General features: G+C 40.0%; 1 protein-coding gene across 1 annotated transcript; it reads left to right on the top strand.

Annotated features, from left to right (window-relative positions):
• The first annotated feature begins 28,263 nt into the window (after window positions 1–28,263).
• Window positions 28,264–36,320, top strand: LOC143886363 (heavy metal-associated isoprenylated plant protein 3-like). The gene is made up of 5 exons (XM_077390302.1): window positions 28,264–28,437; window positions 28,551–28,662; window positions 29,180–29,388; window positions 29,830–29,917; window positions 35,671–36,320. The coding sequence occupies exons 1-5, from the start codon at window positions 28,429–28,431 to the stop codon at window positions 36,075–36,077; spliced, it is 825 nt and encodes a 274-aa protein (XP_077246417.1). The 5' UTR covers window positions 28,264–28,428; the 3' UTR covers window positions 36,078–36,320.
• Window positions 36,321–72,089: the final 35,769 nt, after the last annotated feature.

Here is a 72,089-nt window from a genome sequence, read left to right on the forward strand (position 1 = left end):
ATAGAAAAAGTTATTGTGTTGTCCTCAGCTTGAGGCTTATATTTTCCAAAGTACAAAAGGAGGTAGGGTTAGGCTATTGCATCAACACTCATATTACAGCATTCAAATTGGAGGTGTACATTGTTGGTTTTTTTTAGGTTCAAGTCCTTTTATCACAAGCAAAAATACTCTTTTACTTGGATTATTCAGATCCTGTTGGTCATTTAAATTCAATCAATATTTTGCCTTAATCAGTCAGCATGCTCTTTGTTATGGCTGATTTTATGTCATTTGGTGTGAGAGCTGAGAATAGAGTTAAACAAAGCCAATTTAATGTCAATACTATTATTAGAGTAAGGAAGGTTAGGATAATAGCTTTTGGATATCATTGTTCCATTTAATCTATTTTACAATGTAGGTTGATGACTTCTCTAAGAATACAAGAAATCATGACCTTCAATCTAGGGATCATTCGGAATTTGTATAGATGTGATTTTGGCTTATATATTTTCTTTTAAGCTACTCGCTAGTGACAATTTCTTTGCTTCAGCTATTATGTCCTAAAATATTTAAATGATCATGGGTAGCTAACACTGTCCAAATGTAGAATATTCATCATAGATTTTGTCATCTATTGGACTCTTGTGTGTCACATGATGTTTATATTCCTTTATTTTGGTTACTCATGACCAATTCATTGTAAGGAAATAATGAATTTAATCTCAGTAAATTGGTGTGTTTGTGTTATTGGAATTGTTGTCTCCTTTGGATGGAAAAATAATTTGAACTGGGAATACTCATATCCATAACAGGGCAAATGGTGATGGTAAAGGGTGATTTATATATATATATATATATATATATATATATGCTCATATTATTCTCGCTGACCATTTCTTTGCATATGAGAGTGTGCGTGTGTGAGCAGGACCACCTCTTATGGATATTTTTAGAAGAAATGCTAGTGTAGTCATAGTCTCCTGTACTCATGATTTTTAACTTGTTCTATTCGTTAGTTTAATCATGCTTTGGGTAGCTGTGCGGGCGGTATGATGTAAGGGTTGCAACAGATATGTTTTTTTGTTTGATAAGATATATAGTTCTAATAGCATTTGGGTGGCTGAGATATCATCTCTCATTATCGCTGTTGATTTACAAGATACACAGCAGGAAGTTTATTCGGTATGAGCAGAGCCTAATGGTAGTTAGTTCATGTAGGGTTCTCGTTTTGATTTTTATTTTTATTTTATTGTATGCAATGTGTATTTGAATTGTCATTCAGCCTCGGATAAATTAGGTGGCCATTCTTGTACATGTGTGAAATTATACCTGTTCATGCATATTTCAGTTGTTATATATCAAAAAGTGTGGTACTATTCCTATGGGAAATTTAGAAGCTATTTTCTTGGTCATATGTATATATATATATATATATATATATATGGAAATTGGGGCATAATAAGTTGTTTTCGTAAGGTCCCATGTTGTGCTTGTACGTGTTTTAGTAGAGTTGTATTTAAATGCATGTATTGGCTTGTTAGTTTTGGGATTGTCATGGCAGTACCCGCTATCTTCTGTCCTCCTCTTAGTTAGATGGTATTTGGCCTTTTAGATACCTCTAAGCTTTAGGCCATCTTCTTCATCGAAGGGGCGATGAAGGCGATAGCCCAAGCCCATCCTTAGGGGACTCGCTTAGTCCAATTAGAGCTCCCCTCCTTTGTATAGTAGACTTTACTAGTCTTTTAGACACCGGTAGAAATTAGACCCCTACTAGGAGACATGCTATGTCTCATTAGGCCATGCTCCTTTGGAGACTAGCCTCATTCAGAGTCTACCCTCAGGGAGGTTACCTTGATTTCGATAGATAGTGTACCCATAGGAGGCAATCCTTGCCTCATTTATAGGGTTCTTCTCCAAGTTGTATCCCAACTTATACCTTTGCTAGTTGAAGGCGAGCTTGATCTGTTAGTTGCCTGTGCCTTTAATAATTGCTAGGGCGATGATGAGGTTACTTGGAGCCCGCCTTTGCGTCCAGGAGATTTACTTAGTCCCATTAGCTCCCTTTTTGGTAGTACGGATAGAGAGTCTTTGACTCACTCGCCCTTTAGGTGGTATTATTAGGGAGTCTTTGACTCACTCGTCCTTCAGGTTTTGTTATTAGAGAGTCTTTGACTTAGTTGTCTTTAGATGGTTATTAGAGAGTCTTTGACTCATTTGTTATTATTAGAGAGTCTTTGACTCATTCATCTTTTAGCAGTATTATTAGAGAGTCTTCGACTCATTTGTCCTTGTTAGGGAGTCTTTGACTCAGTTGTCCTGCTTAACAGTATTATTAGAGAGTCTTTGACTCATTTGTCCTTGTTAGGGAGTCTTTGACTCAGTTGTCTACTTTAGCAATATTATCAGAGAGTCTTTGACTCATTCATCTTTTCGTGGTATTATCAGGGAGTCTTTGGCTCATTCCTCCTTCTCTTTTGCTAGCGGAATTAGAGAGTTTTTGACTAACTTTCTCCTTTTCTTTAGTATTTTTAGATAGGAGTTTCTCTTTAGTCTTGTTGTTATTCTTCTTCTTTAGAGACTAGCACAGTCTCATTAGAGCCTTGCTTGTTAGGGATCTTAGATCGTTGTCATTATCCTTCATAATTAGCTTATCTGGTTTAGGGGTTTCCCCTGTTAGCCCTAGGATTTGGCCCTAGGGTGTTGCTTTGTGTATTCCCTTAGGTCTTTGACCAAAAGGGTGAAAACCTTTAAAAAATCCAAAAAAATATTGGAAAAGCTTTAAAATCTAAAAATCATTGAAGCATTTAAAACTCAAAAACATTAGAAATTTAAAACATCAAAAATATTTGAAAACCTTAAAAAGCCTAAAGTGTTGAGTGTTTTAGAAGTAGCAATTAGGAGAGTTCGTTTTCAAACTACGTTGGCTTGATCTTCTTCCACGAGGTACGTAGTGCAACTTGGGATCTATATCCCAAGTCCAGCCAAACTTTTTTAAATAATATTTTAAACCTTCTTCAAAAACCTTTAAAACCTTGTTTTCAAAAGATCTTCCTCTAGAGTTAGGAGTTTCTCCTAGATAGAGAGTTTTAGAGTTAGGAGTTTCTTTTGATAGGGTGTTTGATTGTTTGTTTGTTGTGTGCTTGTTTTAGAGTTAGGGGTCTGTCCTAGAGTTATAGGAACGCCTCCGTCCGGTCAGTCGGCGATCCACATCGTCGAGTGATGACTAGAGTAGGATACGTTAATCCATCCTTTGTTTTTCTTAGGAAACACAGCCTAGTTACACATAGGTTGTAGGAACCACCTGCATTAGCTTAGGGCTAATCTGCATTTAGTTATGGCATATAGGATGTCCTAAAATCCACAATTCACTGGAATTTAAATAATCGCACAAGAAACTTTAATAACTAGTCCGGTCTTTTAGATCGAGTCTAGGATAGAGGTCTTGGTGTCTTAGGCATCATAGCTTAGAATAGGCGCGAAGAACTGCGTTGCTCTCATTCTTGCGGAGGCGGGGATACGTAGGCTTCTTTGGATGAACATCAGACCATCCGAGGACTCGAGCTAAATCGTTTAGAGTCTTAGGATTTGTTGTTTTGTTATGTTGTGTGTTTTGCTATGTTTTCTTACTTTCATGCGCAGACCTTATACCTTTAGCTGTAGCATGCATGTGTTTGTCCACCAGAACTTAGACACCCATTAGGCGATGCTTAGGTGACACACTTCTTTCATTTATGGTGTGTATGCTTATTATTTCATCCCCGAGTCATGCATGATTAGTTATACGTCCACTCGGGGATATTTGTTCCCATCTCACATGATTTTTGCCCAAAACTCCTCAAGGTTAATAATAAATGGCATAAGAGACCAAGTGCTTGCACTCGGACGAATTTAGGGTGCTCTTCGGACCTTCCCCATTCATAATCAGGCGCGGACCTTTTGTATCTCTGGTTATCCGTTGCAGACAGAGCATTTGTTTTGGTTCTATGGCGTATCCATGGATGGCGACTCTAAGTTATTTTTAGGTACATCTCGGTTTCGAGCCCTGGCTCCGGATCAAGATGTATCTCATTCGTTATGTACCGCCACTCATGCTATACTGTGAGAGTGGCACTTATTTTGAGAGTTCCTTGGTAGAGCTATCCTTCACATGTGGAGATCTTTGAGGATTGCAGGGGGACCTTGCGTCCCTCGCCGCACTCGTCCTCTAAGGATCGGGGTCCACAGTTATTGACACGTATTTGTCCTTAGGTACTGAAGAAGGAAACCCATGCTCTTGGATTCACAGATCCTTGGGATCAAGGAGATATGGGATTCCAGTTCTTTGCAGACCTTAGCAATTCCTAATTGGGTTGAGGTTGGACACCTCCTCCTGTACACAACTAGCATCTATCTTGCTTACATGAACGAGATGTAGAGTGACTTATTTCAATCACTTGGGTAGTGGACCCTTATAGACACCCCCATTTTGCTACGCTTTAAAAAGCGAAAGATTCGGTAGTATCATCAGACTTGAGTCCGTATTCAGCATTAGATTAGGCATCTATGCATTTTAGGGTAGATTTCACCTCATTATGGGAGTTTTGAAGTTGATTCGCGATCCTGAAGGTCTCTAGGGGGTTCCTTTGGCCTCTGGAAGATGAAAGTTTAAGTTTCCAAGCAAATGAAAAAAAAACCTGCTATTTTTAGAATTTTCAGGGTTTCCCTCATTTTTGCCTATTTTGAAGTACAGGGGTATGTTGGTCATTCTCGATGTGTCTCATTTGACCCCCGAGTTATATTTGAGAAATCTTGAGTGATTTTACAAATTTTGAAAAAGCTGCTATTTTTATAAACTCATGAGGCTTCCACATTTTCATCATCTTATGGATATTTCAATCATTTCTCATATGTCCAAAGCCATCTCGAGGGTACGGCTGATGGATTAAGAGTAATTTCGTAAGATTTGGGAAACCTGCTAAATTTAGATCTCTCAAGATTTTCTCTTAGTCTTGCACTTTGGGGGTATTTTAGACATTTCCAAACATATCATATTTAGTCCCTAAGTTGTGAGTCCGTTCATAAATTTTCGAAAATCTGCTATTTTTAGAATTTCTCAAGATTTTCCCTAGTCTCGCCAAATTCTAGCACCTCGGGGTAATTTGGTCTTTTCCTGTGTAATTCTTTTGATCCCTGAAATATGTCTGAGAGATTATGAATGATTTCCTGAATTTTGGAAAACCTGCTAAATTTAGAATTTCTCAGGAGTTTCGCTTAATTTGGAAATTCTAAGTGTTGAGGGCATTTTGGGTATTTTCAGGGGGTACCAAATGATCATGTTTGATATTGCTCATCAAAATGACCCAACTTTAAAAGTTTCTATTTTTGAAGTTTGATCACAAAGACTTTCCATTTTTAACATTTCCCTTTAGGGGTGAACCAATTTAAGGTTATTTTGGTCACATTTGGATGTGTAATTGTCAAATAGGGGCATTTTGGTCCGAAAATTTATTTTCCTAAAAAAGATGGTTCGATCATGTGTGAGGGATGCACCATAAATGTCAAATGGGTTGGGTCCATATATAGAATGTTGAATTTAAAAAGATTTTATTGAATTTTTACGGAAAAACCCGAAACCCGTGTGAAATGGCCCATTGGGCTAAAGCCCGTAAAGATGGAGCTCATGTGGGTTCACCCATATGGGTCGACCACCATGGTGGGCGCCCCACATGGCTGACCCACATGAATTGAGCATCTAACCTTGATGATGTCACAATGGTGACATCATATTTGTTAAAAGAAAAATAAAAAGAATAAAAAAAAGAAAAGAAGGAAAGAAGGAAAAGAGGAATGATTGCTTAAAAAAGATTTTCTTCCAAAGAAGCAATGTGGAATAAAGAATAGCATGTCTTGATTGACAATAAATTAATATTGGAATCAAATCCAATTTGAAAACAAGAAAGAAAGCAAGCAAGAGGGGAAAATTGGAAACAAGCCAAAAATGAGAGCTCTCACATTGGGAACTACTATTTCTCTCTTAACCCTAGTTTTTTTGTATAAAAATCAAAGCAAAAAATCCTAAAAAAGATTGGAAAAAGATCAAAATTCATTTTTTTCTCTCTCCTCCCAAGAAGAAAAAAAAAATCTCTTTTCTCTTGAAGTGTGATCTCTCTCCCAAGTGTTCTTGACAAAAAAGAATTCTTGAATTCCTTCTTCTTCTCCAAGGCATCACACAATCAAGAATTATTGGAGTGTTCTTTGGTTCTTCTTCATCATATAAAAGGGTGCGACAAAGCGTATACCTCGGATCTACGCACCCTAGAAACAAGGAGCGCGATCACGATAGGATCTTTATCTTTGTAATATCAATAGTAGAAAAGCATGTTAGGATTTTACTTTTGATAGATCAAATCAATGAATTTTTTCTTGAAATTCCAGTATGTTATAATATAAATTATGAGTTTTCAAAATCCAAAATTTGATCCAAAAAATAATTTTCCTCCATTTAATAATGATTTTCTTTCGTTTTTTATTCAATATGGATTTAAATCGGATTATCAAAGCAAGTTTTAGAAAACGTGGGTTTCTTTAAAAAATGATATTTTTGGGGATTTCTATAAAATAAAATAATACTGCAAACTTAATTTTCAATCACGGTTTGGCTGTTTTAATTTTCATTCTAATTTTCAAACAATAACCCCGAAAGGGGTTATTTCTTGATAAACCAATCCAAAAGTATATCAAAACATGTCCAAAATTTATAAAATCTTATTTCTAAACTAATATTTTGATTTCCAGAATACCCAAAAAATTTCGGATTTTTTTGAATTTTTTTAATCTGGTTTTAAATTATTTTAAATTTCGGTCATTTTTAATAAATATCAAAATATTTTAAAAATTAATGAAACTCTCCAGAATTAATTTCCAATAATAAATTGAATTTTTCATGAGATTGTTTTTTTGAAAAAAAGTTTTTTTATTTGTTTTCTAATCGTTTTTTTGTTTTACGTGCCGTAATTCTTTTTCGTATTAAATTAGTAATTTTTTGAAATTTTTATTTACAAACCATTAACTTAGGTTACTGGAATGTTAGATAAAAATTTTAAATTGGTTTTGCAAAGTTTTAATATGGTTTTGTAATTTATTTTAATAAATGGGTTTCAATTTCTAGGAAACAAATTCCCCTTTTCTATTTAAAAAACGATTTTATGGAGAGGATTTAATTTTTAAGTTTTGAAATTTTGATAGAAAATTTTATAATCTATTATATATCTACTGAATATTTTATTTGATTTTAGGATACTATTAGGTTTGCTTTTTAAGTAATTCTTTGGTTTCATCAGATTTTTGTGTGAATTTCAATTGACATCAAATCGTAATAAAAATTCATGAAAGTCATACAGTAGTCTAATCTTATGATTATCTTTATTCTGTGAAATTTTGGATTAATTTGAAATTGATATTCTATAAGTTGATGTGTTAATCTATGATCTGATTTAAATTTTGGAAAATCAGAAATTGATATCAAATCTTAATGATAATTCATAAACTTTTTCCAGTAAGCTACAATTATCCATATCTTGTTACTGGAAAAGTTTTAACTGATTTGGAGTTTGATTGCTTAGGGTTACTGTGTATTCCTAACAATCTGGTCTTAATGATATTAAATCACAATTTAATAGCAAATCAATACAAAAGTCAGTAAAAATCTCCAAAAAACCTTAACTTTTCATCATAAATTCAATTTCTAACTTTTTGAAACAAAAACCTTAGGGTTCATAGATTGCCTTTGTAAATTGGCTATGCTGTGACAATTTAACTGCCGAGATCGTAATCATAATCGTATACTAATTGCGATCGATCCAGCATAATTGGAGTGCGTAAATTATAGTATGATATTGGCTCCGAGGTCCACTGTCCACGGAAATCCTGAGAAATATGCCAGGGAATAAGATACTATAATTTATGTGCTAAATTATACAAGGGTTGAGAGCACGATTCCCTTCCATGGTTGTGATTCGAGGTCGAAACTTGCGAACCATAGAGCCTTTGGTATTCCTTAGATGTTTAAGAACCGAAAATCCTTGAAATCTGAAAATCATTAACTTCAGCAAATTAAATCAATTTACATCATATCTTTCGGAACCGTTGGATTGCGGTTTCCATCATAAGAACCATTAGAGCCCTATTTAGGAACATTTGCGTCATGTCGTGTCCTAGGTTTTAGGGAGTCCTAGAGTTAGGAGTCCAGCCTCATCACGGGCGTTTGCTATGGATAGCAACCGTGCCATAGATCTAGTTACACTAGTCACCTCACTTTTCTCATAGGACAAGCCTAGTTACCTAGGATGTAGGTTCACCTGCATTAGTCAAATGGATGTCTTGCACTTAGATAGGACCATATAGCATCTTAGATGAACTCCTAGGATAATAAAATCTTCAACTTGAATTAAATAATTTCTCTTAAAACTGTCAAAACAGTCAATCCAGTCTAGATCGGTGTCCTAGATGAGTTAGGCATAAGTAGCTTAGTTCAGGTGCACCGAACTACGTCGACTCTGATCCCAGTGAGGCTTGGGTACGTAGGCAGCTTGGATGTCTGATGGCATACCAATCACGAGTCGGCTCCACACATAAGTGGGGTTTTGTACATTAATCCTTAAATTAAAAGTAATTAAATCACTTAGGACTTTCCATGAAATTAGAATTTTAGGAGAACTTTCACTTATATTGAATTTAAACAAATTAAGAAAACTAAGATACACATTTAGGAATTACATTGAAATTAGATCTTATGATGCATGTCACATAGTTCGCACATTAATATAGAGTTAAATGAGCCATTTAAAAGAAATTCAAACGAGTTAACTTTTGGAATTGAAGACCGATTATCGGGCAGGAATGGTGCATGTGGTGGTAAATCCCCATACCTTCCATTCTCGTAACCAGGTAACGAGTCTAGATTTCTGGTCAATTATGGGTCCTAGATTCCTCATCTAGGTGGCGACTCTGTCACTCTCTTTTGCGTGGAATTCGGATTGCCTTAGTGATCCCAAGTTCACGGAAAAGATGAATTAAATTACACCTCGCTAGACTCGGCGGCTTACCCCTGCCCTTATGGGTACTGGGTTGCACGTTTGTTTGCACCCTATGGCTTGGTTGCTGCCTGCTTGGCTGGGTAATTAAAATCCATAATAAAAAGCACACGCCATTCGCGTGGGTACGAGAGACCAAGAGAGAGAGTGGCAGGTCGCGCCCCACCCCTCTCGCGGGATCGGGTCCCACAACCCTAAGCAAGATAGAATGGATACGGCAATGAGATTGCGTAGTAAACATGATCACATTAGAATAGCTTGTGGACAAGAGAACGTTGAGCTATTCTACCAGACATGACCCTTTACATGTCCTTTGACCTAAAGGGTTATTGATCTGTTGGCAAGTCTCTCAGTTTTGTTCTATGTAATCGTGATTCTCTTGGAGTCACTAGAGGATAGTACTGGAGTGTTAGACAAACCTTCGAGGTCAATAGTGATATCCGATATGGAATTCTCCACCTATTTAATAGGATAATATCTACGGTTTTGGTTAGAGCAGTATGCCTAGAAAATACCTGGCCAGGTGGATTTGATAAATTATTTATCAAAATGATTTCACAAAAAAAGTTTTGAAATAGTTTTAGCAAATGCATTTGTAGGCCAACAGTGCTTGACTGAGAGATACACCAAGAGTGAGCCCAGGGGTAATTAATGTCCACCTCCCACAAGACTCAACTAAGTAGATGTGGACTTGGAGAAAGGACTTGCACATTTGATGTGATTAGGGGTATGATGATTTGATGATTATCTTTATGGTTACGTCTCGATGGACGCCACTGACTCAATGCGATTGTAGCATTAGCTACGTAGCAATAATCGCAGTGGGGCCCACTTGTGGGTTCTGCAGGATCTACTGTTAAATCCCTGCTACGATCCCACTCACTACTCGATTGACCTACTATAATCTATTAGATAGAGGTCCCGCATTTATATTTGGTTGCTTACATGAACTAGTTTCATGGCATTGGATGCATTGAAATGATATATACAGGATCTACCATTAAATCCCTGCTACGATCCCACTCACAACTCTATTGAACTATTATAATCTATTAGATAGAGGTCCCGCATTTATATTTGGTTGGTTACATGAACTAGTTTCGTGGCATTGGATGCATTGAAATGATATATACACAATGTACATAGTGTATATGCACTATGGGATACACTAGAAATACAAAAATGGTTAAGTATTAACCATAAGGGAATTTTGGGAATATCATAAATTATATTGGAGCTTTAATCCTATAATTAATTTAATTAGGAATTAAATAAAGAATGCAATGGGAATTTGAATTAGATAAGTGGACCCACATGGGACGAAATTGGGTGGGACCCATGCCCAGACGCCCCATGTGGTGTGCCATTGCCAATTTAGAATTCAAATAATATTTCAAATATTATTACTAGATTTTCTTTTACAAATTAAAGCAACACATGTGATGAAATTGGAAAGGGAGAGAGAAAGAAAGATGGAATAAAAAAAATCGGAAACTAGGGAACCACATGAGGCAACCCAACATTGCTTGGGCAGCAAGCAATCCCACCTTAGGGCACCCCATGTGGATTTTCTAGAGTGGGGTAGCTTTTTTACCCAATTGGGACTAGTTTCCTTAGTTTTTCGGATTTCTCTAGAAACTTTCGATTGTGCATATGGAAATTGCAAACTTTATAAATACAAGACATATTGCTAGAGTTTTCTACAGCTCGTCCATAATTCCATATGCTAAAAATTGGTAGAGACACCTCAAAGTCTTTCTCTTCTTCTTCTCCTTCAATTCCATCAACTAATTTTGTCTTTTCTAGATCAAAGACAAACATCCAACCAAGATCCATTGATCTGAATACATATTCCCACACTATAATCTGATTTAGATTAGATTATAAAGTGTACAAAGAGTTGTACACAAGATCCTTTGTGTAACAAACGGAATCCATCGATTCAACTTGCGGTTTCGCGTCGATTAGATCGCCGGTTAATTTTTGAGGATTAGATCAAGCGGATGAGTTCTTTTCTACATAAAGATATTTATATTTGTGTTTATTAAATCACCATAAAATCAATTAGTCCCAAGGAATCCTGGGTTAGAGAAAAAAAATTGTTCTACACAGTTTATTCTTCCGCTACGTGTAGCAATTTTGCTTGGAGTTTTATAACCAATCTAACAGTGAATACGAAGGAGGGGAACTAAAACTAAAAGGGTGTATTTGACCAAAAAATGGGGGTACTAATGCTAAAGGGGTGTACTGACCAAAAGGGGGGTGTACAAACTAGAGGTAGAGCAGGTGGAAGGGAAAAGGAATGAGAAATGAAGGAGGGCTGCTCCCCTATTTAAAGATTTTCCAGAAAAGATCACAAGGAGTAGTCCCCTACGATTTTAGAGTCCTCAGGGACTCCTCCCCGACAATCTAAAATCACAAGGACTCTCCCCTGCGAGTTTGGGGGTGGGTCCCACCACCGAAAAATAGTTTCGGGGTTGCAGTAAAGGTTTCGGGGCACCGAGAACGGGTTTCAGGATTCCCGGAGATATAGGGATTCTTTCCAGTTCCGTAAATGTTGTTTCGGTCTCCGAAATGGATCTCCAGTTGCTAGAAAATGGTCCCGAGCAATGAAAAGGTAACTTTTGGGAATTACTTTATAGTTTTTGGTAGGAACAAAACGGTCAATTGCTGTGGTTTGCTGGTAAATGGTTTCTAGTTCCCAATAAAATATCTTAGGTAGCCAAATGTGATCTTTGGTTCCTAAGAAGTTTTTCTTGACAAACGACGGCAGTTTCCGGTTCCCTGAAAGTGGTTTCTAGTGACCAAAAGTGGTTTCCAGGTCCTGGAAATGGGCTCCAGGTCCCTGGAAGTTCGTACCGGGTTCCCGGATTTTGGCTTGGGTTTGTGGGTGGCTAGACAAGTGGCCTTTGGCTATTGGCTTTAGGAAGGTTGTTCCTGGTAGCCAAAGTGGTTTTCAGATCCTGGAAGTGGTTTCTGGGTCCTTAAAAGTTGGAGCCAGGTTCTAAGTTTTTTTATGTTGGTTTGTGGGTTGCTTAGGAAGTGATCTCTAGATTTAGGAAGGTTATTCCTAGCATCCAAAGTGGTTTCTGGTTTCCCAAAGGTGGTTTTTCGTGACCGAAAGGTGGTTCTGGTCCCCAAAAATGTTTCTGGTAGAGCTTTTGCTAAGTTTTGGTGTTTGACCAATTCAGGACTCTTTTGGATGGTTTTGGTGACCTCGGATGGTTCTGGACATAGGCTTGGATGTTGGTTGTCTCTCGTATTGGGTGTCTGGGTTGTTAGGGTGGTTTGGGTATCTTTGTGTCTTGGAAAAATAAAAACCTAGAGAAATACTGAGAGAGATATCGAAAGAAAGACCAGAGAAGCTTCCGGACTCCTCATAGGATTAATAATTGTAGCAACCTTTCATTAGTCCCATCTTGACAAAATGGGGTGTCTATAGAGATAACGTTTGAGTTCAAAGATAAGTATGACTACAGTTAGGAAAGTAGGGAATTCGAAATATGGCCATGTGGTTTGTGGAGAAAATCTTATTCATTGAATAAAATAAGTGTAATTTCTTCTTTTTAGACAGTGGATTCAAGGATTATATATTTGAATAAAATAAGTGTAATTTCTTCTTTTTAGACTAGTTCTCAAATAGACTAAACATGATGAAGACGGATGCAAAGGAAAAATGAACGATTGTAATCCGTGTCGTAGTCTTAATATGCTTTAGAACATAATCAAGGCACTCAGAGAAGAGAATTATAAAGTTCTTGTGAATGACATTTGATTTCAAGGATTCATAGGTTTTGTCAATATGCTTCAAAACAGAGTGAAGGCACTCGGAGTCAAACAATGTGCTTCCGCACTCTATATTCCTGGCCTTTTGTTGGGATAGGTCACACCATCCCTTGGGATCGGACATAGCATTGGGAACGTGGGACCTACACTTGAGGATCGGTTGAAGCATGTTCATGCATACCTTCTTTGAGATAGGTCACACTATTGCTGCACTTCCTACACAACAAAAGGTTCCTTGCCCAACTCAAAAAGTTATTTAAAATTATAACTCAGGGGACTACAAGACTTGCTCTACAAAGAGCACCTCACCTATTCAAAAGTCCACGTATAAAGGATTTGGTACATCCAACATTTCACAGCCACTTGTAGCTTAAAATTGGCCAAATCTCCTTATGCGCTTCTGCCCTCCATGTTCAATATCTTATGTTGAGTACTCATAAAACGACCTCTAAGCTCTATAGTTGCAAATAGGTTGGGAAAGAATGGTGGATGCTAGAGTTACTTGTAAGTGATACTGATCAGCAGAGATGCCTAACAAGGTTGAGAGAGATAGAGAAATGAATTGTTGTAGAGAAGATGAACATGTGGATCCGCTATTTGAAATGCAGGGAAGAATACAAAGAGATGTGAGAGTTAAAGAGCGTTTTCTTCACTCGAGACGAAACATTAGGTACCAAGATGGCATTATTAGCATTCAGCTCCCACACCAATTGACATCTTAGTGTGTTTCAAACTTTTTTTTTTTTTTATGGTTAAGCTGGGGTTGGGCAAGACCCCACCAGATATATTGAACCAAAAAGAAAATTACATGAAAGGAGGAGAAGTTGTCAAAGGACAACTAACTCAATGGCTCGGGCTCCATGAGCCAAACAAGAGCGTGAGCTCAACAATAAGGGAAAGTCAAAAAAACATTACAAACGTAAATACATCTCCCCAGATATATCTCTACTTATGGAATCCCTCAGATAATTCGGAATACATTGAAGAGGAATATTCAGACTCTTACAGGGGTAGTCCCTTTTTGAAAGAAGATCAGCCACAGAATTTGCTTCTCTCCATATATGAGTTATCCTCCAGTCTATAGTGTTCAAAAATTTCCAACACTTACTGATCTCAGAAAGATTCTTCCATGGCGGGTCAGAGAGCTTTGCAAAGGAATTTACGGCGAAATTTGAGTCGGCTTCAATCCACAGATGTGTGATCCCCAGTCTTTTTGCCACTTCCACCCCAATGCAAATAGCCTTAATTTCCAGAGAGAAGATCTCGTCCTTTTGAGTGTTCACAGAGAAACAATGAAGAACCTCTCCATTCGAGTCCCTAAGAGTTCCCCCAAGTCCTCCCCCTTCATCTGATAAGGACGCATCGGTGTTGAGCTTGTATTCCCCTCGAATTGGAGGAATCCATCTGCAGAACTTATTCTGTTTAAGTTTCCAGATGCATTTTAGGCCGGCCGAAGTTACTAGCCATCCGGATTTTTCGGTCGTCACTATCATAAAAAACGTTGAGGCTTCGCACTTTCAGCTTGACATCATCTAAAATTTGTTGAAGAACCACACTTTTGTGGTTGAATTTTTTATCAAAAATTCTGCGAGTACGCTCTTTCCACAATCTGTAGATAGAAGCAGCAAAGGCAACTCTGATGATTACTGCACTCTGACCCTTGCCTCTCCACTGGGTGCGGATCCACTCTTCCTCTGCCCTGAGAGTTCGTTTCAGTGATCGATGAAACCCACAAAGCCTGAGGATGGATTTCCAAATCCAAGCAGAATAACCACAGTGAAAGAAAAGGTGATCGATGGATTCTTTTTCAGAATGGCAGAGAGGGCATCTTTCATCGATGGACGAGTTTCTGAATATGATGTGATCTCTGGTAAGGAGCTTAAGATGAAGGGCCTTCCAAGCCATTAGAGCATGCCTAGGAACATGACCACTAAACCATAGAGTAGAAGCCCAATTCACACTAGCATGCTTCTTTCTGATTTCAGACCAGGCGCTTTTTACCGAAAAATTTCCGTCCACTGAAGGCATCCACACTGCTCTGTTCTTCGGGTCTTCATGAAATAGCGCTTTAATCAAGATTGCTTTTTCCCTGCGAAGTGACACGTTATCTAGTAAGGGGTGCCAGCAGTCCAGGTGATGAATGGCGTCAAGCTTTTTGATGGAGGAGAGAGAGTGATCAACTCTTGATCTCAAGATCAATTTGTCAAGTGACCCAGCCGGGTGCCATGGTTGGTTCCACACATCAATCTCTGATTCATTTCCAACAATATAGCAAATATTTCCTCTGATTATCTCCCTAGCATTTAAAATACTTCTATAAGCCCACGATGGCTTTGATGGTATCCCAACAGTCCATATGTTCTTGTTTTTCAGATACTTTGCTTTGATCCAAGAGGCCCATAATGAATTATTATCCTGGAGAAGCCCCCACAAGAGCTTGCATTGGAGCGCAGTGTTAATATCCCTGAGGCTACGAACTCCTAGACCTCCTTCTTTTTTTGGTTTGCAAATAACATCCCAGGCCACCGTGTGCACCTTCTTCTTCCCTTCCCCACCCGCCCAGATAAAATCTCTGCAGATTTTCTCAAGCTTATCCATGGTACTCTTTGGGATATTGAATGAGGATGACCAGTATATTTGATAAGTTTGGATTACAGACTTCACTAATTCGACTCTGCCTGCCATCGATAGGAAGCGATTGCACCAGCAATTGATTTTTTTTACCACTTTGGAGATGATTGATAAGCAATCATTCGAAGTTAGCCTCGAGGTAGTTAGGGGAAGGCCCAGATATTTTATTGGAAAGGTTCCTTCAGGAATGTTCAGCTTCTCTCTGATTTTCCTTCTAACAGAGGAACTTGTCCCTGAGAAAAAAATTTCGCATTTTGAAAAATTGGCCTGAAGGCCTGTACATTTATAGAATTTCTTAAGGCAAGAGAGGACACCCTTAGCTGACTCAAGTCTTCCTTCTGTGAAGACCATAAGGTCATCAGCGAATAGAACATGAGTAATTGCAACTACTCCCTGATTAAAGGGAGTTTTGATTTTACCTTTTTGGAGGGCACTATCAAATATTCTTGTCAGCATTTCCATAGCAAGGCAAAAGAGAAGTGGCGAAAGCGGATCTCCCTGGCGAATTCCATTCGACGATGAGAAATGCCCCTGGGGGGTGCCATTTACAAGGATAGAGAAGGTGGGAGTTTGAATGCACTCAGCTATCCAGTTGCACCACTTGCTGTTAAAACCCTGCTTCTGCATGAAATTGAGAAGAGCTTCTCTTTTTACATTGTCGAAGGCCTTGGCAAGGTCTATCTTCACACACATTGCAGAGACTTTCGACTGAAGGTGGAAGTTGTGTAATACATCATGAGTGAGAAGAATATTGTCTTGTATCAGTCTCCCCGGGATGAAAGCAGACTGATTTTGACTCACAAGCTTGTTGATCACTGATTTAAGTCTCCCAGCCAAGATTTTTGTAATTGTCTTGTAGACAACATTACAAAGAGATATTGGCCGGAATTTACTTGGTGAGGAGGCATCTGGTCCCTTCGGAATGAGTGAGATGAAGGTGTTGTTGAGTTCTTTGAGCATCTGACCTTTGATGAAAAAATTCTGAATTGCTAGAGTGAAGTCGTTTCCCACCAGGTACCAGAATCTTTTAAAGAAGTTTCCATTGAAGCCATCGGGTCCGGGAGCTTTGTCACCATCCGCCTTAAAAACCGCTTCTTTCACTTCTTCAGCGGAAACATCCCGAGTCAAAAAAGCATTTTCCTCTTCAGAAATCTTTTTGATCGGATTTGGGGTGCAGAACGCAGGAGAGGGGTACTTATTCATGTGTTTCTGATAGAAACTAACAAGAATACTCGAGATTTCTCTTGGATCAAAGGAGACAGTGCCATCTTCACGCTCCATTGCCATGATTTGATTTCTGTGATATCTCATCTTTACAGCCGCATGGAAGAATTTTGAGTTAGTATCCCCTTGGCACAACCAATCAATTCTGGATTTCTGTTTCATCATAGACACTTCTTTTTCAGAAGCACTTAGGAATTCATCTCGGGCAATGATTTCTTCATCTCTTATGGAATGATCCGCTGGGTTTAAAGCCAATCTGTTCTGCACTTCTTCCAGCTTAATTCTCGCAAGAGGGAGGATTATATCCACTCGGCCAAAAACATCTTTGTTCCAGGTGAGTAAAAGCCTTTTCACTTCTTTAAGCTTCTGCACCAACCTGTACATTGGGTTCCCCAAGACTTTAAGAGCCCATGCCTGCTCCACCACAGGGTAGAGAGAAGAGTCCTCGAGCCACATGTCCATGAACCGGAATGGCTTTGGCCCAAGACTGTTATATTCTCTGAGATTTACAACAATTGGGCTATGGTCAGAAATTCCAGGTGGTCTATACTCAGCAAAAGCAAGTGGGAAGTGCTGCAGCCAGAGATCATTTATCAGAGCTCTGTCAAGACGGGCATATTTCCTTTCAGAGACAGTGGCTCTGTTATTCCAAGACAGAGGATGGCCAATCGAGCGGAGATCCATCAAAGAGCAGCTATTGATGCAATCATTAAAATCTTCAATGTCATGCTGGTTGTGAAGAGCACCATATGATCTCTCAGAGTGATCCCTGATTACATTAAAATCTCCCATCACAATCCACGGGTCTTGGATAGTCGAATTCAGGCTTTTTAAATCTTGCCAGAGAATTTTACGATCACCCCCGTAGTTTCTGCCATAGACAACAGTGAGCTTGAAAGCTTGATTGGTTTGTAAAAGCCTGACACTAGCATGGATGAATTGGCTCGAATCCCTTAGGATGTCAAGCTTAACGCGGTCCGGATCCCACAGAATCCAAATCCGCCCCTTAATCACATGGTTGTAGTTGCCAAAAGAATTCCAAGAATCACAAATGTCATATACATGGTCTTTCATCATCGGCTCTTTTGCTTTGGTTTCTTGAAGACAGCATATAGGCACATTTGAACCTCTGATCAAATTTTTAACCTCACCCTTTTTTCTCCGGGAGCAGATTCCTCTTATATTCCAAGAGGCAATAGCTTTCATTGAGAACTGTTGGGGGGAGTTTGAAGGGGGCTCTCAGAAGAGCAAAGTTCAAAAGAGTTGCTAGAAGGCAAATGATTTTGAGAAATACCAGATCCAGAGCTAGTGACAAGTTGATTTGGTCTCAGCTCAAGCCTCTGGACATTTTCTAAATCTACTCTCTTTAGAGGGTCAGCTGAATAAGGATTTACAGTTGTCTTCTCATATTCATTTTTGTTTGGGAGGCCTGGGGACCACTTATTCTTGAGCGCAGGGAAGAGATTTTCTTCATCTGATCCAGATGACTGGTCCTCCGCCGGTGTAGTTTGAGACTCTGAATTTTCCATTTGGCTGGTCTTGCAGGGGTGCAGATTAAGTTTCTCTGAGTTGTCTACTTCAGCTGGCAATACTGTTGAGCTTTCCTCAGGGAGAATTTGGGGTTGTTGAGTATGATTTTCTGAAGATTCTTCACCAGGGATGGGGCCTTTTTTGCCGGGTTCATTTGGGTCATCAACTCCATCACCGCAGAGATCTACAGTGCTGTCCTCCTCGACCAGAGAAGAGAAGCTGTTACGGAGGACAATGCTCGTCGCTTGAAGGTCGTTGGCAGAACTCTTTTGGATGATAGTAGGAGGAATGACAGTGGGCTCCTCTACAAGATGTCTTATGGAGCATACCGGTCTCCATTCCTGTTTTTGGGGCAGGCTTCTCGGTTTTGGATCATTTGGCTGGGTGCTCTTGGGACAAGCTTCGGTTTGATGACTAAAATTCTTGCAGCACTTGCAAGCATTTGGCCTCCAGTCATATTCGACAATTTGATGATGGATGCCTGTAGATGAGTGGATTGGAATAGTGTCAGGATATGGATCTCCAGCCTCAACTTCCACACAGAGCCTTGCAAAGCTTAGTCTGGTTTGTTCAGCAGTTTGTGAGTCCATATAGAGGGGATGTCCGATGTAACTTGCTATTTTACTGATCCCGTCGGCGCTCCAGAATTGAAGAGGTAGTCCGGGGAGCCGAATCCAGATGGGAACTGAAGTGAGTTCGAGCTTTTCCAGAAGCATACCTGGATACCATTTCCTGAGAACGAGTGGCCTTCCGTCATATGAATGTTCACCTGATTCCAGCACATAGTTGCAATCCTCCGGGCAGGTAAAATGAAAGAGATAAAATCCCTTACTCAGGGTGTATAGACACAACTCACCTTTCAGCTTCCACTTCCTCATTAGTTTTTCTCGGAGATTCATGAAGTATGGGCGTCTACCGATAAAGTAGCCAACCAAAGAGTTCTGCCATTTGCTTGCTATTCTTGTGGTTTCTTCTTCCTGGAAGAGGATTTGCCTATTCCCCTGCTCATCAGCGTGGGGTTTCACAAATTTCAATTTAGTTATTACAGTGCCTTTTTTCTGCTCAAAAAGGGATCGCCATGGATTACTGGTTTTGGGGGGATTTTGAGTTGGAGCATCAGTTCGAGTTTCTTGAAGGTGTGGGCTTGCAGCATTTTCCTGAGATGAACTAGGGGTATTTTCAAGATTGGGAGCGGTATGGCCCTTCAAATTATGAAAAGTAGAAGTTTCTGCTCCTTCCAGGTTTGGAAACTCGAGGCTGTCAAAGTTAATAGTCTGGGGTTTGATAGATGGCCCAGCGGTTAAGGGGGGGAATTGCACGGTTACTTCATTTGTCTGGGTAAAATTCTCCTCGGGTTCTCTATTCTGACCAGAGCAACTACGGTTAAGAAAATTTCCTTTTTTGGGGCTGGGTTCCGAAGATAGGTTAGCCATACTACTTTGGGAAATCATCTTCAAGCTTGAGCTCTTCTTGGGGCCTGGTACATCATGAAAAAGAAACTGATTTATGCAGGGGGGGAGGGGGGCCCTGTATTCACTGATGGTTTCAACATCATAGTCAATAGAGTTTTGGGTTTGCAAGAGCTTGGGGTCTTGCACCTTTTTTTCCTGGTTCTTCTTTTTCTCCAAGCTACCTGCATCATTTGCCTGCGATTGCTTCTTTTTTTTTTTTTTTTCTTATTCTTACCAGAGCTATTAGTCGAGGATGAGTGGAACCTTTCAAGGTCTGCAGTAGACAGACGGTTGTCTCCCTGGCCTTGAGGATGCTGCAGTGAGGGTCCTTGTAGGATATCAAAACTTGGGGGCGCATGAAGGGCGTGGGCCCTTATTTGGGAGATCCTTGAAGGGCTTGGACCCTCTGTCGATTTTTTATTTGATATTTTATCTGCTTGAAAGAGCCATGGAGGAGGGGTCTCCGGGGGGAGCTGCTGGACGGAAGTCAGGGAACTTGTGTTCTTGAGTTTTTCAAATCCGAACTCTTATTCAAGTTCCCTTATTACTTTTGAGACGAGATCAGGAGTTTTTCCCAGCTTGTCTTCTCTACAGATTTGAGGAGGTTTCAAACTTTCAATAGACTCAAGGAGACGACAATACGAATTCAGGAAATTGCGGGGAATGTGCCTTATGGAATAATTGCATGCCGTCGAGACATACACTAATTTTCTTCCCTAATTAATGACATTAACGCCATAAACTGTGGTCAGAAAGTAAGAGATTTTGAGCAGTAATAAATGTAGTCTTTTCTATCTTCTTTTTGGTGAATAGACAACCGGTAATGGGAGTACATTGAAAATAAACTTTTTCAATGGAAAGAGAATTCGAAATAAACAGATGACGGTCTTGTCTACTTTTTGTTGCAGATGCTCCTATTTCCCTTGCTATTGGAAGTTCTCTGTTTTATAGTTATAAATGATGACTCTAAAAATTGGAGTAAAGATTACAACTAGCAAAAAGAAAATGATTATCACATCTGTCTATGCATTTGTCTTCTTGTCTTCTCAGTGTTCTTGTTCGTCACCCCTTATTCAAGTTCCCAAAACATTGTGGGACAATAAAACAGAGCCAAAAAATTACTAAATCAGGATGTGATTGTGTTGGTTAAATCCTCATATTCTTTGTCCGTACATAGAAAAAAAGCCCTCGCTACTCGGTTCTTCAGAAAGGAGGACGAACTTTAAATAGAGGGAAGCAACAGAGAGAGAGAGAGAGAGAGAGAGAGAGAGAGAGAGAGAGAGAGAGGAAGCAGAAGAAGCAGCCTTCGAATTGTGAAGCTACGTTTCAAGATTCATGGAGTTGAAAATAAGGGTGGAAATTGATGCAGGTGCATCTATGCCTTTTGAAGGCATAGAATTACAAATCCATGATAGAGCCATTTTGGACCATCGGATCACAAAATTGATGAACGTATCGACAATCGGGATCGAGATTAATCAAGAGAACGAGATGGCATCTAGATCAACTGTTCACATTGATCTCATAGTGTGAAAAGTTCTAGTTTAATTAGAGTTTTTTTTTTATTATTTTAGAATTTTAGTTTAATTAGGATATTCTTAGTTGGGCAAATTTCTTAGAAGACTCCGTCTAAAATCTTAGAAGTTTTAGGAATTTGAGTGTTTTAGGAAAGTTTAGATTTGATAAATATTGGGTGTAGATATTTTAGGAGTTTTGCTTTATCTTATTTTCTTATTTTAGTTGAATTAGGAGATTTCCACCAACTCTATAAAAGAGAGCAAGAACGTAAACGTTTGGACAGCTTTTGATTATGGAATAAGAAATCGTTCTTTTTATCCTCCTTGCTCAAGGTGCTTGAGGTTTGATGGAGTTTTTCTTTGAAGAATAAGTTGCAGGTTTTTTTTCATGAAAGCCTTCCTCTATCTTCATTATTTTACACTTGTTGTATGCAAGTTTATCCTTCCCCAAGAAGCAGCCACATCCCTGCTTCTAAAACAACCCTCGAACCCTCCAATGTTAGCCACTGATTAACCCATAAAACCAACAGAAACACACTCTTTTCTTAGCCCTTTTGTTACACCCGAGAGCCATTAATTGTCAGTCAATCATACACCTCTAAGCCCATCCTAGGTCCTACGATTCACATCCCTACAAAGTTAGCCCTCAATATTTGTTGAGACCCACTTAGAAAAACCAATCTACTGATCCCAAGAGCCTAATTGTTCCATCCCTTCTCGAACTCATAAAAAGACCCTTCATTTCTTTTCCATCTACAAGCTTACGCCACCCGCTCCTGCGTCACTTGGTATCAAAGCTCAAGGAAACAGGAGATTCCATCTCTCTTGTAATCTTGGGCATAGACACAAAGATCTTTGGAGCCTAGGAGAACAAGGATTTTATTTTCTTGTAATCTAGGGGACACAAGGAGGCTACTACAAGCCAAGTCTAATGATTCTCTAAAATATGGCACGACTTTTCGGAATACCATGTTTCTATGGCTGTGACGCACGAAATTGTGTTGATTGGGTCAACGCAATAGAAGCATGTCACGTTCGATACCGTCTAAAACACCGGGAGACGATCCAATATGGAAGAGACACCGTAGTTGGTCATACCGAGTACGTGTGGAGATGTATAGAACTAGAGCGACGCCAGTTGGGATATCCTCCTTTTAGTAGATGGGACGAGGTACGTGATGAATTCTTAAAGAGGTTCACATTAGACGAATTTCGACGAAGAAATTTTGAGAAAGCCCGTCAGACGAAAGCTCGCCATATCTACTCCTATATACCAGTACGACGAGAACCGGAAATCGAGAAGATTCAAAAGGCCAAACCATATGCGAGAAGGAAAGCTGCATGTCTTATCATTCAAAAGACATGGTGTATGTATCATGCTCGGAAAGAATTTGAAAGTTATATTACTTCCGCTGTAACGATTCAACGTTGGTTTCGTCAGAAGATCGCTCGAAAAGATTATTTGCGTATCAAGTATGCCGCTAACATAATCCAAAGTGCCTGGAGAGCCAGAGTCACTCGACCGAGATCGTGTGAACATCTAGTAGATCTTCAAACCATAAACAACATACTAGTGCATCACGAGCAAATCTATGAGACGGCAAACAAAAATTGTAGCGAGTACGGCAATGGATATTTTCTACCCGAGCTACCCCAAATCGCAGTTTCTTGATGGTATAATTTTAATCAAGCATCATCGCCCGTTCAAACATGCACGAATGCCTGGCCGATGGAAAGCACTTCAATTTGAAGTCGGAGCGAAGAGTGCTGATCTCTATTCCCCACATTGTTATACTCCTTGATCCAAACTCGTGGTCGAGTTCTTTTCAAGAAGGAGAGTCTGATGCAGGTGCTTCATAGAATTACAAATCCATGATCGAGCCATTTTGGACTGCCGGATCACAAAATTGATGAACGTATCGACGATCGGGATCGAGATTAATCAAGAGAACGAGATGGCATCTAGATCAACTGTTCACATTGATCTCATAGTGTGAAAAGTTCTAGTTTAAGTAGAGTTTTTTTTTTTTAGAATTTTAGAATTTTAGTTTAATTAGGATTTTCTTAGTTGGGCAAATTTCCTAGAAGACTCCGTCTAAACTCTTAGAAGTTTTAGGAATTTGAGTGTTTTAGGAAAGTTTAGATTTGATAAATATTGGGTGTAGATATTTTAGGAGTTTTGCTTTATCGTATTTCCTTATTTTAGTTGAATTAGGAGATTTCCACCAACTCTATAAAAGAGAGCAAGAATGTAAACCTTTGGACAGCTTTTGATTATGGAATAAGAAATCGTTCTTTTTATCCTCCTTGCTCAAGGTGCTTGAGGTTTGATGGAGTTTTTCTTTGAAGAATAAGTTGCAGGTTTTTTTTCATGAAAGCCTTCCTCTATCTTCATTATTTTACACTTGTTGTATGCAAGTTTATCCTTCCCCAAGAAGCAGCCACATCCCTGCTTCTAAAACAACCCTCGAACCCTCCAATGTTAGCCACTGATTAACCCATAAAACCAACAGAAACACACTCTTTTCTTAGCCCTTTTGTTACACCCGAGAGCCATTAATTGTCAGTCAATCATACACCTCTAAGCCCATCCTAAGTCCTACGATTCACATCCCTACAAAGTTAGCCCTCAATATTTGTTGAGACCCACTTAGAAAAACCAATCTGCTGATCCCAAGAGCCTAATTGTTCCATCCCTTCTCGAACTCATAGAAAGACCCTTCATTTCTTTTCCATCTACAAGCTTACGCCACCCGCCCCTGCGTCAGAAATGAAAAACATGTGGCATAGGATGAGGAAGAAGATGACAATTTGATGGTGTTGGGTAAAGGGGGAAGAAGGAAATCGGGTGGGAGAGGACGTTACGTAAAGTAAAGGAGGTCGGAGTAGAACAATACGATTGAACTGAGAAAAGACATCTTTATTTTATTTTTTATTTTTTAATCCAGAATTTATCCAGGACCTAGGTCGGCATCTTAAATTTTATTCATAAGAAAAAATAGTTACAAGAAGAGGACATTAAAACTTGCCTTTGACCCATCAAGATACAAGAAGAGTAAAAATAAAACCCGTTTACAAATAAAACAATACATCTGTATTTTGTGCGAATATAAGGGATGCATAATTGGTCGCACTTATCCGCTCCTCTAGAGTTTTGGGGGAGAGTAGCTCATTCTCAGTAAACTACATTTCTGTTGGTATCACAAGCATGATTTGCCAAGCTGTCCCAACAAGATTACCTTCCCTATCACAAGCAACCCACGCTTTTCCATTCCCTTGAAAAAGGAAAACTAGACTTTTTTACTTTTGCAAAAAAAAAAGAAAAAAAAAAGCAAATATTTATGAAACAATGTAACAATTGTTGGACTTTTTAGCTTGCCCAATATGGGCGTGAAAGAGAGATTGGAAAAACGTGGGTTGCTTTTTGGCTTGAAATATATTGCTATATTTTCTCCTACCAAATCTCCAACTCTCTCTTTTCTATATTCTATTATTTGTTTCCATATATATTCTCCACTAAGATATGGACCAAGATACTATAACAGCTAAATGAACCAAATCAGATTTGGAAACATTCTTGGACATTTTTGCAAGTGTGACCCATGCAAAAACGCCCCATGTTTTGGCCATTTAAATATCTTCCAAATCTGCTTCTTAATCTGTGGACAAAATTCCATTTTTTAGGGGCATCTACTCTAATAGCAGTTGGACGGTTATTTTACACTATTTCCTAGATCCTTATGCCATTTTACGATTTTATTTTTAATCTGATGAGTCTACGTCATTTGATTTTCCATTCTTTTTCTGCATATTTCTAACCATATTTCCCATATTATGATTTAGGGGACAATTTTGACAATTTTATTGAAGGTTGAGTTACCGTTCTTAGCTTTTTATATGACAAGATTGAATTCTATTTTTAAAGGATTGGCTAGGAATTAAATTGACATTAAAAAGGCTAGAAAAGAAAGTCCAAAGTTCTCTATGTAGAAACGTCAACATCTTTTGTGCATGCGTAGAAAAAGAAGTAGAAAAAGAAGATTGCAAGGCGGGTATTGCTTTGAGGGGTAGTTTGGTCCTTTCCGGTACGACATCTATTTTTTGGTATACTGAAACTAACTTGAATGGTAATTTTAGAATCTTCTCGAATTTAAGTGGTCAATTTTTCTCAAAAAAAAATTAAATAAAATAAAGTGGGCCCTTACCAAAACCACCAATCTTCAACGGCTATTTACGTGAAGAATGTATAAACCCATGGAAATTGTACACCCCCAGTGGAACGCAAAAGGGGAATGTAGAGGCACAACCGAAAGGCTAATGGTATTGGCACTATGATGTTGTAGCAAGTACACAAACTCAGCTAGTACTTTATAATTGGCTAACCCTTTTAACTGCCTTGTAAATAATAAAAGACAAAATGAGTTACTGCAATTATCAAAAAATGGTAGTGCCAATATCAATAGGGAATTGCACATAACTCTCTAATATCCTTCATGAGGAAAATTGGCTTTCATGAGACTTGGTGCAGGTGGGTTTCGCAATTCATCTCCACAGCTTCATTTTCTATCCTCATCAACGGGATTCCCAAAGGTTTCTTCAACTCCACCAATGGGCTCAGACAAGGAGATCCCCTCTTCCCTCTCCCCTATTCTATTTTGTATAATCATGGAAATGTTGACTACCTCCCTTGATCAAGCTCTCCTTCACAAGCGCATTTCGAGCCCCTTCTCCAGAGGAGACCTCACCATCACGCATCTCCTATTTGCCGATGACGTAATGATCTTCATTGATCCATCAACGGAATCTGCTTTAGGAGTAAAAAATTGTTTAGCTCAATTCTGGAATTGGTCTGGGCTGGATATCAACACCTTAAAGAGCAAAATTTTCTTTACGGGCTGCTCGGATCATGTTAAAGAGCACATCTGTGCGATTCTGAACATTTCTGAGGGAGCCCTCCCCATCAAATATTTGGGCCTCCCGCTTGTCACTACTAGGCTCTCTGCTAATGATTGTCAGCCGCTTTTGAGCAAGATAAGGAACAGGATTGGGCTCTGGAGTAATAGGAACCTTGCAAGGGCAGAGCGTCTTGAACTTATTAAATCTGTCCTGGGTTCCTTTCAATGCTATTGGTCTGCTTCATTCAACCTGCCTGAAGGGGTGCTTCAATCAATCGAAAGAATAATGCGTGACTTTCTTTGGGCTGGTTCAAGTCTCCTGAGGAAGTATCACCCAATTGCGTGGGACACTATCTGTAGGCCCCAAACAGAAGGAGGAGTTGGCCTGAGGAAACTTTCGGATATCAACAAAGCGGCTCAGGCCAAACTGTTCTGGCACTTAATTGATGGGAGAAAATCGCTCTAGGTTAATTGGTTCAAGTTGAAATACCTCAGGAAGAAGAATATTTGGACCAGGCCTATGCCTTCTGATCCTCCTTGGGGAGTGAGAAGCATTTTAAAATCCGAGACTTTGCTAGAGCCCATATTTGCTATGTGGTGGGCCAAGGGAAAAATATTGACTTCTGGAAGCACTCATGGCATCCAGAAGGTCCAGTTATCAAGCAGACTTCTGAAGGAACCCAGTATAACCTGTTCAAAGATGTCACAATTGCAGATATGAAATTGTCAGGATTCTGGGATTTCATGCTGCACTCTAAACATCGGAAAGACCTTCAGAAAATCATGAGATCTGGTATCTTCTCAACTCATTCTAAAGACAGGGCGATTTGGAAGCCCACTTCGAGTGGCATTTTCACAACTGCGAGTGCGTGGAATCAAATTAGATCCCCGCATGGTAAAACTGATTGGCACTCGACTGTTTGGTTTCGAGGGAATGTTCCTCGGCAAAGCTTCATTTCTTGGCAGGCTATGAGTAATGGCCTTAGCACTAGGGACAGATTGTGCTTCCTGGGCCTGAACCGTGAGGCCAGGTGTGTTCTTTGTCATAGAGAGCCGGAATCTATAAACCACATCTTCTTCTCTTGCTCTTACTCTACGTGGCTATGGAGATCTGTTCTTTGGAGGTTTTGCTTCAGAAGAAAAACCTTTAATTCCATACAGCAGGAGGAGGAATGGATCCGTAAGACGTTCAGTGGAAAAGGTCAAACAGCTACAGCAATCAGAATTGGATTCTGTGCTGCCATATATTTCATATGGTTGGAAAGAAATCGTCGAATTCATGATAATGTTTCCACCCACAAGCAGAGTATCCTTTGGTAAATGCTCTCGGCTATGAAGACCCGGCTGTGCTATCTCGGTCTCCAAGATACTCCCTCTTTTAGGAACCTGAAATTCGCTGCCAATTTGAACATTCCATTCTTCCAATCTGTCGTCTCTCCCAAATTATTTTCCTGGATCAGCCCTGAGAACCAAACAATCAAAATCAATTCGGATGCCTCCCTTACGTGTGACAGTGCAGGTATTGGTGGTCTTCTCCGGGGCCCGAAAGGTGAGGTTGTTGCCCTTTATTCGATCAAAATGGAGAAGGAAGCAATCAATTCCCTTGAAATCAAAGCTATTAACCATGGACTCAATCTTGCTGTCTTGAAAAAATTTGAACAGATTTGGGTGGAATCCGACTCCCTCATGGCAATCAACATCATCAACAACACTTGGTTATGTCCTTGGAGACTGATTCCCATTCTTGATCATATTCATAGCTCCTTCTCTAAGTTCAGAAAATGGAAGGTGTCTCACGTTTGGAGGGAAACTAATGCTGCGGCATATTTTCTATCTAAAGTAGATTGTGTGTGCAAGGGGGAAGATATTCCTCTTGATCTCATCTCTTCCCCGCTTGCCGATATCATTTTTAATGATGCATCAGGTTTTTTTTTCACTCGATTATAATTCCTATGCTTTAGGCCTTTTGTATTGGGAGCATGTTCCCTTTTGGCTGCTTTTTAAGCCCCCCTAGTTGTTCTCGTTTTTTCATTAATGATATCTGGTCGGGGTCTTGCCTAACCCCATCTTACCTACCAAAAAAAAAAGAAAAGAAGAAAAGGGTAATTTGGTCATTACATGCAGTGGAAAGCTCATTTCAAATTCGGAGGCAGGCTGATACCATCCTTATCCCTTCAAATTGGACATGGCATCATCAAGCATACATACATACGAACCCTGACATTTCACATCCATCCACGCACATTCATCTCATTGTCATCTCTCTATTTATTAATTTCTCCGCCCTCCCTCGTTTCTCATTCATGAAATTCTTCTCCAGAGAACACGTTAGAACCGAAGAGCAATGGGAGAGGTGAGAAAGGGAGAGAATTCCCTTAATCGCCTTCATCATTTTTTCCCCAAAAAAAAAAGTGTTTTTCCTTTTTTCTTGTCTCTTCTCTATCTGATTTTTCTTTATTTTTTCAGAAGAATGATGGAGAGAAGAAGGAAGAGGGACCCATCACGGTGGTGTTGAAGGTCGATATGCATTGCGAAGGATGCGCCAAGAGAGTCCGCCGATCCGTCAAAGGATTGCCAGGTTTAAACCCCAATTAGTTTCAATCTCATTAAAATAATCCGATACGGGTTATCCATTTTTCTCTCTCTTTTGATTTTGTGCTGCACTTCTTGTTTCAAACGGGTTTTCTTCTTTCTTTTTCTTTTTTTTTTCAATTCGGAGTTCCTACCTAGAAAATAGAGAAGGTGATCCAAACCGTCCATCTGATGATGGACCACAATGTAAATTGGGTGGAAACTTCTATAGATCGTATGGTTCTGATCATCCTACGGAAGTTAATTTTTGGGCACAAGCTATTTACTTCGTGGCTAATCAAATGGACGGTTTGGATCATCCTATGATGTGGGCCATATAGTACTTTTTTTTTAAATTCACGAATATGCCGGCTTTGACCATATCAAAATTCGTATTTTTGGGATATGGAATGAAGTGGGCGAATAAGTGGCGCACGTTAGACTTTCTCGACGGAGATGCGCCTGGATTAGACGGTGTGTCCTTTGGGAGTAACTCAGAGAATTGTCTGTTTTACCCTTGGCAGGAGTTGAAGAGGTGAAGGGAGACAGCAGTAATAATAAGCTGACGGTGGTGGGCAAAATCGACCCTGAGATGATTCGAGAGAGAGTGGAGAGCAAGACGAAGAAGAAGGTGGAACTCATCTCTCCCCAACCCAAGAAAGAAAATGACGGGGAAGCAAAAAAGACAGAAGAAAAGGCCGAGACAAAGCACGAGGAGAAAAAAAAAGAAGGGGTAAACAAAAAAGGGAGAAAAATACTAACGTGCGCATAAAAAAGTGGGTCCATTTATTCTTGGAACACACGTCAGCAATTCTACTTTTTACTAGGGGTGCAACTCGGGCCGGGTTGAGTTCGGGTTCACTCAGGGCAAAACAGAAAAATATAAGAAAAAATAGTATAGGCCTAAGAAAATCACTATAAAATAAGACGGAGGCTGGGTTCGGTTTAGTTTTGGTCAGGTTGCAAGGCGTCAACCCTAACCCAACCCGAAAATTAAATCGGCTTGGCTTTTCCGACCGCAAACCAACCCGAGCCAAAATCGGGTTGAACCTGACCCAAGTTGCACTCCTGTCCTAACTATTTGCACAAGAGAATAATGCACAAATGCGCACCCTAGTAAAATATTTATATTGTCTTTTATTTTATTATTTATCCTTTTCTTTTCATTTTTTAGCCTCAGGTGACGACAGTTGTACTGAAGATACGGCTGCATTGTGAAGGTTGCATCCAGAAGATTCGGCGGATAATTTTGAAGATCAAAGGTGCGTTTTAAGACACATAATGCATCTCAATTTAAAATTTACTGGTTTTAATTCACAATCTTTAATTATTTTATTTTTTATTATCGTCGGAATTCTAAATGCTAAAATTTGTTTTGAGTAATATATTCACCCCCCTTGCCAGCCCCTTTCTTCCTGGGCCAGCCACTTGTTTTCTAAAATGCGTAGGCATTAATACACTATGTGGGCTGGCCTGAGGAAGAAAGGGGGTAAAATATACCACCCCTCAATTTTCAGAAAGGGTTGGTATTTAATTATTTGTTTTTGGGTACATGGACGTCCATTATTTTTTCAAACACTGAGTTTAAGAAGGTTGGTGGATAGCGCTGTTTGAAGCATGTACTTACACTTCACGAAATTGATTCGTGGATGAGTTTTTACACTTTAACTGTCATGTATGCAAAGAGGGGTATTTTCGTCACACTCACCGGAGTTTGAGATTTTAATACCAAATGACTACAGGGTTGCTAGTAAAACCCCGTATAGCCGTTAGGGGTGTAAATGGATATTCAAAAATTCGATTACCGTCTGCATCCGAATCCGTTTAAAGCGGATATTATCCGAATCCGTTTATGAGATATCCGGCTCTTAGCGGATGCGAATCTGGTAAATGGTATATCCGATCCGTTTAACATCCGAATCCGAGAAGTAAATCTTTTTTTATTTATTATTAATAATATCATTAATATTTATTTTTAGTAATGACACACTATCTTTTGTTACTAAAAGAAAAGAGAATTTTCTTTTTAGAAAAAACCAAAAACAAAAACAAAAATTATTTTGGGTAGGAAATGAAGTAATCTCTCATTTTAAGGGCATTCTTAGAGTTTGACATGGCTTCTTTATGAAGCAAGAAATGTGGGTTGTAGGATGAAAGAGATAAATAGATGATGGTGATTGAAAGAAGATGTCCTAGTTTCTAGACAATTCTAGAGCAAAAAGGATATAGTCATTGATGGTAAATGGACGGCTCAGATCAATTTTCCAACTTAGGGTTATATAAACGGTTCCTACACATATGTGTAGATAAGTTATCTACACACTAGCTTAAAATACAGTGGGGGCCACATTATTTGAGTGATCCAAACCATTCATTTTTAAGGCCCTCACATAGATAGGGTGTCCATAAAAAATCAGATCCATAGGATCATCCTAACCATTCGAATTGTGGAGGCAAAAAATTGGCTAATTTGTGAAGGTTTAAAGACATCCATTTTACCTCCACAAATCGTAGGGTTGAGATTGTCACGCCCCCGACCCGGGAACTCTCGGGGCACGAGACAGGCGCCGCACACTCACTATGCGAACCTGGCAATTGTGCAAGGCCTCCAAATATAAACATAATATCCACAAATAACTAGAAGACAACGAAATGAAAGAAACTTTCTTTCATTTATACAAGCCTCACAGGGTCTCTTTACATATACATAACAACAAAACCAAAATACATTGCCCTACTCACTCTTGTATAGCCACGTTCTCTTGAACTCAACCTCGGTACTCTGGCCTCGGAACAGACGGGTCGAAGACAGGAAATACCTCGGAGTCTGAAGTGTGCATCATCACGCACATTAGCACAGGGCTAGTAAGTAATATAGTAATCTAGCAGTATATCACTAACTGCTACTGAGCAGGATATTATATAGCATTTTCCAGTATAGATCAAAGTAGACTGAATATAACTTGTTTATCTTGACAGAAATATATCTTAGTCATGCTCATTCTCAAGTACAAATTCAAGTGTAATTTCAAATTCAAACTCAAATGCTGATTCGGATTAAAAATGAATATGATGTCCAGATACACCACTGGTGGGACCATACTATAATGTCCAGATACACCACTGGCGGGACCATATGTCCAGATACACCACTGGAGGGACCATGTCCAGATACACCACTGGAGGGACCATTTTATAATGTGCAGATGCAGAGTTTCAAATTTGATGTATGTCAAATAACTATACCAGAACGGATCTAAACACATTGCATCAGCTTCTAACTTATCAAGTAAGAAGAATAGTCAGACAAACCAGTCAAACAAACCAAAACCATTCAAACAAGGACATATAATAGTCAGACAAACCAGTCAAACAAACCAAAAGCATTCAAACAAGGACATATATATATATATAATATTAATTCTTCTTATTCACATCACAGGCCTTTTGCTTTGTTGGTTTGCATAACAAGTAATGCATACTGTACCACATCACTTACAGGAAATCACTTTATCCTTGCCCTTTCGCTTTCGCTTTCTCTCATCTTTCTCTTTTTCTTCTTCAAATCCTACAGCATTAGGATTTTCTAAATCAATACATTTCTCTGGTCTTAAACATCCAGCACAAGTCATATGTGGTGGTAGAACTACGATTCAAACCCAAAACATACTTTTAAACAAAAGTTCATATTACCCCTATTTTGCACTCTCAAAAACTCCAATCAAATGGATGAATTTTTAAAACTTGTAAACTTAGAACTTGTAGAATATAGACCAAATAACATCTGTTTAGTATATAACTACGGCCAAATTACACAGCAAATGGCCGTAAAAGTTAAAACATCAAACTGCACAAAATCTGTCTTTTTCCTTCAAAACTGAACTATTATAATAAGTATAACTCTTGAAGCATTTAGAACTGGTCTTATCATAAAGCATAAAAGATTTTTTTTACATTATTTCCAAAAACTTTCATGTTAACACCTCCGGCCAATTCTTGCCGGAAAAGTAACTTTTCCTACCTGATATTTGAAATAGGGTTTCAATTAAAACTGAAATCTTAAAATCCATATATCTATTTGTACACTCAAAATTAGAATAAGTTATAAACATAAAACATCTTCTAAATAAGTTTTTCAGAAACTTTTATGTTAATCACTCCGGCTAAATCTTTCTGGAAGTAACCCAAAAAGATGAAAATCACCATTTCATGTCTTTCTAAACTGCAGTTTAGTAAAACTGCTATAACTTTCTCCATTCAAAACCAAATCAAGAACAATTTATATGCAATCATACTAGAAGAAAAAGTTCTACAACTTTGTAGTTAATCACAATTCCTAAAACTGAGTGTATAATTCACAGGAATAGAATTAATCTCGCCAGATGAGAATAAACTTACAATTTGATGAAATTTCTTCTCTATTTCCACTTTATTGAAATCAAACTTTGCTTGCAAACTCTTCCAGACCACAAATCACATTATATGTATCTTTCCATTATTTTGCACGACTTTGTCTTCAATTTTTTCAACATTAAAATGAATTAATCTTGATTTGTATGCTTGCATGAGAGTGCATGAGAGAGATATGACACTTGGATTTCCAAGTGTCACTCTTCTCTCTTCCCAAGCCATGCTAACATTTAATACCCAAAGTGTCCTTGAACATTACACTTAGCCTTTTATTAATTACTCTTGTGTCCCCTTGTGAAGTTACGAAAATACCCCCTTACCCTTTTTACTAATTACACTTGTATCCCCTGGTATAGTTACCAAAATACCCCCATATCTTTCAATAATTAATAAACACTAATCTCACCTCATCACTCTCTAAATCACTTAGGATTAATTTCTAAACCAAAAACTTGGTCCTTTCAGGGATGATCCTATGGATCTGATTTTTTGTAGACACTCTATCTATGTGAGGGCCTTTAAAATGGATGGCTTGGATCACCCAAACAATGTGGGGCCCCACTGTATTTTAAGCTAGTGTGTAGAGAACTCTCTACACATATGTGTAGGAACCGTTTTCACTATATAAAAACCCAAAATGCAATTAAAAGAGGGGACTTCTAAGGTTTGGAAGAAGAAGCAAGAGAGAGGAGAAAGGAGGAGGCTGAGACACCATCTTCGGCATTCCTTGGTGCCTCCAACCCCACCAAAATCTACCACCGCCCCTCTCCACCTTCTCACAATCACCTCCATCACCGCCAGTCACTTCCATCTCTAACCCAATCCCCATCTCCACCCTTATTTCTCTTCATCTTCCACAATCAGCACTCCCACTTCCCCTGTTCAAAATAGCCCAAACTCATTCCATCATATACATTAAAAAAAAGAAGATAAAACCCAAAGACCACTACCAACACCATCATCCATCCCCACCACCTCTCTCTCTCTGCCTTTGTTTTAAAAGGCAGAAGATGATCTCATATACTTTAGGGTTTGAGAGTTAATTTTGTGAAGAGAAGGTAGATGTCTGGTTTTAGGGTTTGGAAAATTTATTTGAGGAGTTAGAAGGAGAAGAAAGATAAAGTGCTGCTATAAAATGTTCGAATTTACCAGATAAACGGATACGGATAATATCCGAATTCGAACAATATCCGACGGATACGAATTCGGTAATAGATATTAAATATACGTCAAATTCGAATCCGAATCCGAATTCAGATATAGCCATATCCAATTCGAATTTGATCCGTTTACACCCCTTATAGCCGTGAATTCAAAAAACAGAAGATAACAAATTGTCATTTTCACTCCGGTCTTTATTCTCGGCACAGAATTTCATTTTGGAAGTGTCTTCCATACCTTTACTATCTGTCCACCACATTGGTTTTTTTTTGGAGGGTATTTTAGTCATTTAACCTTAATAAATTCTTTGGTAGCCTTGTTTTGGGTAGGTAAAGCTTGATTGATCCTTTGACTGATAAAGGGCATCTTCGTCAATACAAAAAGTCCTGGGTGGCGTCCTTATCAACTCGTGTTGCTGCTTTTGCAAAAAGGATATAAATTCTCTAAATTTTCTATATTATAATCGTTTCAACTTAATTATAATAATTAAACCCAACAGGACATAAATTCTCTCTGAATCTTCTTCTATAATTGCACCCCCTTTACCACCATCTGCAACCCTTTGATTTTTCTTTTCGTGTAATCCATTTCTAGTTCCATATTCCTCGAATGACATCATTCTTCAAAAACTAGGAAAGGGAGCGAAAAATTAGGATTTGCTAGGGAATTTCACCGAAAGGCATTTTGCGGCTGTCTTTCACATGTGCAAACAGCCACACCGTCTCACTTTTCAAAAGTTTTGGCTTATTCTTTTATGAGTTCTGTTAACGACTGCCCTTATGTGCGTTGGGAAAGGAATTTTCCAACCATCATCGTTTGAGAATTTTACAAATGTTTTGAGTCATTTTTATCAAAACATGTGTAGAATTCCTTTCCCAATGAACCTTTCTTTTATTCATGTGATGTGGCTTTTCTCCCATGCAAAAGTCAATCCCGAAATGCAAATTCCCTAGCAAATATCTTTCAAAATTTGGTAACAATTTCGGGGACAGCCCTTTTCCGGGCTGGCTTTTGCACGTGAGAACAACCACACAAGTTGATTTTTTTGGAGGATTTTGTCTTGTTGATTTAATTCATCCAAGGAGGCTCTTCTATCATGCATAAGTCAGCAGTGAAATGGCTCTGAGCGAAATTGCCTAGCAAATCCCAAAGCATAATTATGTAAAGAGAATTGCTAGGTACCGTTGCAGAAGGCATTTCGTGGAACGGCTGTTACATGAGAGAGCAGCCGCATAGGCTCACTTTTCAACACATCTTGTCTTTATTCATGAGGGGGCTAACCTCTCATGCAACAGCCGTTCCGGGAAATGCCTTATGCTATGGTCCCTAGCAAATCTCTTGTATAAAAAGCATAGGCCCTTAGCAAACTATATGAAATGATGAAAATACCCTTAATTCACCACTATGTATACCGAATGATTCCTTATAAATCATGTAAATGCAGGTGTTGAGCACGTAGAAGTAGACTCTCAAAAGGATCTGGTTACCGTGAGAGGAGCTATGGACGTTAAAACCCTTTCTGTCTACCTCAAGGAGAAGCTCAAGAGGAATGTCGAGATTGTACCGCCGAAGAAAGACGACGGTGGTGGGGACAAGAAAGACAAGGAAGGTAGTGAGAAGAAAGAAAAAGAAGGTGGTGGTGGCGGAGGGGAGAAGAAGGAGAACGAGAAAGATGGCGGAGGGGGGAAGAAGGAGAGTGACGGAAAGAAAGAAGAGAAGAAAGAAGACTCTGGCAAGGTGTCCTTGGAGGCAAACAAGATGGAGTATTGGGGGCCTGGATACGTGATTGAGTACGTGCATGCGCCTCAGATTTTCAGTGACGAGAACCCAAATGCCTGCTCTATCATGTAGACGGGGAAGAAGGGATAGTAGTCAAGAACTCTAAAAAAGAAAAATGGGAAAATGGGAAAATACGTATATAGAGAGCAGAAACTGGGGCAAGGGGAGCTTTTGTGAATTGTTTCTTGTTGCTTCTTCAATTTCCAGATGGTTTATTCAATTTTGTTTTTGTAAACTCGTTTCTGTTTTATTGATAGAAACGAAGACATGAAGATAACGTATGTTCGTAATCAACGGTTCTGATCTTACCAAATCCTTTCCCTTCTTGTTTTTTCTGCAATTTTGCACACTATGGTGGTTCTGGAGATAATGCTGTGGTGGCTGCCACGCGTGGTACCCGGCTGGAGGTTGCAAATAGTGGGTGGCCCTTCCTAAGCGGAATATTGTTTGTGGTGGAAAGTCAGTTTTTAAGTTGGTTTTGCCACTTATGAATTTGCCATTTTCCATCCACACAGAGCAGAGCCACTCATGTCAATCGTACTCAATTTGTAGTAGGGCAAAACTGTTAGTTTTTTATTTTCAAAATCTTATTTTTGGTCAAAAGATAGTGTTTGAAAAATGTTTTCTAAGTGCGTTTTGGAAAAGGAAAAACTTTTTTTTGGAAAGAGTTGCTTTTTGCAAGAGAAAGAGAAGAGTGCAAAAGTAGTGTGAAAAAAATAGTTCCGTACCGACTCATAAGAAAGAAAAAGTTTAGCTTATAAAGCTCTACTCTTTTCTCTACTTTATTACGGTGCACAATGGGTCTTAGCGTTGGATTGAACCGCAGGACGGTTCAACGCACCGTTCGCACACGCGCGGCGTGGGTAATGGGCTATAGGGCGCATAGTGGCACTTTTTTAGGCGCACTTTGCATCGTAGCGATGAGCGATTGGAACCTTTCATTTTTTCCTATTTGATCCGGATCGTTGGATCAAGATCGACTTGGATCGGTCAAGTGGGTAGACTGAATGGTTCGGTCGGGTTGGGCCTGAGTTCGGCCCACCGGTTGGCCCAGCAAGCCTAGGGGCTCTAATGGATAGTGCGTGAGCGGGTGCGATCCGAAGCGTCGGATCGTAGTGTAACGGCTAGTGGAAGATAACCGTTGGATGGTGTCCCATCTTCTCAATGGTCAAAGGCCCAAATGGTGCGATTTGCACCATGGATGGGCAATCTAGTGGTTCGGAGTTGGAAGAGTTTTTACACAAGCCAACAATCACTCCAAGATTGATCTGAGCCGTAGAGTTGCGATTAGACATGATCTAATGGTCAGAACTCAAACCCGCTGAAAAGATATCCAGAAAGGGTGTTTTCCAACGGGAAAAGCCACCAGAAGCTCTATAAAACAGTAGAAAATACTCATTCTATACAGAATTCGAATTTCTACTTTGGCATACCCAAAATTGCTATTTCTAGCACAATTTTCTCTCTCTAAACCCCTACAAAGTTTCTTTTTTTACTGTTTTAGAAGTTCTCTTCAAGTATTCTATTTTCTACAGAAACATAAAACTTGGGTCTCAATTACTTGAAAAATTCAAAGGTGATTCAGGCTTAATTCCGTTCAGTGCAGAACGTCGTCAAGCAATCAGTTTCGAACCGGGCTTCATTGTATCTTGGAGGTGAGTTCGTGGTCCCCTTTGCACACTACAGGTGGGGGCGAATATCGTCTTAAGGAGAGCGTTTACGCGTCTTGAAGCATCTTCTTATCTTCTTCTCAACCACTACACGGAGTATTTTCCATCAATCTTAAGACGGTATTCTTCTGTTGGAGATCTTCATGGCGCAGTCAATGACGCAAATGCCGCAAGATTTTTTCAAGTTGTAACGATTCAATAAGGGAAACTTCAAAAGATGGCAGAAGAAAGTACACTTCATTCTCACCACTCTCAAAGTGGTATATGTACTGACTTCACCCAAACCGGCAGAAGTTGAAAATGAGACGCTTGCCCAAGCCCGTAGAAGGAGGAAGTGGGAACAAGACGATTATCTGTGCAAATGACACATCCTCAATGCTATGACGAATGAACTGTTTGACATCTACCATAGCATTGGATCGGCGGGAGAACTATGGACGGCTTTGGAGGCGAAGTACCTATCGAAAAATGCCCGCGCCAAAAAATTTGTTGTGAGTCATTTTTTAAATTTCAAGATGACTGGTGATAAGTTGGTAGTGGATCAAGTCCATGAGATCCAACATATCATTAGTCAAGTTCACCAACAAGTGGTGAACTTTGATGACACTGTCATTATACCGTCTATCATTGACAAATTACCACCATCTTGGAAAGACTTTAGAAAAAGTCTTAAACATAAAAAAGAGGAAATGACACTCGAAGATTTGATTCAAACCCTCCAAGTTGAGAAAGAATCAAGGCTTCGAGACAATAAAGATGATATAGCAAATCAATCCTCTAAAGTCCATATGGTGGAAGTTGCCAATGTAACAGATTCAAACCCCCTACTAAACCTTGGAAAGGTAACCAGAAGAGAAAGCATCAAAATGGCAAGGGTTCTGATAAGAACAGGAAGCGCAAATGCGCTTGTTTCCAGTGTGGCAAAATTGGCCACTACAAGAGGGAGTGTCGATCTAAAAAGTCGAACACTCAAGGAAACAAAGATGGAAACAAGAAAAAGTTTGTTGCCATGATATCCGAGGTTAATTTCCTCGAAGGAGAAGATGCTTGGTGGATCGATTCGGGCGCTACCAAACATGTTTGCAAAGTGTAACGACCCGGATTCTCAGGCTAAATTTTGAGGCAATTCTGAGCCTAGCTCTTTATAAAACGGAGCAAACGAGCCCCAAAATCCGGATTGCTACGCCTCTCAAAAAAAATAAAAGAGGCACAAAACACATTCATTCTTTCATACAGCGGAAGTCTTAGTTAAAAACAAATCATTTATTTAAATGAAATAGAGACAAAAATAAGGGAAGAGAATTTTATTCCAAAACTTTCAATAATAATTCCACAAATTTGCCAAATTAAATATCCATGCCCCAAAGGACTTTGGAAAGAAAACTAAAAGAAATAAATAACTGCCTAAACTATGCCATCTCTCCCCATCCCATTGCCTAGGTCATCTCATCAGCAAATGCTCCTTCGTTTTGATCGATTTGCTGGTTTTCTGGATTTTCGCCATTAAAGTCTGTTGAAAAGTTTTAAAGGTCAGGATGCAAGAATAACGGTTATGCAGAGTAATAAAACTTAACTTTAGGCAATTGAAGATGTAAAGATATAATCATCTCATATTAGAGGCATATCAAAGAAATTTAGCATATCAAGAAAGACATGGTATTTGGTGCAACAATAAGCAATAATATAGAGGTTTTTTTTTATAGCACCTTTGAATTTGCAAAATAGGACTCTTTGTTAAATATGATTGTTCATTAGAGACTATTGCTCTAGTCATTAGAATCTAAGGTTCTAAAATCGTTTAGAGACTATGCTCTTCCCTTTCCTTCCCCATTAATTTCTATACACAATGATACCCATGTAGAATTATAACCTTCGAACTGTTTTTGTACGAGGATACCTTTCGCACTGTTTTTGTACGAGGAGTTCACGTAGTTCTTTTGACCTTCTCGCCCCTTTTTGGGTACGAGGGAAATGGTATCAAGGGTATATGAAACTATGGCCTTTAAATCATCTCCATCATAGGGTTGTGGGTTTTCAATGAAAGCCATGAATTGGATTCAAGAATCAAGAAACAAAAACATAAGAGGTTTTATCTAAATTTTCAAGAACTCTAGTTATAGTGTAGATTACAAAACATAATCCGAAATCTTGCCTTTGCCTTTGAATGGATTGGTTTGATTGATGTGATTGATTACTTGAATTGAGAGGATTGAATGAAGCTTGATGGATCTTGGAGTTGAAAGCCCTTCCTTCTTCTCCCTTTCCTTGAATTCTCATTTTCTTACTCTCCTTAGGTTTTAGGGTTTTGATTTATGAAGAACATTAGGTTAAGATAGTGTATATATATGGTCATGAATCCTTTTAGGGTTTGTTTGGGTGTTAACTTACCAAAAATGATGGAAATCGGCACTTCATAGAGAGTTTGGAAACTCTCGGATTCTCAATCCGCGACGTTCTCGGAGTTCCGAGGCATTTTCTCGGAGTTCCGAGAATTCTCGGAGTTCCGAGAAATGCTCTCGGAGTTCCGAGAACCGGATTCCAAAACTACTGTCCGATTTCTCGGAATTCCGAGGTTATTTTCTCGGAGTTCCGAGACCTCTCCAGTAGTTCTCGGAGTTCCGAGAATTATTCTCGGAATTCCGAGTTTTTTTTTGGGTTGTTACACTCTACCCCCCTTAGAGGAATTTCGTCCTTGAAATTTGATCTCTCTCATAGGGTAAACCGAAAACAACCGATTATTATACAACAGATTATAAATGAGAAGTAAGGAATATACCTCCGAGCAAATGCGGATATTTCTTCAAGATTTCCGATTCGCGCTCCCAAGTTGCTTCTTCAACGCCATGATGTCGCCAAAGAACCTTGACCAACGAAATCGTCTTATTTCGCAAAGCTCGCTCTTCTCGATCTAAAATCTTCACAGGTCCTTCAGAAAAAGACCAATCTTCTTGAAGCTCGACATCATCCTCGGCCAAAACATGTGAAGGGTCGGGATGATACAATCGAAGCATCGATACATGAAAAACATCATGCATCCGCTCCAAATTAGAAGGCAACTTCTATTTATAAGCTCTTGCCCCAATCCTTTTCACAATTCGGTAGGGTCCAATAAAACGAGGGGTCAACTTCCCTTTCTTTCCAAAACGCATTACTGCCCTGAACGGCGAAATCTTCACAAAAACCATATCGCCTTCAGCGAATTCTAAATCTCTCCTCCGCTGATCGGCATAACTCTTCTGTCGACTCTGCGCGATCTTCAAACGATCCTTAATCAATGCAACTTTTTCAGTCGACTCTCGAACCAACTTTGGTCCAAGCAATTGCTTCTCACCGACTTCAGCCCAGCACAAAGGTGATCTGCAGGCACGGCCATATAGAGCTTCGAATGGAGCCATCTGAATACTCTGCTGGTAGCTGTTGTTGTAAGCAAATTCACATAGAGGCAAATGCTTCTCCCAATCTCCACCAAAATCTAGAACACAAGCTCTCAACAAATCTTCAAGGATCTGATTTACCCTTTCAGTCTGACCATCAGTCTGAGGATGATATGCTGTACTGAAACTCAACTTCGAACCCAAAGCAGAATGTAAGCTCTTCCAGAATCCCGAAGTGAAACGAGAGTCTCGGTCAGAGATTATGGTCGAGGGCACACCATGATACCTAACGATCTGAGCCACATATGTTTCAGCAAGCTTTTCCAACTTCCAATCTTTCTTAATCGGAATGAAATGAGCCGATTTAGAAAGACGGTCCACAATCACCCAGATACCATCACAATTGCTCTTCGATTTGGGTAAACCCATGATAAAATCCATGGACAAGCTATCCCATTTCCACATGGGAATCTCCAAAGGGTCCAATGTACCTCCAGGTTTCTGATGCTCTGCCTTTACTTTCTGACAAGTTAGGCATTTAGAAACATACTCAGCAATGTCCCTTTTCATTCCACTCCACCAAAGATTCCTCTTCAAGTCTTGGTACATCTTTGTGTTACCTGGATGAATGGTGTAACGAGACTTATGTGCCTCATTCAAAATGTCCCTTCTGATTTCTTCCTTAGCTGGCACACAAATTCTGTCTTTAAAGAACAAACATCCATCCTCTCCTACTGAAAACTTTGGTTTAGAATCAACTTCAGCCTTTAATTTCAAAATTCCTTCATCATCTATCTGAGCTGCTTTAACAGTTTCTATGATATTCGACCGAACTCGAATATTAGCAATAAAGGATTTATCGCCAATTTCGCAAGTTCCCAAATCTAAATCTCTGAACCGCTCAAGCAATTCCCATTCTTCCATCATCAAACAGGCCATCATAGGGTGTTCTTGTCGGCTAAGAGCGTCAGCCACTACATTAGCCTTGCCTGGATGATAACTCAAGGTGAAGTCATAATCCTTCAAAAATTCAACCCATCTTCTCTGTCTCATATTCAGCTCTTTCTGATCAAAAAGATACTTGAGGCTCTTATGATCTGTAAAAACCTCAAACTTGACACCATACAAGTAGTGTCGCCATATCCTCAAAGCGAAAACCACTGCTGCTAATTCCAGATCATGAGTTGGGTAATTCACTTCGTGCTTCTTCAACTGCCTCGAACCATAGGCAATGACCTTGCCTGATTGCATGAGCACGCAACCCAACCCTCGAAATGATGCATCACTATACACCACAAAATCTCCTTCTGCGGTAGGAAGTATCAAAACTGGAGCTGATGTCAATATTTTCTTCAATTCTTGAAAACTGCTTTCACATTCTTCATTCCAAACATATTTAACATTCTTCCTGGTCAATTTAGTCAAAGGTCCAGCTAAGATTGAAAAGCCTTCAACAAACTTCCTGTAATACCCGGCCAGACCCAAGAAACTTCTGATTTCAGTAACATTGGTAGGTTGCTTCCAGGAAGTAACTGCTTGAATCTTAGTAGGATCCACTTCAATTCCTTCTTTTGATATCACATGACCCAAAAATGCAACACGCTCGAGCCAAAACTCACATTTAGAGAATTTTGCATACAACTGATTCTTTCTCAAAGTCTCCAATGCAAGTCCCAAATGCTTAGCATGCTCCTCTTCAGATTTTGAGTAAATAAGGATGTCATCTATGAATACCACCACGAACTGATCCAAAAATGGCTTGAATACTCTATTCATCAAGTCCATAAATATGGCTGGTGCATTTGTCAATCCAAACGGCATTACGACAAATTCATAGTGACCGTATCGAGTACGAAAAGCTGACTTTGAAATGTCTTCGTCTCTGATACGCAACTGATGATATCCAGATCTCAAATCAATCTTAGAGAAATGAGTAGCTCCTTGCAACTGGTCAAAGAGATCGTCTATCCGAGGGAGGGGATAACGATTCTTGATAGTCACCTTATTCAACTGCCTGTAGTCAATGCACAAGCGAAGACTACCATCCTTCTTTTTCACAAATAGCACAGGAGCTCCCCATGGGGATGAACTGGGTCTAACAAATCCCTTCTCCAACAATTCTGATAACTGCTCCTTCAATTCTTTCAATTCAGCCGGGGCCATTCTGTAAGGTGTTTTAGAAATAGGCTCGGTCCCTGGCACAAGATCGATAGTAAAGTCGATCTCTCGGTGGGGAGGTAATTCAAAGTCTTCTGGAAAGACATCCAGAAACTCCCTCACCACAGGGATGTCTGAAACAGACAACTCAATACTGACTTCTTCCTTCTCCATGAAAGCCAGAAAGCATTCACATCCTTTATTGATCAACTTCTGAGCTTTCACAGCTGCAATTACTTTAATCTTCTTCATAGGGCGCTTCACTCCCTCAAAAATGATTTCTTCTTCTCCAGGAATTGCAAATTTCACGATTTTATGAAAGCAATCCACATTAGCATGATAAGCTGCTAGCCAATCCATACCAAGGATAACTCTAAAATCGTTCATCTCCAATAGCACTAAATCAGCCAAAAGCTCTCTACCACCTATCTTTATAATACATCCCTTACACACTAAATTTGTAATTACATCATCTCCTAAAGGAGTAATAATTTTCAAAGGGAAATTTAGAGTAATAGGGGTCAAATTCAGTTCCTTCGCAAAAATTGGCGATATGAATGACAAGGTAGAGCCAGAATCTACAAGAATATGCACAGATGTATTATTAACAAAAAGCTGACCTTCAATGACTGCGTCGGAGGCATCAGCGTCTTGTTGATTAAGCGCATAGACTCGGTTGACAGGTGCTTGAGATGCACTCTTCTCCGGATTCTGCTGGCGATTCTGATACCCTTTCCACTGATTCTGCTGCTGCTGCTGCGCTGGGGGTTTCTGCTGCTGCTGATTATTATTAATTCGGTTCCCCTGATTCATTGCTGGCTGAAAATTCTGCTGCTGCCTTTGAGGTCTCATGTCCCTAAATGTAGGCTTAGGACACTCCAAAATCTTGTGACTCGGGTCTCCACAGTTGTGGCAGACATTCATCGTCTTCCAACACCTTCCAGCATGAAATTTTCCGCAAATAGCACAAGGAACCCTTGCAGGAACTCCATCTTCCATTCTCTGTCTCTTAGGCGGCGGCACTTGATTCCTGTTCCCTGATGGCGGCATTCTGGCGGCCATAATCACTTTCTCACTACGCTCAGCCATCTCGGCTTTCGCGCAAGCTTCTACCAAAGTCTGAGATTCATGAAGAACAACTTTCGCCATAAGAGATGGGCGAAGGTTGTCAACAAACTTCGAAACTTTATCCTCCTCTGTAGAGGCATAGCCCGGTGCATACCTCGACAACTGCCTAAACTTGGCTCCATACTGAGCCACAGTCAAAGATCCCTGCTTCAGAGACGCAAACTGAGATGCCAATTCCCTCTTAACATGGTTAGGAAAGAATTGGTTGTTGAACCGTACTTTGAATTCGGTCCACGTCTCATTCTTAGCATAAGGATAATTTTGCAGTAAGGATCTCCACCACACTCCTGCTTGGTCCTTTAGTAAAAAGGTAGCCAAACGGATTTTCTGAATATCACTGCACTCCATCACTTCAAAAATTCCTTCCACTTCCAAAATCCAGTGGTCTGCAACCAAAGGGTCTCCCACTCCTGTAAACTCCGATGGCCTGTAGTCCCTGAATTGCCTGTGCAGCTTAGTCGGATCTGCTGCAGGCGCATGGCGAGCTGCTAGAGTGGTTGCAATGTTCTGCAAAGCGGCCTGATTAGCTGCTTGGTTAGCAGCCTGTGCCTGAGCTTGACCTCTAAGGAGATCAGCAATCATGAGTAAAGGATCTGCTCCTTCACCAACATGGGCATCACCACGACCTCTCCTAGCATTACCTCGCAACTCTCTTTGATCCATCTGTCAAAAGAACACACAATTGTTAGTTCATAAAAATTCTAATTTACTTAATTTAATTATGATCATGTAAATTATGGTTAGGTTGTACTTTAGTTAATTAGGTTCAACTACCCAACCTTAGACATATACCCAGGCTCGCACTAGGTTCCTCACTGACTAACCTAGATAGGCTCTGATACCACCTCTGTAACGACCCGGATTCTCAGGCTAAATTTTGAGGCAATTCTGAGCCTAGCTCTTTATAAAACGGAGCAAACGAGCCCCAAAATCCGGATTGCTACGCCTCTCAAAAAAAATAAAAGAGGCACAAAACACATTCATTCTTTCATACAGCGGAAGTCTTAGTTAAAAACAAATCATTTATTTAAATGAAATAGAGACAAAAATAAGGGAAGAGAATTTTATTCCAAAACTTTCAATAATAATTCCACAAATTTGCCAAATTAAATATCCATGCCCCAAAGGACTTTGGAAAGAAAACTAAAAGAAATAAATAACTGCCTAAACTATGCCATCTCTCCCCATCCCATTGCCTAGGTCATCTCATCAGCAAATGCTCCTTCGTTTTGATCGATTTGCTGGTTTTCTGGATTTTCGCCATTAAAGTCTGTTGAAAAGTTTTAAAGGTCAGGATGCAAGAATAACGGTTATGCAGAGTAATAAAACTTAACTTTAGGCAATTGAAGATGTAAAGATATAATCATCTCATATTAGAGGCATATCAAAGAAATTTAGCATATCAAGAAAGACATGGTATTTGGTGCAACAATAAGCAATAATATAGAGGTTTTTTTTTATAGCACCTTTGAATTTGCAAAATAGGACTCTTTGTTAAATATGATTGTTCATTAGAGACTATTGCTCTAGTCATTAGAATCTAAGGTTCTAAAATCGTTTAGAGACTATGCTCTTCCCTTTCCTTCCCCATTAATTTCTATACACAATGATACCCATGTAGAATTATAACCTTCGAACTGTTTTTGTACGAGGATACCTTTCGCACTGTTTTTGTACGAGGAGTTCACGTAGTTCTTTTGACCTTCTCGCCCCTTTTTGGGTACGAGGGAAATGGTATCAAGGGTATATGAAACTATGGCCTTTAAATCATCTCCATCATAGGGTTGTGGGTTTTCAATGAAAGCCATGAATTGGATTCAAGAATCAAGAAACAAAAACATAAGAGGTTTTATCTAAATTTTCAAGAACTCTAGTTATAGTGTAGATTACAAAACATAATCCGAAATCTTGCCTTTGCCTTTGAATGGATTGGTTTGATTGATGTGATTGATTACTTGAATTGAGAGGATTGAATGAAGCTTGATGGATCTTGGAGTTGAAAGCCCTTCCTTCTTCTCCCTTTCCTTGAATTCTCCTTTTCTTACTCTCCTTAGGTTTTAGGGTTTTGATTTATGAAGAACATTAGGTTAAGATAGTGTATATATATGGTCATGAATCCTTTTAGGGTTTGTTTGGGTGTTAACTTACCAAAAATGATGGAAATCGGCACTTCATAGAGAGTTTGGAAACTCTCGGATTCTCAATCCGCGACGTTCTCGGAGTTCCGAGGCATTTTCTCGGAGTTCCGAGAATTCTCGGAGTTCCGAGAACCGGATTCCAAAACTACTGTCCGATTTCTCGGAATTCCGAGGTTATTTTCTCGGAGTTCCGAGACCTCTCCAGTAGTTCTCGGAGTTCTGAGAATTATTCTCGGAATTCCGAGTTTTTTTTTTTTTTTTTTTTTTTTTTTTTTTTTTTGGGTTGTTACACAAAGACGGAAGCGCATTCTTGACTTATACTCCAGTCGAAGACGGAAATGTTCTCTACATGGAAAATTCCTCAACCGCAGAAGTCAAGGGAAAAGGCAAAGTGAAACTTGAATTCACTTCTGGAAAGATCCTAACTCTTACTGATGTATACCATGTCCCAGATGTTAGGAAGAATCTAGTTTCTGGTAGCTTTCTTAATAAGAATGGCTTTAAACTTGTATTCGAATCTAACAAGTTTGTATTATCCAAGGGTAGGACATTTGTAGGGAAGGGTTATATGTATGAGGGCATGTTCAAGATGAGTATTAATAAAGGTAATGTTTCTGTTTAGAAGCTTGACTCTATTTCTTTATGGCATAATAGATTAGGACATGTAAATCTTAGGAAACTGCATGATATGGTAAAGTTAGAACTAATTCCTAAATATGATGAAAATCTAGTAGACAAATGTAAGATATGCATGCAAACTAAGATAACTACTAAACCATTTCCTAGTGTAGAAAGATCTACTAATTTATTACAGTGATACATAGTGATGTATGCGATTTACATGGCACTCCAACAAGAGGAGGCAAAAAGTATTTTTTAACATTCATTGATGATTTTCCAAATATTGCTATGAAAATCTGTTAGGACATAAAGATGAAATCTTAGATAAGTTTAAGACTTATAAGACAGAAGTAGAAAACCAATGTGAAATTAAGATCAAGTGTATTAGATCTGACAGAGGAGGGGAATATTAATTCTGTGAAAATGAGGGAATAATACATGAGTTTTCCGCCCCTTATACACCACAACAGAATGGTGTTGCGGAAAGAAAGAATAGGACTATTATGGAAATGGTTAATTTCATGTTATTCAATTCTGGTTTAAATAAGGGTTTTTAGGGTGAAGCCTTATTAATGGTTTATCACATCTTAAATAGAATTTCTAATAAGAAAACCCATGTAACCCCCTATGAACTTTGGAAAAAGAGAAAACCCAACTTAAGTTACCTTAAAGTTTGGGGTTGTAGATCCATTGTTCAAGTACCCAAACCTAAAAAAAGAAAGTTAGGTGAAAGAGGCATTGAATGCATATTCCTTGGATATCCAAATCATAGTAAAGCCTATAGGTTCTTAGTTATAGAACCTAATGACTTTTTAGAAATGAATACCATGATTGAATCTAGGGATGCCACCTTCTATGAAAATAGATTCTCATCCATTCTGAGATTAATGAATTCAAACTCACGTATAGAGTCTTCATTAGAGCCTCAAGAGGAAACAAATGAGGAACCTAATGAAATCAGGAGAAGTAAAAGAGATAGAAAAGAAAAATCATATGGTCCTGATTTTGTAGTCTTTCTTGTAGAAGGATCAAGAGATAAGGTCTCTACTTCTACTATGATAGATCTAAAAGTAGAACCTGGTCCAAAGACCTATGAAGAAGCCATTAAATCTCAAGATGCTGCCTTTTGGAAAGAGGCCATCAATGATGAAATGGATTCAATCGTGGGTATTAAAACTTAGATATTAGTTGACTTACCACCTGGGTCTAAACCCATAGGTTGTAAGTGAATCTTCAAGAAGAAAATGAAAGTAGATGGAACCATAGAAAAATTTAAGGCAAGGTTGGTTGCCAAAGGCTTTACTCAAAAAGTCGGAATATATTACTTGGATACATATGCCCCAGTTGCTAGGATCTCAACCATTAGAGTCCTAATTGCTCTTGCATTCATATACAACCTTCACATTTATCAAATGGAGGTTAAAACAACATTCTTGAATGGTGAACTTGATGAAGAAGTATATATAGATCAACCTGAAGGTTTTGTTATACCTAGTCAAAAGCGTAAAGTATGTAAGTTAGTTAAGTCTTTATATGGGCTTAAACAAGCCCCTAAACAGTGGCATGAGAGATTTGACAAGGTTCTAGTGTCAAATGGTCTTAAGATACATGAATTTGACAAATGTGTATATAGTAAGTATAAAGGTGGAAAATGTGTCATCATATGTTTATATGTAGATGACATGTTAATCTTTGGTAGTGATATGGATAGTATCACAAGGACCAAAGAGTTTCTGTCATTGAATTTTGATATGAGAGACATGGGTGTTGCAAATGTGATTGTAGGTATTAGAATAATAAGAAAAGATAGTAACCTTATTCTTACCCAATCACATTATATTGAAAAAGTACTTAGAAAATTTGATCACTTTGATTGCACATTAGTTTCTACACCTTTTGATTCATGTTTAATATTATATTCTAATATTGGTAGGTTTATATCTCAGTTAAAGTATGCTAGTGTTATAGGTAGTTTAATGTATGCTATGACATGTACTAGACTTGACATAGCATTCGCAGTTGGAAAGCTAAGTAGATTTACTAGCAATCCTAGTAATGTTCATTGGAATGCTATAAATAGGATATTAAAGTATCTTAAAGGCACTATAGACTATGGATTGTCATATAGTGGGTATCCTGTAGTGTTAGAAGGATATACAGATGCCAGTTGGTTAACTGAGCGTATTGATCATTCATCAATGAGTGGGTGAATATTCACTTTTGGTGGGGGAGCTATCACCTGGGCTTCGAAGAAGCAGACATGCATAACTACTTTCACCATGGAAGCAGAGTTTATTGCATTGGCCTCATGTTATAAAGAGGCGGAGTGGCTGAGGAATTTGCTAATTGAAATTCCTATTTGGCCTAAACCTATGCCATTGATATATGTTGTAAGCCCAATGGTTCCCACCTTGGCATTCCCATCTTATTTTGATGATTCCAATACACAAGTGATTTAAGATCACTAATGTGTTTGATTGTCTAAGTTGTAGATCTTAATTGTGCAAAGACAAGATTGCTTGGATTGAGGCCAAGAAGATCTCATTGGACCACATTATGAAGGCCAAAGACATCGGAGATCCAAGACGAATGAAGACTTGAAGAATCACATTGAAGATCAAAGTCAATTTAGAATGTATAAGATCCAATCCTAGGTTAGGTGTTTAGAGGCATAAATTAAGTTAATCTCACACACGCTAAATGATTAAGTGATTGTCCTTGTGGTGTTCCAACACTTTGGAACCCTCATAACAATCCCAACTTGGTGTAAAGTTGGAAGCCTAGAAACAAGAATTGAAAATCTGCTTGACATAGGCTTCTCGGAACTCCGAGAGAATTGTCGGAGCTCCGAACTCGGAACTCCGAGAGAATTCTCGGAGCTCCGAACTCGGAACTCCGAGAAATCCTCGGAGCTCCGAGATTTGGTCCAGTAGCATTTTTCTAACTTCTATTTCTATTCCCGGAACTCCGAGAACACTATAACGGGAAGAAATTTGTGACCGTTGGGAACTTTGCCAGAATTATGACTATGCCCCTCAAACGGTCATATTTGGTTTATATATATATATATATATATATGGGTATTCCCACCTTCCCCATCATCAATCCTAACACTCAAAAACTCTACTTGAACATCTTAAGAGTGAATCAAAGCTTGTTTATGCCTCTCATCCTCTAAGATTAGGATTTGGATCACTAGGCAAAATTTGTACATCTTCTACAAATCTTGTAAACCCTTGTGAGGGATTTTTTGTTTCCTTCTTTCTTATTCAAGAACGTTGTATCGGGTGAGTGTTCGGAGAAGCGTAGCCCACTCTCCGTGGTGAAGATAGCCACCAAGGTTAAAGCCGGTCGGAATTGTAATCGGCATTGATATTCGCCGAAGCTAAGAAGATCATATAGTGAAGCCATCAACGGGTTTGGTTGGTGGAGTGGAGTAGGCCTCGCGTTTGGAGGACCGAACCACTTTAAATCTCGGGTGCACTCTCTCTTAATCTCTTGCTTTACATTTGCATTGCACCTTTAGATTTAACTTGTGCGCTTGAATTTCATCTTGATCTCTTAATCTTCAAAATTGGGTTTGAGTTTTTCAAAAGATTAAAACTTGTTAGCAACCTAATTTTTCCACTCCTCATTAGTTGCCAATTCGGGACCACCCTTGGATTTTCATATGTGCATTGTGATAGTCAGGCCACACTATCAAGAGCATATAACCATGTGTACAATGGTAAGTCCAGGCATATTGGACTTAGGCATAATGTCATTAGGTAGTTACTTACTGATGGAGTAGTAACTTTAGATTATGTGAGATCAAGCCAGAACCTGGCTGATCCATTAACAAAAGGTCTTGTAAGAGATTTGGTGTTAAAGACATCAATGGGGATAGGTCTAAAGCCAATAACTAATGATCACCAATGATGAAAACTCAACTCAACACTTGAAGAGACATCAAGTCTTGAGTTCAATGAGCCCAATTACATCATATGGAGTGATTGCAAGCACTATACATTATATAAATGCCATCCCAAAGGAAAGTGCTTGGAACATGTAATGTGTAACGGAGGAGGTTGAGCATTTTGGCTCTTAATAGGGTTATAACCAGGTTGTTAGGGTGCTATAGTTACAGGGACACTCGTAAGCCTACCTATGTGAGTGTGGAAGTGGTGCCGCTTCCTATGAGACTTGGCTAGTCTCTAGAGCACTGAGATACAGACACATGGCCAATACACATGTCGGCTTATAAGAATCACCTGTGGAGAAGAATTTCTTATGTGTGAAACGTATCCGGTTGGCCGTATAGAATAGCTAGTTCAAAGACACGTCTACTATGCAATTCTTGTCAACTTTGATGTGTTCTCACTAAGTGAAGGTTCAAATCGTAAGATACCTTCATTTATGCGTAAGAGTTCTAAGTATGATGATACATTTTTTGATTTTGAAAATGGTGGGGGATTGTTAGTTTTGATTTTCAAAATCTTATTTTTGGTCAAAAGATAGTGGTTGGAAAATGTTTTCTAAGTGTGTTTTGGAAAAGGAAAAACTTTTCTTTGGAAAGAGTTGCTTTTTGCAAGAGAAACAGAAGAGTGCAAAAGCAGTGTGTAAAAGATAGTCCGATACCGACTCATAAGAAAGAAAAAGTTTAACTTATAAAGCACAATGGGTCTAAAGCCTTGGGTTGAACTGCGGGACGGTGCAACACACCGTTCGCACAAGCGCACGCGCACGCGCGGCGTGAGCAATGGGCTATAGGGCTCATAGTGGCGCTTTATTGACGCTTTTTTAGGCGCACTTTGCACTTCGCACGCCGCATCGTAGCGAGGAACGATTGGAGCCTTTCATTTTTCTCGATTTCATCTGGATCGTTGGATCAAGATCGACTTGGATCGGTCAACTGGGAAGACTGAATGGTTCAGTCGGGTTGGGCCTGAGTTCGGGCCCAACGGTTGGCCCAGTAGGCCTAGGGGCTCCAATGGATAGTGCGTGAGTGAGTGCAATCCGAAGCGTCGGATCGTAGTATAACGGCTAGTGGAAGATGACCGTTACGGTGTCCCATCTACTCAATGGTCAAAGGCCCAAAAGGTGCGATCTGCACCATGGATGTGCAATCTAGCGGTTCGGAGTTGGAAGGGTTTTTACACAACCCAATGGTCACTCCAGGATTGATCTGAGCCATAGAGTCACGATTAGACACGATCTAATGGTCCGAATTCAAACCCGCTGAAAGGATGTCCAGAAAGGGTGTTTTCCAACGGCAAAAGCCACCAGAAGCTCTATAAAAACAGTAGAAAATACTCATTCTATACAGAATTTGGATTTCTACTTTGGCATACCCAAAATTGCTATTTCCAGCACAATTCTTTCTCTAAACCCTTACAAAGTTTCTGTTTTTACTGTTTTAGAAGTTCTCTTCAAGTATTTTGTTTTCTGCAGAAACAGAACACTTGGGTCTCAATTACTTGAAACATTCAAAGATGATTCAGGCTTGATTTCATTCACTGTAGAACGTCGTCAAGCAATCGGTTTGGAACTAGGCTTCATTGTATCTTGGAGGCGAGTTCGTGGTCCCCTTTGCACACTACTGGTGGGTGCGAATATCGTCTTAAGGAGAGCGTTTACGCACCTTGAAGCATCTTCTTATCTTCTTCTCAACCACTACACGGAGTATTTTCCATCAATCTTAAGACGATATTATTCTGTTGGAGATCTTTATGGCTCAGTCAATGAAGCAAATGACGCAAGATTTTGTCAAGTTCGAACGATTCAACAAGGGGAACTTCAAAAGATGGTAGAAGAAAATACATTTCATTCTCACCACTCTCAAAGTGGTATATGTATTGACTTCAGCCAAACCGGCAAAAGTTGAAAAGGAGACGCTTGCCCAAGCCCGTAGAAGGAGGGAACAAGACGATTATCTGTGCAAAGGACACATCCTCAATGCTATAACGGATGAACTGTTTGACATCTACCATAGCATGGGTTCGGCAGGAGAACTATGGACGATTTTGGAGGCGAAGTACCTATCGAAAAATGCAGGCGCTAAAAAGTTTGTTGTGAGTCATTTTTTAAATTTTAAGATGACTGATGATAAGTTGGTAGTGGATCAAGTCCATGAGATCCAACATATCATTAGTCAAGTTCACCAACAAGGGGTGAACCTTGATGACACTGTCATTATACCCTCTATCATTGACAAATTACTACCATCTTGGAAAGACTTTAGAAAAAGTCTTAAACATAAAAAAGAGGAAATGACACTCGAAGATTTGTTTCAAACCCTCCAAGTTGAGGAAGAATCAAGGCTTCGAGACAATAAAGATGATATAGCAAATCAATCCCTCTAAAGTCCATATGGTGGAAGTTGCCAATGTAACAGATTCAAACCCCCCTACTAAACCTTGGAAAGGTAACCGGAAGAGAAAGCATCAAAATGACAAGGGTTCTGATAAGAACAAGAAGCGCAAAGGCGCTTGTTTCCAGTGTGGCAAAATTGGCCACTACAAGAGGGACTGTCGATCTAAAAAGTAGAACACTCGAGGAAACAAAGATGGAAACAAGGAAAAGTTTGTTGCCATTATATCCTAGGTTGCAGTTTACGATTTTGGGAATCACAACTTGAGATTTCAAATCAAAACTTGTGATTTGCTTGCCGACCTGACATTTGTATCAGAACAAATTGTAACGTACAATTTCTAGAAAATTTTCTGTAAATGGAGATCAGTTTTCAGTTTAAAAACCAGATCAGAGAGATCAGGACATGACTTGTTGTGTTTTAGATTCCTGATCAGAAGCAGATCGGGATCATCTAGATATTGATTTTCTTTCTTTGTTTTTTCCAAGAGATTAGTCTCTTTAAAAACTCCTAGTTTCCTTTTGAAAAGAGAGAAATACAAAGGTCTCATCCTCCACCCATCTCCCTTTCCCGCCAAGATCCGAGATCTCGTTCATGAGGATATAATCTGATCTCTTTTGAATCCTTTTCATGTATTTCTTGTTTTGGATTCCTGTTTGCCTATTGGCCCCCTCTTGTAATCTCCTCTTTTTTTAATTGATCTGGTAGGGATCTACCTAACACCAGCTTAACTACTAAAAAATACAGAGAGAGAGAGAGAGAGAAATACTAGAGAAGCTACTGTGATTTTCCTAGAAACTGGTACATAGTCATATCCGGCAGTTCAGTTTCTCTTGAAATTTCTTACAAACCCCAGGCGTTTGCACTTCGCCAAAATTCTGAGGATTCAAAGCGACACTACACTACTACGAGTTGTACGACACTGGCACTTTGCCGAAATTCCGAGAGAAACACCATTCGATTGCTAGGTATATTTACCAGTTTTCTGTATTTCACTTATAAAACTTGGAAGCAGGTTGCTATAGGGTTTGGGGATCCTCTTGCCCCAATCCCTTAGCATAAATCCCCTCCTTCTCCTCATTTCTTAACGAAGGCTATTTCTTTAATTTTGGTTATTTGTGCACAACAAAACCATCAGATTAACCATAGATTGTTCTTCTCAGTATTCGTCAGCGATTCGGGGAAATATGGGCTTTGATCCCCCCTACCCCCTGATGTTCGGAATTTGGCACAACATCTATTTCAATCATTTAGTATTGTTGTTTATAAACATTCTAGATTAAACAAATTTCCTTCGGTAAACTCTTTTTGTCCTTCGTAAAGATTTTCTCGAATTCTCACTGTGAGCCATCGGTAATCAACTAACTTGAGATCGTCTCCACTTTTAGATGCTCATTTGACTTGTTCAAGAGGGCTTATGCCTAAAAGGTTGATTTCGGAGAAGGGACTTGCACATACTAGATGTGGTTAGGGGTAAGATGATTTGATGGTCATCTTCAAGGTTATCTTCAAGGTTACGTTTCGATGGAGGCCACTGATTCAATGCATTTGTAGTTTTAACTACAAAGCGAGATCGCAGTAGGGCCCACTATTGGGTTCTGCGGGATTGATCGTTGGATCACGACAATGATCCAACTCATAACTCGAATGACCCGAGTACATTCTTATGAATGAGGGTCCCGCATTTTATCTATAAGCACTTACAGATTTGATCCGATGGAGAAGAAACATTGGAGATGTTTAAAAGGATTTTAGAAATCAATTGAAACCTTTTCTATTCCCATTGGATGGGATTTAATATATTTAATATATTAATTAGTGAGAGTTATAAAGAAGGGGAGTGACTTATCCTGTGTACAATTGAGATTACAGGGGGTGAATTACCCTCGAGAATTCGGTCATGGGGTGAATTATCCTAAAAAGTAGGGATTTGTTTCCTTCAATTTAGGATCTAGCTTTTGAGAGATATTTTAGGAGAATATATCTCCAAAAAGTTAGGAAAAGATAACATACCTTCAAACAAGGGCATACTATTGGTCCTTGTAATCTTATTTCATGAGAAACTCAATATAGGATAGGATTAAGGAGAGAAATTGTAAGGAATCAATATCCAAACCAACTACAAACACCTAAACCTATTTAAAGCTACCCTTGGTTGAATTTTGTTGATCCCAACTCATCCCAAACTGAAATTTTTTGAATTCCCTCTCTCTCTCTTCTAGTCTCTCACTAGATTCTCTATCTACACTCTTTTTAGGAAAACTAGTTCTATTTGATAAAATTAGACGAAGGCTTCAAAAGAGAAATTGTTTCTCCCAACATAAAGGACTTATTTGTATCAGTTCCTTGCTGGAATAAAAGTAATTCCATCTCCAATTGTGCAAAAGAACCGGAATTCATTGATTCAACTTGCGGATTCGCGGTGTTGAGAACGTGCGCGGATATTCGAGGAGGAGATCAAGTAGAAGAATTCGTAACTTTGAATTCTAAAGGTAAAGTACTGATCTTTGTATGTTTTATTTCATCACCATAAGATCATACAGTTCTCTAAGATCCTGGGTTAGCGGGTGAAATTGAAGAAATTTTTTATTCTATGCGATTTCAAGTTCCACTGCGTGTAGCGATTCCGCCTGGGGTGAAAACCCTTACAACAAGTGGTATCAGAGCTAACTAGGGAATAGATTATAGGGCTAATGAACCGAAGATAGATCATGCGGTATATGTGCTGTGAGCCGGACGTTTATCCCGACTATCTGAAGTTCCTAACTTGTTGTGTGATTTAATAGACATAAGGATTGTAGGGTTGTTCAATCGGTTAAAACAACCGAACCGAAATAATGAAAACTAACCGAACTGAAAATTTTTGGTTACCTACATAAGACAACCGAAACCGAAACCGAAACCGAATTATATGTTAACCGAACTGAACCGAAACCGAAGAATATTTCGGTTGTTCGGTTAGTTTGGTTATAACCGAATTCTTGATGTTTGATTTTTTTTTATAATTGGTTTTCACATTTCTGGTGGAAGGTGCTACAAATTTGGGGCTTTCAAAGCAGAAATCTGATTTATGAGATCCGCAAACAATTAGGCAAAAATCTTTCAAAATAGTGAATCCTTCAAGCATGGTTTAAAATACCGGTTTCGGTCCCTAGGAAAACCGAAATTTCGACCGAAATTTCAGAATTTCGGTCAAAATTTGGTAAGAAATTAAATAGAGTATTTAATTAATTTCTAAATTTCGGACCGAAATTCCAAAATTTTGTAACAATTTTTTTTTAAAAAAAAATATCCCAACCTGAAATTTTTGAAATTTAGGACCGAACTTTCGAAATTTCGGTCGAAATTTGGTATTTAGCGAAAAATGGGATTTCGGGAAATTTCGATTTCGGTCCCCACTGAAATCCGAAATTAGGGCAAAAATCGGATTTCGGTCAAAATTTAAAACCATGCTTTCAAGTAGATAATATAGGCAAAAATTAGGGCAAAAATCAAGCGAAAAGCCTGCTATTTCTTGCTGTAAAATGTGACGAAAAAAGAGGCAAAAATCCAGCCATCTTCTTCCATTTCATGCAAATGATCCATTTCCTGCGACTGCTGCACGGGTTCCATTTGAAAGAGGATGATTATTCTATATGTAGCAAACTTCTTCCAAATCCGGCGAAGTGTAGGCAACAATGAAAATTCCAATGATCTTCTTCCATTTCCAGTGTCAAAGTGCATGCGAAAGTGCTAGAGAGAGAGAGAGAGAGAGAGAGAGAGAGAGAGAGAGAGAGCTACTTTTATTTTCAATGTGGACCATGTGACCAAGTGGGCGACAGCTGCATGCCTCATTAAATTTAGTTCACTGCCCCACGCCTAAATCCATGCACACGGGACAAGAATCATTATTGTTTGCTTTTTTCAATGGCAGTAGGTAGGTAGCTTTTTCCAACTTTGATTTTTCAATGCCTGCATTAAATTTAGTTCACTGCCTCACGCCAAAACCATGCACAAATCTCCAACTTAGATTTTTCAATGCCTGCATTAAATTTAGTTCACTACTTCACGCCTAAAACCATGTACAAATCTCCAACTTAGATTTTTCGCTTTTTGCTTTTTTTTATTACTAACTCTAATTCGGTTTTTCGGATAAACCGAATTTATTTTTGACGTAACCCGAGACCGAAACCGAAAACCGAAATGTGAGTAGATACAAAACCGAAACCGAACCGAATGGCCAAAAAACCAAACCGAAATAACAGACCGAATTCGGTTCGGTTAGTTATTTCGGTTTTAACCGACTAATGAACACCCCCAAAGGATTATTGTGCAAATATGAGCAGAATCGATCTACTTGGTGGGATTTTCGACTTGATTTCTTTACATGGTTGGATAGTAGACTTGAATACGAGTCCAACTCATTAAGAATCGTCGAAATCCGACGAGCGGATTGAGAGTTATGATTTTTACAAGATGTGCCTGTTTTGCTGATTTTGTTTATTTTCAATTCAAGAATGAACGGATTTTTCCGTTCTATCCCAAACTTATTTGAAAAGTTTGTAGCCCATTGTAGACCCCATTTTGACCGAACCCTTTTACGTTTTTTTTAAAATAATTACCCTAATAAACTAGTGTTCTGAGGTCCCAAATTGGGCCCTAGGTTAGCTTAGGGTCCCACCGGGCTCCCTGTAAAATTCCGTCAAAATCCGAGCTAATTTGCCCAGCAATCAAACCTCAGAAAGTGTCGTGGTACAAGTTCACAAGGGTGGCGATTTAGCTAGAAAAGGGGTTGTGCTGGAATCTGAAAAACCAGTTCAAATTTGCCATTGTGGGCTGTCCAGGAGGATAGGTGGGTACACAGATTAGTGTACAGCATAATTGATGGGTGCATTATCCAGGAGCTGGGCAATTCTGTAAATAAGAAAGATTCTTTTCTTTCTTTTCAAGTAATGGTTAGAACATAATCTAGCTTAAGGGAGGTTAAGGGCTAGGATTAATTGGGAGAGCATCTTAGGAAGCTTCCTCCTAGGTGGTTAAAAAGTCCTCGATCCCAACCCTCCATCCATAAAGGTGATTTGGAGGGTTGAGATCATTTGTCAAGAGATATTTGTTGCAAAAATTTTCTCCTCTGCTCTTACCCCGGACCACCTTCCCCATGTGTGAAGAGTAGCCAAAATGCATAGGTGGGGGCTGCCCATGGAGCAAAAGGGGTTGAATATATCATCTCTATTTTTTTCACTCGAGCCACCCCTCAGCTGTGAAAAAGAGTATGGGTAAATGCACTATAGAGGGCTGCCCAAAAGGGGGAAATGGGGGGTAGAAAACATCATTTTTCCTTCCTTTCTTCTCTATAAACCCCAACAAACGAGGGTTTGTAGGGGAGGAAGAGTTTTTTTTTTATTACCAGAGAGCAGAGAGAGAGGAAGAAAGGAGAAACCCCTAAAAATCCAAACCCATCTTCCCCATCCCCTTGATCCACCACCAGCAAACCCATTCTCCTTCTTCTTCTTCTTTTATTCTCAAAACCCACATCCCAAACCCACACCCGCCATTATCCCCACCATCTTCTTCTCCGGCCTCATTTTCGGCTGGAATTCGGCAAGCCCTCCATTTTTTCACCACCCACCTCCTCCATCTTCTTCTCCACCGAAACTTCTCCACCGGAGCTTCTCCACCCCAGCAACCGTCACTAAGGCCATCTACCCCATCTTCTCCGAGCACCCTTGTCGCCACCAGCCACCGGGCTCCTTGCCGGCGGCCACATCTTCCCACCTCCAACCACCACCACTCAACACCACCTTTTTCTTTTCTTCTTCTTCTTCTTCTGCTCTTCCTCCACCCACCCTAGCTCCATCTCTTTAAAACCCATCTCCAACCCATCCCCTGTTCTATCTAAAACCCCTTTCCACCATCCTCTTCTTCTTCATAACCCACTAAAATCCATACCACCGGAATCCGGTAACCCCATTAAAACCAATTAAACCCCCATCACCTAAACCCATATTCTTCGAACCCTCTTATACCCATCTTAATTTTTATCTCTACAACCCCACATTTCTTCCCACACCTACTTCCAAAACCCATTTCCATCGCAGCCACCACCTCTTTCATCACCACCATCACCTTCATCCAAACCCATCACTATCAAACCCTCTTCTATCTAATTCGAGACCTTGCTTTTGCAAACCCCATTAAACCCAAATCAGCCATTAAAACCCACATCTACCTTCCCCCATTCCATCATCTCTGCAGACCCGAAACCCACACCCCCATACCCGATCACCATCACCATCAACGATCGTTTCCAACCTCCATCTTCCTTTTAAACCCCCTTCTATTTTACTTCACAACCCCATTTACCTCTGACCTCCATGGACTCCGGTGGTCCATCGGAATCCGGCCATTTCTTTTCCCTCTTGAAACCCATCTCACACCTTCATATTCTCCAACAGATCTTGGAAACCCATTCCAAAACCTCTACCTCCATCTCTTCCTCCTCCGCTTCTTAAAATCCCCAATTTCTCATCTCCTCCCGTCATAGCCACCATCAAACCTTCTTCTCCTTTTTTCCCACCATCAGCCTCCTTTACCCTTCATTAGACCAAAGATTCAGGGCATTTTGGGTCAGATCTACTTGCAATCAGACTAGATCCGAAGGCTATTGAAGCAGAGTTCGATTCTCTTCTCCTCAGATCTCATTTACAGCGGTATATTTTCTTTCTGGATAGTTTTGTCTGTAACTCAGGTAACACCTATCCCCCTTCTGTATTGCTGAAATTTATATGGTTATTTGCCTTGTTTATTTGAGTATGGCATTGATTCATGAGTTTGGGTATTAATGTGATCCTTGCATGCAATCTGATTTTCTATGTTGAATGAATTGTGGAGCTATATGTGTTGAGTGTGAGGTGTGAATCACATGATCATCTGACTCCACGTTGTGGACTGTATGATTATATGATTCATTTGGGCGGAATATGGTTGTCATATATTGGTTTGGATCTAAGGCGATTCTTTGATATGCGTTATCCCCCTCTTATCCTCGGCCACCCTCAAAGCACTCCCCCAAGGTTTTGGCCTTCTCCTTGATGCACCTACCATTGTTGAGAATTCAAATGGCAAACATGTTGTGCCTTGGAATGTGTTGGTTTCTGCCTATACTAGAAATGAGTTTTGTGTGGAAGCATTTGGTGCCTACTAACAGATAGTGAAAATGGGGATTAGGGTTGATCGTTTCAGCTACCCATCTGTTTTAGAAAGGCTTGTTAAAAGGCCTGAGAGAAATGTTGTTTCATGAAATGCATTGATCACTGTGTATTCTAGGGGCAAGATATACATGTTTGTTATTCTCGGGACCTAAATTTGCTCCTTTTTTAGTAATGACATGAGATTTGTTGATCCCTTTGTTATTTGCACAATATGAGTACGATATGTTGCAATTTATGTACCCATCCTTAGTCAACTCATCATAATATTTGATCATAATTCCAAAGCATGTATGCACTGTTTCTATCATAACTGACTCTGTAGAGCAAGGCAATAACAGTACATTTTCTTGTAGTAATGCAAGCTACATGTTAGTTTTAAATCAGTGGAAATGCTTTATTGGAATCCTTGCTGTCCTACAACGGGAATTACACTAAACCAGCTTGTGATATTCTTATTTGGACATTCGATATAGCTAGATTTTGGGGTATGTCAAGATTTGAAAGTGATACACTTAGATATCGATATAGTTTCATGATCTTGTTACTCATCAAGTTAAATGGTTGATCAGTAGATGTATGTGCTATCCATGAATGGGAATTGCGGCTACATATATATAATATTCGATAGGAGTTGAGTAGGTTCAATGTTATCCAAATGGAAGTGAAAAGAAATTATTTTGTTAAGAACTGAGTGATATCATGATAGATTTTGTTGGAATTCAGTCATTTTGATTTGTTCCCAAGGAATAGGCAGTATCTTGCCCTATTATTTGTTGTCTTGGATATGTGATTTAATTCTTGCATGTTTATCTATTAGAATTAATTCCGGTCAGGAGTTCTCATGCTCGTATCTTCAGCTGCATTTTTATTTTTTATGTCTAATGAACCTTATCCTCATAATGCTTCAAGGCATCTGTTTTACTTATTTTTAGGACTGGTTGTTCATGATGATAGTGTTAATCTTGTATGCATATCTTGGATAGCCTTTACTCTTTCGCAAGTAATCTAAACATGATAATTGTTACCTTATGGATTTGATTGGGACTATACCAGTTGGGGATTATTAAGGAAATGGTGGGATTGTTTGTTCCTGAATCTACCTTTGGGGGTGCATGAGACAACCCATGAATCAGCCCTTGTTTTGCACAGCTTTCACCTGCGAATCAGCCCCCATTTGAGCACAGGTTTAAGCACAAATCTGTCCCTGTTTTAAGCACAAACCTGCCCCATTTATGCACTCAAATCTGCCCCATTTGGTCCCAAGTTTTTGTCCATAAAACCTGTCCCTGTTTGGCACAGTTCATGCATGCCATCTGTTTGCGTTGTGAACATTTACTAGGCTACTGGATTTGATCTACCTGAGACTAGATGGTAGTCTAATTTTGATGATGGGAATTGATTATTACTGTGATTCTATTATGCTCGTTTGATGGGGTTTGATCCGGTAAATAACTGTACTGACAGCTGCTATGCAACTGTTCACATCTTCCTTAGGCTCATAAATCATCTGTCTAGTGTACTTTTTTTCATTTATTGATTTGGAGCTCATAATTCCAGTGAGGAATCCTTCAACCTAAGGAACATGTTTGATTTTCAAAGGTATTTTACAAGCAGTGTGCTGTATGGTCCACTATTAAGACCACAATCAGTCCCTCTTGGTGAAGATAACAAGCCTCATTATCAAAGAGCTTACTCTCTCTCTCTCTCTTTTAATTGAATACAAACATAGTTGACATGTTGGAGAAGTTTCTTAAATTCGAAGTTGGGAATTAATTACATCGTTTGGTCAGCATCATTCCCATACTGCTGCAAGCCTGCGAGATTCTTTCTTGGGCAAATTAGAGTTGAAAAAAAAGGAGCATCGAAAGGTCACGGGAGAGCAGTCCATTAGAGCCGCATTCGCTCTCCTGGGATTTACTCGTTTGAGCAGCCCCCCCTCTTTGTGACTCGCTTCCACCAATCATCTTGTGTCACATGACACCTTCCCCTGTATCACTGTATCTTTTATAATCGGTTGGTGAGGCTACTCTTTTGTGGCCCTATAACCGTATTTATAATGGTGAGTCTATATAGAGGACTAAGTAATAGTTATGTATGCCAAAGTATCTCCAGGTAAGTTGAGTTTAGCATAGCTTTAGAAATTATCCGTGCAATCTTTTTGGAGAGTAGGTGCTTGTATGTCCATCGTGTGGATCCATTTGTGGAAAATTAGTAATAGTGTCGACTTGTCATTCTTTTTATTGTTTGATCTTTTAATGCCAAGTCCGCATCTAATACCAAATAGGTAGAGGGTGATGAAGGCGCTAGCCCAAGCCCATCCTTAGGGGACTTGTTCAGTCCAAGTAGCATACCCCTCCTTTGTATATACGAGACTTGTCCAGTCTCATCATAACCCTTGTTTACGTCATTTGTGTCTCAGAGACAAGCCTTGTCTCATATTGAGAGTTTTCCCTTTAGGAGGCTTACCTAGCCTCATGTTGGAGTGGCCTCCTCTTTTAGAGCGAGTCTTTGACTTGGTAGTGTTATTAGAGAGTCTCTGACTCATTTGTACTCCCTCCCTAGTGTTATTAGTTAGGAGTTTTTCCATTAGAGACTAACTCAGTCATGTAGAGCCTTCCCTGCTTGAGATCTTAGATTGTTTTCTCTGTTCTTGGGGCACTAGCTTTCTTGTTATGGATCGTCTCTTTGAGACACTATTTGCTTGTTAGGGGTTTCCCCTTTAGATTTAGGGCTTTGCCCTAGTTTGTGGTATTACTTGCGTGTTCCTTTTAAGAGTGAAAGCATTTTAATGTTTAAAAGTATTGGAATATTTGAAAACTCAAAAATATTAGAAATTTAAAACATCAAAAACATTTGAAAACTTTAAAAAATATCAAAAATATTTGAAAAATATTAAAACCGTTAAATCATTTGAAGTGTTAGGTTTTAGTTAGGAGAATTTGTTTCGAACTACGTTGGCTTGATCCTCTTTCACGAGGCACGTAGTGCAGCTTGGGATCTTTATCCCAAGTCCAGCCAAACTTTATATATAGACTTTTTAAATCTTTCAAAAAATCGTTCAAGCAACTTTAAAACCTTGTTTTCAAAAGGATCTTCCTCTAGAGTTAGGAGTTTGTCCTAGATAGAGAGTTTTAGAGTTAGGAGTTTGTCTTTTGTTGTGTGCTTGTTGTGTGTTTGTGTTAGAGTTAGGAGTTTGTCCTACTTAGGAGCGCCTCCGTCCGGTCAGTTGGCGATTCACATCGCCGACTGATGACTAGGTCTTGGATACGTTAGTGATCCCATTGTTTTCCTTAGGACGCACAGCCTAGTTATACATAGGTTGTAGGAACCACCTGCATTAGCTTAGGGCTAACCTGCATTTAGTTAGGGCATATAGGGTGTCCTAAAATTCACAATTCACTAGAATTTAAATAATCGCACAAGAAGCTTTAATAACTAGTCCGGTCTTTTAGATCGAGTATAGGATAGAGGTCTAGGTGTCTTAGGCATCATAGTTTAGAATAGGTGCGAAGAACTACGTTGCCTTGATTCTCATGGAGGCGGAGATTCTTTGGATGAATATCAGACCATTCGAGGACTCGGGCTAAATCGTTTAGAGTCTTAGGATTTGTTGTTTTGTTATGTTGTGTGTTTTGCTATGTTTTCTTACTTTCATGCGCAGACCTTATACCTTTAGTTGTAGCATGCATGTGTTTGTTAACCAGAACTTTAGACACCTATTAGGCATGACACTCATAACCTAGCTATTCTTAGGTGACACTTCATTTATTTATTTTGTGTGTGCTTATTCTTTCATCCCCGAGTCATGCATGATTAGGTAGACGTTTTTTTTTCTCGGGGATATTTCGTTCCCATTTCACGTGATTTTCGCCCAGAATTCTTTGGACTTAATAAAAATGACATAAGAGACCAAGTGTTCGCACTCGGGCGAATTGGGGGTGCTCTTTGGACCTTCTCCATTCATCATCAGGCACGGACCTTCTGTATCTCTGGTTATCTGTTGCAAGCAAAGCATTTGTTTTTGGTTCCATGGCGTATCCATGGATGGCGACTCTGAGTTTATTTTAGGTACATCTTGGTTTGGGGATCTATCCTTGGATCAAGATGTATCTCTTTCTTTTTATATCGCCACCCATGCTATGCAGGAAGAGTGGCAACCGTTTCGAGAGTTCTTTGGCAGAGCTCTCCTTCACGTTGTGGAGATCTCAGAGGATTGCAGGAGGGATCTCGTGTCCCTCGGCAACGGTCCTCTCAGATCGGGGTCCACACCCAGTGTCTACGGCTGCAGCTCCGGCGCATAGCTCGGAAATAGATACAACGGTTCCCTCAAGGTCATAATTACCCATCTGGTACGCGTCAAATCTATTCCCTGAGGCCAATAATGAAAATAATGAAAGAAATAAAGAATATGATAATGCATGATGTGCAGTGTGTGAATCCCTTGTTTTATTTACGCACCTACTTGGTGCCCCTGGATTTCTAACGATAAAGTTCCCATTTAACTTGGTTTTGACCCAAATTTCCTCAAAATTAATTAAAAATGGCATTTTTACAGAGTTAGGCAATGTTTCAAAAAATCCCCAGCAGAGTCGCCAATCTGTGGAACCCGATCCGAGAGGGGCGGGGGGACGTGCCCCCACGCGAGTCTCTGGATCATCCACGTGAAGGAGAGCTCCACCAAGGAACTCTCAAAAGAGTGCCCCTCACAGCATGAGCGGCGATGTGAAGTGAGATACCTCTCGATTCGGGGACCAGCCCGGATTCGAGACGCACCTCGAACAAAGAAAGAGTCGCCATCCAAGGAAGTGGGCCCTGGATCCCATGCTGTGCTCTGTCGCAACAGATAACCAGAGATACAAAGGGTCCGTGCCTGATGACGAATGGGGAAGGGGTTAGGCGCCCCCAATTCGCCCAAGTGCAAGCACCTGGTCTCTTATGCCATTTATTATTAACTTTGAAGAGTTTTGGGCAAAAATCATGTGAAATGGGAACCATCATCCCCGAGATAACGTCTATCTAAGCATGCATGACCCGGGGATGGGCAAAGAAAGTGAACATCCAAATCCTAACTCATCGCATCTAATCCTAACTCATCACATCTAAGAAAGCAATAAACAATCGCATGCATAGCTACAGCTAAACAGATAATGACAGATATAATGAGATAAGGAAAGCAAATAACTAAGTTTAGACAGATAATCAAGCTAAGACGAATGGATAAACGCTATAGCTAAGCAATCAAAGCAGTAAGGTAAACACACTAGCATGCGAGCCTATGCAAGAGATAAGACTAAGAAAATGGTAATCGATCGCACGCTAGAAGAACAAACAAACTAGAATGCATAAGAAATATAAGATAAGCGCACAACAAGCTAAAAGGTGTAAGAAAAGAAAGAAATCGGAAAATCAACGGCACGTGAGAACCAAAATGCCAGGGGAAAGAAGATGGAACACACGATAGGCTCAGAGGGCGATTCAAAAGGAATCAAGCCCAGCGATCCTAATCTGCTGAAGATCGGACAAGTCTCGCGATCGTCATAACCTATCGTTGGGCTCAGCGAGGGCAATCCCTGTAAAGGGGCCACGCTACGTCATCGCCCGTCCCAAAACCCGATAAAACATCAGAAAACCGATGGAAACTGAAAATCACGATGAAAACCGAAAATGGAATGAAAAGAGGGCTCCGAGTGACCGGGCAATCACCATCCTTGCCCATTTTTGCTTTTGTTTTGAAATGTTTGAAAATATTTATTAAAAATGTTTGACTGAACTTGGGTGGACGAAAAGATGAGAAATATTTGTAAAAATGGTGAAGTGACGGAAACTGTGACTGAACTCAAGATGCCAGCTGCACGCCTGAGCTGCCTACGTACCCCTCAGCTAGGGATCAAGTCATCCGTAGTTCGGAATTGACTACTCCTAATGACTCGAGATTTTGAGGTTTTTGATTTTTAGATGTTTTTGAGTGTTTTTGAAATGCTTTTTTTTTTGGAATTTTTGACACGAGAAGACAGGACCCTATCATCATAAGGGTACGACAGACTCCCGATATCCCGCAAAGGTTGGACAGCATCCTATGCTTTGCGGGGGGAATGAACAGAATTACAGCTCCGCAAGGGTTGGACAGCATCCTATACCTTGCAGGAGCGGATAAAATCACATGACTTGATGAGGGGTTCGGCAGAATCCTAACCCCTATGATGATAGGACAGACTCCTAAAAGACTGAAGGACTGAATCCTATGCTGAAGACTGACTCTGAAAGACGGAAGGACAGACTCCTAAACCCTCTAGGACTGACTCTAAAGAGGAAGAAATCCCTTAACCTGCGAAAACTCTAAGGCAGGAAGGGAAGGGGTTGGCTCAAGATACATTCCGTCATAGCCTGGACCCGCCGAGACGACTTCTGAAATCAATGGACAACCTCTCAAAAACCTATAAGAAACCCTAAGATTTAAGGAAAATCCTAAAACTAAGAGGACCCTTGAAAGGGGAGGAAAGAGGAAGATTAGTGTGGGCTCCGAGTTGGGGTTGAATCAGATTGGGGTCGGGTTATGGGTCCGAGTTGGGGCTGAATTGGATTGGGTTAATGGTTAAGGCCAAGTGCGGGTTGACTTGGCTTAGACTGGATTGGAACGGGTTGAGCCGGGGCTGGACCGAGTTAGGTCCGAGTTGGACCGGAGTAGCTTGGGCCGAACTGTGTTAATTTTGGCTGAGTTGATTTGAGCCTGGGCTGAGCTAGGTAAAGTTGGGCGAATCAGATTGCAAGATTGAGTTCGGGCCGCATAAGGTCCAAATTGGATCAGGAGGAATTGGGTCGCGGATTGGGCTTGGGCTGGGGTTAAGGGTGCGGGTTGAGACACGGGTTTGGGTAAGAGCTGAGTTGGGGTTAGGATAAGGTTGTGGATTTGATCTAGGGTTAGGGATTTGTAGGCGTAAAGGGAATTGGGCTGTGTCGAGCCGGTAAGGGCTGAACTCGGCTGGGTTGAGTTGGGTCTGAGTTGGACTGGGCTCACTCGGATTGGGGTCGGGTTACGGGTCCGAGTTGGGGTTGAATCAGATTGGGGTCGGGTCACGGGTCCCGAGTTGGGGCTGAAATGGATTGGGGTCGGGTTACGGGTCCCGAGTTGGGGCTGAATTGGATCAAGGCTGAACCGAGTTAGATTGGGGATGGAACTGGGCTCACTCGGGGTGGGCATTGCCCGGCGTGGGAGGCCGGAACTTCGGCGAGACACCGGAGAAGACACGGTCGGGCCGAGCCTCCCTCTCTCTGTCTATATATATATATATATATATATATATATATATATATATATATATATCTCTCTCTCTCTCTCTCTCTCTCTCTCTTCTGTATATTTTCAAACGGAAATGGGGGTTTTCAACAGGGGAGGTTGGGGGAAAATCGTGGCTTACCGGGAGAGTGGCCGGAGGATGTGAAAATGGTGGCTTGGCCGTAAGCTGCAGAGAGTGACTCGAATGGGTTTGGGTGGTGATGGCCGGCCGGTGGGAGTTGTAGATGGCTGGCCGGACGATGAAGAAGGTGGTGGCAATCGGTGAAGAAGGTGGCGGCTGATGGTGGAGGACCGGTGATGGCCGCCGGGGAAGACTAGCCCAACACCTTCTTTCCCTTCTCCCTCTCTCTCTGTTTCTCTCTGTTTCTTCCCCTCTCTGTTTTACAGAGAAATGGGTTTTTGTGATTGGGGATTGGTGGGTGTGGCCGGCCGAATATGGGGTTGGCCGGTGGTAGAGATGGGTTTTTGGTGGGGTTTCGGTGGTATAGGAGATGGGGATCGCGGCCGATGGGGGGTGGAGGAAGAAATGGGGGTGGTGGCCGACGGTGTGGTGAGTTTGGGTTTTTGAAAATGGGTTTTAGGGGAAAGGGAGTTGCAGAAAGTGGGTTCGGCTTTAGGGTTGAGTTGGTGGATGGGCGGCGGCTTGGGAGGATTTTCGAAGGGTTTTTGGTGGCTAGAGGTGGCGGTGGCCGGTGCGATGGAAAAATGGCTGGTTTGAGTTTGAAGAGGGTGGTGGCTGTTGATGTGGGTTTGAGAGGTGGGTTTAAATGCGGTTGGGTGAAGGCCGGCCGTAGATGGTGGTTGGTTTGCAGGTTTTTATGGTGTGGTGGTGGTGGTGGTGGTGCCGGTGGGGGGAGATCTGGCGGCAGAGAGGGTGGCTGGTAGGGATGGTGGAGGTGCGGTGGTGGCCGGAGGAAGTGGAAACGGGTTGCAGGTTTTTATGGTGTGGTGGTGGTGGTGGTGGGGAGAGATCTGGCGGCAAAAGGGGTGGCTGGTAGGGATGATGGCTGATTGAAGGGTTTGGTAGTGGTGATGGTGGTGGTGGTGCCGGCGGGGAGAGAACTGGCGGCAGAGAGGGTGGCTGGTAGGTATGGTGGTGGTTGTTGAAGGAGAAATGGTGATTGTGGAGGAGGTAAGGTGGTGGTTGGGAGGTTGATGGTGGCTGTTGAAGGAGAAATGGTGTTGGAGGAGGTGTAGTGGTGGCCGGATTTCAACAGGGGTTTGGGTGGTGGGATTTCGGTGGAGGTTGGAGGAGATGGAGAAGATGGAGTGGATTTTTGGTGGGTTGCTGGCCGGAGATGGGTTTGGCCTCGCCAGATTCCGGCTGACGGTGGAGGTGGAGAAAAGAAGGAGAAGAGGAAGAAAGCAAGGTGGAGGGGAATCGGCTTGCCAGAATCCGGCAAGCCTGCCGGAGAAGAAGATGAAATTTTTTTGTTTTTTGTTTTGTTTTTGAAATGGGTTTTGCTGATGGAGGCTAGGTGGAGCTGAGTTTGTTCTTCTCTCCCTCACTCTTTTTCTTCCTCCCTCTGTTGCAAGAGAAAAAAATGAAAACCCTTCCTTCCAAGGAAAAAAAATGAAAAACCCTAATCAATTTGGGTTTTTTTAAAGGAAATGGGTGATAAATTTGTACCCCTCTTCTTTACCTGGACAGCCCTTCCTAATGTATTTGTGAAGAAATTTTAACCAAAGGGGGGGGGCCAAGTAGAAAACAGGGTGAAGATTCTTCTTTCTCCAAATGATCCTCACCCTTAGATTTGATCCAAGGGTCCCTAGGGATTGCTTACACCCTAAGTATTATGAGAATTCCCAAAAATACCCTTCTAAAAGTGACAAACCACCATTTTACCAACAAAAATATCTTGTCTTTTTTGGAAAAAAAGGGGGGGATATCCACACAACCATGCTTTGATAATTCACCCTACCACAGCCCAACTTTAATTATCGCACATACTTCGCCTGTCTTATTCTTCATTTTTCGCCCGATTGCCCTGAAATTTTACAGGGGGATTCTCGAGAATACTAACAACCTCCTGGGGAATTTGTACCCAGGAATATGCGTAATAAGGTGCTCCAAGACTCGAACCTTCTTCTCATTCTGGGCCCAGTCCCCAGGAATTTTTGAGATTAACTTCGGAATACTTGGGACTCGGAATTTGGGAATTTTATTCAATTTTGGGGATTTTTAGGGCCTTGTCAAAATGGGGTGTCTACACCAAGTGTTCGCACTCGGGCGAATTGGGGGTGCTCTTTGGACCTTCTCCATTCGTCATCAGGCACGGACCTTCTGTATCTCTGGTTATCTGTTGCAAGCAAAGCATTTGTTTTTGGTTCCATGGCGTATCCATGGATGGCGACTCTGAGTTTATTTTAGGTACATCTTGGTTTGGGGATCTATCCTTGGATCAAGATGTATCTCTTTCTTTTTATATCGCCACCCATGCTATGCAGGAAGAGTGGCAACCGTTTCGAGAGTTCCTTGGCAGAGCTCTCCTTCACGTTGTGGAGATCTCAGAGGATGGCAGGAGGGATCTCGTGTCCCTCGGCAACGGTCCTCTCAGATCGGGGTCCACACCCATGTATGAACCTTTAAAACATGGGTTTGGGATGAATATAACATGATCAGAACCTTATTAGGTTGTCCTATTAATCGTCTCCCACTTATATTAACTGGATTGTCATGCTATCCTCTTTTGTCCCCGGTACATGATGTTTCGTAATTTTCTCAATCAAACGATTTCTTTTTCACATGAAATTTTTTCTGCTGATTTTAAACATATTAAAAGGTTTTTTGATTTATGTTTTTATGTATGTCAGTAGTTTTATGGCATGGCTAGAAATTTACTTGCTTAAATTTTGTGCAATTGAATCATTATTGGTGAAAATTGGGCAAACAGGACTGTAGACCTCTTCTTATGCATATGATGTAAAGAAAATTATTTTTGGATGATTTATATAAATTTTTTATGTTATTTTTATGTTGTTGGTTTGTAGCAACTTAACTCCGCAATGTATTAATTATGATTAATAAAGTTATTGCATACTCCCTCGGGCAGTTGGGCAGACGACTGGTTTCCCATGGAGTTTAGTATGGATGTATAGATGACATAGGCTAGTGTAGGACACTAAGTTTGATTTTGATTTTTACATATTTTTTAGCATGGGATTACTCTCTTGGAGGCCGACGGAGCCGCGGCATTGCAGCTTCAGGAACACTAACGGATGGTGGCAGATATCATTCCTGTTGATCCAATGGAGGATGGACGAGTGCAACATCATGATTCCAAATCTTAGATGCTTCTTTTGATGAGGCATAATAGTACCTAATCCTTTGAAAAATCTATCTTGAGGTCGGCAGGATTTTTCCTTGTGTGGAAGCACATAGTTGCCAAAATTTCACCCTTAATTTTGGTAATATGGAGTTGTAGGGATTGCCTTATTCCAATAAGGTTAGTGGGAGAATCCCTATAATCCAATATTCAAAAATTAAGTTCGTAGATGTGTTTGATTTATGTAAGCCCAATGGTTCCCACCTTGGCATTTCCATCTTCTTTTGATGATTCCAATACACAAGTGATTTAATATCACTAATGTGTTTGATTGTCTAAGTTGTAGATCATGAGTGTGTAAAGAAAAGATTGCTTGGATTGAGGCCAAGAAGCTCTCATTGGACCACATTCGGAAGGCCAAAGCATCGGAGATCCAAGACGCCGCATGAAGACTTGAAGCATCAATTGAAGATCGAAGTCATTTTAGAATGTAAAGATCCAATCCTAGTTTAGGTGTTAAAAGGCATAAATAAAGTAATCTCACACACCCCTAAAATGTTTAAGAGATTGTCCTTGTGGTGTTCCAACAATTTGGAACCCTCGTAACAATCCCAACTTGGTGTAGAGTTGGAAGTCCAATGAACATAATTGAAAATCTGCTGGAAATAGGATTCTCGGAACTCCGAGCTCGGAACTCCGTGACATTCTTCGGAGCTCCGAGAAATGGTCCAGTAACATTTTCTTAACTTCTGTTTGTATTCCCGGAACTCTGAGAGAAATTCTCAGAACTCCGAGGAATTTCTCGGAACTCTGAGGAATTTCTCGGAACTCCGAGACCACTACTTCGGGAAGAAAAAAGAGCAGTTGGTGTTTTTTCCAGAATTACCACTATGCCAC

Source organism: Tasmannia lanceolata, unplaced genomic scaffold (genome assembly GCF_043159265.1).
Source record: "Tasmannia lanceolata isolate RefF3 unplaced genomic scaffold, GAP_Taslan_0.1 ptg000011l, whole genome shotgun sequence".
NCBI lineage: Eukaryota > Viridiplantae > Streptophyta > Magnoliopsida > Canellales > Winteraceae > Tasmannia > Tasmannia lanceolata.

Excerpts from the sequence above, each read along its gene's own strand:
- LOC143886363 (XM_077390302.1), top strand. Across the intron at positions 29,389-29,829 it reads AGGAGAAAAAAAAAGAAGGG|CCTCAGGTGACGACAGTTGT; the intron begins GTAAACAAAAAA and ends TTCATTTTTTAG. Across the intron at positions 29,918-35,670 it reads GATAATTTTGAAGATCAAAG|GTGTTGAGCACGTAGAAGTA; the intron begins GTGCGTTTTAAG and ends ATGTAAATGCAG.